At 33.3% G+C, this 72,089-nt stretch overlaps 2 protein-coding genes across 3 annotated transcripts; one reads left to right on the forward strand and one right to left on the reverse strand.

Moving 5' to 3' along the window:
- The first annotated feature begins 12,163 nt into the window (after positions 1-12,163).
- On the forward strand, positions 12,164-12,478 carry LOC129316496 (putative glycine-rich cell wall structural protein 1). Its single transcript, XM_054960920.1, has one exon. The coding sequence runs from the start codon at positions 12,164-12,166 to the stop codon at positions 12,476-12,478; it is 315 nt and encodes a 104-aa protein (XP_054816895.1).
- A 1,870-nt stretch (positions 12,479-14,348) lies between these two features.
- On the reverse strand, positions 14,349-21,115 carry LOC129315448 (uncharacterized). Of its 2 annotated transcripts, XM_054959118.1 has the most exons (3): positions 20,933-21,114; positions 17,524-19,458; positions 14,349-15,472 (listed from the first exon to the last, which is right to left on the reverse strand). In XM_054959118.1, exons 2-3 carry the CDS (start codon positions 19,121-19,123, stop codon positions 15,462-15,464), a joined length of 1,611 nt encoding a protein of 536 aa, XP_054815093.1. In that variant the 5' UTR covers positions 19,124-19,458; positions 20,933-21,114; the 3' UTR covers positions 14,349-15,461. The 2 variants fall into 2 exon arrangements, with proteins under 2 accessions (XP_054815093.1, XP_054815092.1); XM_054959117.1 differs by lacking the exon at positions 14,349-15,472 and having other exon boundaries at positions 15,870-19,458; positions 20,933-21,115.
- Positions 21,116-72,089: the final 50,974 nt, after the last annotated feature.

Below are 72,089 nucleotides of genomic sequence, written 5' to 3' on the forward strand. Positions count from 1 at the left end.
GTTATTTTTAGATGGAAAAATCTAAAAATGCATGAATGGAAAAGAAAAGAAGGACAGCTTTGCTAGGGAAAGCTATTTCAGGGTGGTGAAAGGTGCTTCTGATCGATAACTTAGTGGGTAAGCTATGTATAACTCTTACCTTCCATTCTACCCAAATTTCTCTGAATATGAGTTATAGAGAAATTGAATCCGTGAAATCATAGGGGTTTGATTCTTTCCTTATAATAATAAAAAGGTTCTCAGGAGTTAAATTAGAGCATTGCTATTGGTTTAGAGCTGAACGATAAAGCTTTGAATCTGTTGGCTCAATTTGGCCTTAAAAGAGAGAAATTTTAGGGTTGAAATCATGTTAGGGTAAAATGAGACTGGTTGAGATAATGTAAAGCAGTAATCGACTAGTAATAGGCATAAGATGGATAAATTAAAAAGAAAATATGGCCAAATATAGCCATAAGTAGTAAATATGTGTTTTTGGTCAAATGAAACTAAATGACTAAATTGTGCCAATTGTGTTTAGATTGGCATATCGAGCATATGAGTTAAGAAAGGAAGCTCATGATTAGATGTTGTGGTGGTTAAAATTCATGGGTAACCTTTTTAGTAATAAAAAGGTTAAAGTAATCGAATAAGTTTTTTTGTTTGACTATTTGTTATAACTATATGAGTATGCTATATAGTTCATTAAATTTATTTTGACTAATGCATAAAAATGGTTTTTGAGCAAAGAAATGAGTAAGAACATGTGATTTCATACCTTACATAAATATATGCTATGTAATGAGGATATATGTATGAATGAGAAACCTTTGAATCGTTCAAAAAGTATGATCATAGGGGTGAGAGTTCACTTGAGTGAAGAGGTAGTGATAAGATCATATGACATATTCTCCTTAATGCCCAACAGGGTTCAGTGTTGGAGAATTATACCTCCTTAGTTCTTTTTAAGGTGCGGTATTAGAGATGATCTCTTTAGTTCCTATTAAGGTGAGGTGTTGGAGATTTGGACTCTTTAGTTTCTATGTGATATGGTGTTAGAATTAATGACACCTTATTGTGTGTATTGGAAAAAACTATAGTCTGGAATTAAGATAGAACATCTTTGGCTAGGTGATTCTACTACTAAAGGTGAGCTTAGGGTTTATGAGAGTGTACATTGGTCTAAGGTGAGCCTATGGTTTTGTGTCCAAGTGATTTAAAGGTTTAGTCAATAGTGATCATGCTATATGTTGATATATGTTGTATTAGTAGAAAAGTAAAGGTAAGTCGTGAAAACAAGCGTGAAAGTGATGAAATAATTGATATAAATGATACTTGAAATGAAATATTTGATTATGTTATGCTTAATGGTATATATGATTTTCTTTCATATAGTTGTATGTGAGTTATTTTATTACTGAGATTTTTATCTCACCCCCGTGGTTACATTTTTATAGGACAAAGCAGTGATTAGGGTAAGGAAAAGAGACAAGATCGGCATAGTGGTGCCATTATCGTGAAAGTCTCTAAGATTGTGTAATGAACTAAAAACCCATGTATTTATATATAAATAAGTTGCCATAGGATTTTGCATGCATGATTTAAAGGGTTAAGTTGTATTTTTTTGGAAATGTGTAATGATAATGGTGAATCTTAGTCCATATATGGAGATTATAATGAAATGAGTAATTTAGGGCTAAGATTGAATTGTGAATATATTATAGATGTGGTTATATATGAATACATGTTGAGAAAAGGCCATGTTGTGCCAAGTGATGTGGTTATTAGCCGTTGAAGGGTCAAATTTGAGTATACGTGTATGTTTGTGACATAATATGGTTAATTAGGTATATTAGGTCTTTTTGGACTTAATTTAAGGCCTTGTATGGTCTAATGAGAGAAAGGGATCAATTTGAGCACTAAGGTGCAAAATATTTTTTTTTAGAAAAAGTGACTTTTTGCACCTGAGTGTCTAAAATTTGATTGGACCGTTAGAATAAGTTAGAATAATTATAATTTAGTATAACAAACAATTTTGTTTTACTATCATATAGAGCAATTGTATGGCAAAAAGATTTGGTTTTTAATAAAATTGTTAGTTTAGTATAATTTCTTTTAGTTTAGTATAATTTTGGATTGTATTGAACTAGATTGGTTATTGTATCTGTATTATAGTTTTGCAGTAGGCTCCCTATTATAAAAAAAGTTCAAGCATGTTGGATGGTTATTGACCAAAACTGTCTAATATATTTTTTCCTACCATGACTCCTATGATAGACAACAGATTGGACGCATCTTTAACCCATTCAATAATATAGTATTGGATAGTTGGAATAATCATCCAATATTTTTTTCCAATATATGGCGGGAGCATATAATCATCTAATATAAGCAAAAAAAAAAAAACTGTCTAATATGACCCTTTTTTGTAGTAGTGTATCAAACCTAAACCATTAAATACCTACCATGGTAGAAAAGTGTTTACTATGGTAATAAAGAGTAAAACTTATCTTTTCCAAACTCTACCATGGTAAATAAACACTTATCATGGTAGAAAGAATTTCAAAACTGTACAAATGGAAGAAAAGAGACTACAATGATAATTAAGAGTCAAAATCATTTTACAAAATCTTACCAGGGTAGAAAAATCTTTTTCTTACAATTAAAACATTTCTCAAGTTGGACTACTATGGTAAAATGTAATATCCTCAATTTTAAATCCAGACTAATTAAGCTTAAATAGACTAATAAAGTATATCTATAAGGTGTGTGGCTAAGAGGCCTAACAGGCATATTTGGTCTCGATTTCAGTTATAAATGCGGGTCTGAAGGAGAATCAGGTCACCTGGGAATAGAAGAGGAAGAATTTTTGAAGGAAGTAATTTTGTGCCACGCACCACGGCTTGTGGTTGGTCCACCGCGACGCATACATGACGACATGCCTAGAAGAGGCTCTATGTGCCATGCGCCGCGGTGCGTTGTGCGTTCATCATGGTGCATGGTTAGATTTTTACAGTATTAAGTTGTAAATCTGAAGTGAAAAAGAGGAGGAAACAAAAGAAAAGAAGAGAGTAGTGAAAAGTGTCATGTCCCAAAAATAGAGAGTGAACGGCACAGGTGTGAACCACTCACACATCCCTGTAACCTCGGAATGAAAATTTATTCCATTTTTACAAAAGAAAAGAAAGAAAATTAATCAAATTACATGAGAATCAAAAAGAATATTACAATCATAATCCTTAAGTAACTCCATCCATCTCCTTTGTCTAAGATTAAAATCCTTCTGTTCGAAAATGTACTTAAAACTCTTATGATTTGTGTAAATTTCACAGGTCTCCCCATGGAGATAGTGATGCTAAATTTTTAATGCAAAAACAACTACTACCATCTCTAGGTCATGGGTTGGGTAGTTCTGCTCATGTTTCTTAAGTTTCCTTGAAGCATAAGTAATAACTCATCCATGCTGTATTAGAACACAGCCTATACCCAAGCGAGAAGCATCATAATAAACTACATACCCTTCGTTGCCTAATGGTAAACTCAAAATTGGTGCCAATGTCAAACACTCCTTTAACTTTTGAAAACTATCTTTATACTTGTCATCCCATTCAAACGTTACATTCTTCTGAGTCAACCTTGTCAATGGAGCAACTATTTTAGAGAAATCCTTGACAAAACGATGATAATATCCTGCAAGACCCAAGAAACTGTGAATTTCTATGACTGTCGTGGGTCTTGGCCAATTTTGCACCACTTCTACTTTGCTTGGGTCCACTTGAATACCATCTTTAGAAACATGTCCTAAAAAGGTAACTTTATCGGGCTAAAATTCACATTTAGAGAACTTGGCATAAAGTTATTGCTCCTTCAATATCTGTAAAATAATCCATAAATGATGTTCACGCTCCTCTGGGCTCTTTGAGTATATCAAAATATCATCAATAAAAACAATCACAAACTTATTAAGGAATAGTCTAAACACCAGATTCATTAGATCCATAAAAGCTATTGGTACATTAGTTAACCCAAATGATGTTACCATGAATTCGTAGTGACCATATTGGGTTCTAAATGCAGTCTTATGTATGTCCTCCTTCTTGATCTTTAACTAATGATAACTTGGACGCAAGTCTATTTTAGAAAAACACTGAGCTCCTTGCAACTAATCAAACAAATCATCTATTCGAGGCAATGGGTACTTATTTTTCACTATCACCTTATTAAGCTACCGATAATCGATGCAAAGTCTTAATGTCCCATCCTTTTTCTTCACGAAAAGTACTAGTGCTCCCTAAGGAGATGTGCTAGGTTGGATGAATCCCTTATCTAACAGTTCTTGCAATTAAGTCTTCAATTCTCTCAGCTCAGAAGGTGCCATTCTATAAGATGGAATAGAAATTGGTTGAGTGTCCGAAACTAAATCAATGGCAAAATCAATCTCTCAGTCAGGTGGCAATCCAGGTGACTCTTCTAGAAAAAACATTAGAAAATTCTCGAACAACAGGAATTTGATCCAAACTAACGGCGGATTTATCAATGTCCCTTACCACCATTAAAAACCCTTGACAACCCTTCTGTAGTAATTCACTACTACAAAAATAACTTTTTACAATGGTTAAAAATAACTTTTTATAGCGGTTAAATAGGCGATGTTGTTATAGGGGATGTAGAAAGTCTAACTTTCTACATCGGTTATAAGACCGCTGTAAAAAATACATATTCTACATTGGCTAACTATAACTGATGTAGAAAATGGATCAATAATTAAAAAATTAAAAACTAGAGTACTTTCTACATTGGTTGGACTGTCAACCGGTGTAGAAAGTCAACTTTTTACACCGGTTGGAAACCAACCCATGTAGAAAGTTTTCTATTTTACACCAGTTTTTATATTAACTAATGTAGAATAGTAATTTCTACATCGGTTATGGTAATAACTATTGTAAAAAGTGTATTTTGTTTTTAAAATAAATGTTCATATTTTTAAATTTACCCTACTCTGTACAAAAAAATTACCACAGTCAATTCAGACAGCACAATGTATTTGCAATTTTCAACATAAAATTAAATTAACAACTATTCAAAACTCAAAGTTATCTAAAAACTATATATTAAGCTATCCAAAACATTGTGTCAATAAATGTTTTCAAAAGTTATCTACAACTAACAAACTTCTTAAATTGTATAAAACTTTTTACAAAACTCACAAATTCTCTCCAAAATAAGTTGCCCAAAGTATGCGAATGTCTTCAATTTTAGCTTTGGAGAATGGATCAGAATTGTCAAATATCTAAAATATAATTTGTAAAGGAGACTTATTATGTACTCTCAAATAACATAATAAAATAAAACTCTTAAAAATATATATACCTCTTTTGTAAATTCAGTCATGCCCAATGTGATAATGTTGAGCATATGTCTCATCATGTATAGGCTGCACAAATTTGTCTTTACTGGTTATCCACGGCTCTGTATAAGAATATATCATAAGAAATCAATAAAAAATATTAGTAATTGAACATATTCATAAAGTATAGCATTACCTTTGGCTCGATCCCTATAGGATCCTTAAGCTCATGTCTGTGCTTTTTCAAGACCATATTTTGATATGTTTTCATTGCTCTATGTTCAAGATTACCAAGTTAGTAACTAAAATATTTTGTGTAAATTATATTAAATATTTTTGCACAAATACACTTACGAGTCTATTATCTTCTTCATTTCCTTCCCAAGTTTGTAATGAAGGGAACATAAGAAGACAATAGTATTGCTCTTCATTGAAAGAACAAACAACTGCTAATAGTCCCTGCAAAATATGACAAGTTAAAGTAAATCTACATTGAAAAAACTATTAATTACAAATTGATTCTTATGAGTGCACGTATGGAGCCATAAAAACATGTTTCTTGACTTCACATATTCTTTGCTGGAGATATTGGGCCCTTAACTCCGGAGTATTTCCTTTCTCTGTCATGTGATGAGGGTAAAGGAATCCAGACTTATCACCTTTGCCTGATGTGATGCACAAATGATGAAGTCACCTACAGCAATGCAATTGTGTTAGATCACTAGACTTGATAATTAAGTTAATTTCATTAAAGAAATACAAACTTACATCATAAATAATTCAATGTGTGGTGTAGTAAGTTGACTATTTAATAAAAGTCCAAGCAAATCTTCCCGTTCAACTGTCACTATCATGTTTTTCTTACCCACAACCTTTGAATCCATTTTTAAATCTTTGAATTTGAATAATGGATCACATGCCATTAAGATCATTCGTTGGTGTGGAGTTAATGAGGGTTCTGGAAGTTTTAGGAGATTCGGTGGAAAAGCTATTATACATAATGAGAAAGAAAGAAATAGTTAGTTAGAAAAAATTTTAGGAAAGCTACAATATAATAAAATTGCATACCACAGGTTGAACCATATTCACAAGTCTCTTAGGTCACAGGATAAAATTGCCAACAGCTTCTGCTACAATCTTCACCTCATCAATAGGGAATGGAACCAATGTGTTTGGCTCTTTTAGATCTTCAACCACCACTCTTACTTGATAATCTTGAATTTGCTTATGATGGATGGTTGATCCTAAGTTGTAAACGCTACTAAGAGTAACCAAGCATCTATCAGGATCTTCTAGAAACATCTCGTATGGTTCACTAATATTGTCACCAGAAGGACCCTCTGACACACGCTCAAAAACATTACTCCCTTTTGTGCTATGAAAACCAAGAGACATATGAATTGGTTTAGTAGGCGTCTCTTGTCGTGAGCTTATCATGCTCATCATCTCCTCCTTCATTTGTAAAAGCTGGGCCTCGAATAAAGCTTCAAACTCTTCTTTAGTTTGCTGTCTCACAGTGAATATCACTGTTTCCAGTTCTTCTCTAGTCACTACACCTCTTGATTTGGGGCATAAAGGTGCCCCAAAGTAAAGGTTCTTCTCTAGTCTCTTATGCCCATACCATGTCCAACGCCCCTCACACGATTCAGATGCTCTGGTTTTCCTATTACAACCATCAAGATATCATTTTTTCCCTTTAGAATGAAACTTCCTTGGGCTTGTTGCTCCTTAAGAGCATCCCGTAACATAAAAATAACAATGTTAATTAATATTATATATAATTGTATAGAAATTTAAAGGGACAAGAAATAATAATATTACTTACAATCCTCTCAGTAATCTTGCGTGCCATCTCGCTTGTATATCCTTTTTTTGCCTCCTTTTTTGTATTATTGTCTATATCTCCATTTCTCCTCTAGGGAGACGAGGGATGGTGGAGAAAGGAGTATGGAAGGATCGAACTTAGCTTTTGCTTCTCTCTTCTTCTGTTTCTCTACCATCAATATATTATTAGCCCTAACATAACCCCCACGAGACAGCGTGTGGGGGCATTAATTCTGTCAAACAATTTCCTACCCTTTAACTCATTTTTCCTATTAAAAAAAATGAATTTTAAATTTTATAGTTGAAATAAAACTAAACAAAACTTAAATCAATTAGAAATCAACAGATTAAAGCTTTTTCAAAAGTTTGAATCCTGATAAATTCTTGCCAAGTATCTTCATCAAGGAATTGGTATGTGTCGAGAGGATTAGGACGAGCTTGACCCTTTGGCACCTCAATATGGATATATCTCCTAGCAAGATCAGTCTTGAAATTTCTCCAGCACATTCCACAGTAGGAAATCAACCTGTGTCAACAATCTTGATTAGAAGAAACATCGTACATGAGTTGCAATTAAAACACAAGTTGACAATCAACAATTTAACAATGATATATAACTACATGCATAAATTAATTATGTACCTGAATACTTTCCCATATCTGGTCCTTCACACGTTTTGGCACATCAGACTAGTCCTCAAATACAATATGGGGTTTAGTACGAGATAGGAGGCTAAGAAAACTAACAAACTTGACCTTGTGTTCCCCTATCGTATTGCATCTCCGATCAAATTGGATTGGTAACCTATGCCCAGCACTCCTACTTAATGTCAAATCTCTCAATCGTGTGCCACATCTACCTCTCCTCACAAACTAGCTCTCACTAGGGGTGGCCTGACTTGAGTCATCACCAAGTGGCTGGCCAATAGTAGGCTGGCTTTGAGTGTTATCACCATGTTCACTTTGATACTCCATATTCCTATTAATTCATATAAATTAAATTAATTAGAAAAATAAAAAAATATAAGATAGTTAGAAAAACATAATATAAATTTAATTGAACTTAGAAAACATACTTTAATTTAAAAACTAAGTTCATATAGGGATATTCTCCCATATCCCTTCATAGTGATCACTTCTTGTGGCATGTTCATCATATATTTCATCTACTACATTCAAAATTGGTAGCCCTAATGAGAAAGTAGGAGTTTTAGAAATATCAAAGCTTGATTCTTTATTATTATCACTATCAATCACCATTTTTCCTTTCAGTGCAATTGACCAATTTTTATTTTTTGAATCTGTCACATAGAAAACTTGTTTAGCTTGGTCTGCCATGATAAATGGCTCATCCCCATAAGTTAGTTTTTTAAGATCAACCATTATAAATCCTAACTTATCATCATGAACACTGTTGATGTCAACCCATTTGCATTTGAAAACAGAAACTCTAAATTTTGTATAATCAACCTCCTAAATCTCTTCAATAACCCTAAAATAAGTCCTTGCTGCTAGTTTAGGTTTCTTATCTTTTGAGTTAGAGAAGTGAACAGCTTTAGCCACTATCATAACCCTACTATTTTGCACTATACTCTTTTCATCCAAGGACTTTGTGTAGAAAGAATACCCATTAACATTGTACACACTCCAACATATAACATCAAACTTAAAACCTCCTGCCAACCATTTAACTGTATCAGAAATGCTACTTTCATTCAAAACTTTCTGTTTGAATCAATCTACAAAAGTCTTATTATGCTCTTTCAACAACCTTTGTTCAGTCATTCTCATTCAATAATTTTCTGCCTTTAGAAGTTCTTTATGAGAAGAAATGTAATCTTTAACTTCATTAATATTATTCAAAATATATAAATGTACTTCTTGTAATTCATCATGACTCATGCTCTTTACTGATACTTTATGTGTGCCTTGACCTAATTACCTCTTCTCATGATGAGATGTAGGAAGTCCAATTGATTCTGTACTTGACAAGTAATTCTAACAAAATTCCATGGCTTCTTTGGCAACATATTTTTCAACTATCGATGCTTCAGGTCAATATGGATTCTTGACATACCCTTTTAGTATTTTTATGTATCTCTCAACTAGGAACATCCATCATAAATAAACAGGGCTACACAATTTTACCTCCCTCACTAGATGCACTATTAGGTGAAACATAATGTCAAAAAATGTAGGAAGAAATTGCATCTCAAGTTGGCACAAAATCATACAAGCTTCTTGCTCTAACTCTCCTAGTTTACAGGGATCAATAACTTTACTACATAAAGCATTGAAAAAGAAACAGAGTCTAGTTATTGTAAGTCTTAAATCTTCTTTCAATATACCTCGAATAGCCAAAGGTAATAGTTGTTGCATCAAGACATGGCAATCATGAGACTTTAAGCTTACCAGTTTCAACTCTTTCACAGACACAAGCTTCCTAATATTTGAAGAATACCTTGAAGGAACTTTAATTCTATGTAAACACTTAGAAAAAAAATTTTTCTCGGACTTGCACAATGTATAAGAGGCTGGGGGACAATAAGTTCACTTACCTTCTAGTCTCAGGTGTAAATCCTCTTGTATTCTCATTTCTTTCAAATCCAATCTTACGTTCACACCGTTCTTAGTCTTACCTGGTATGTTCAAAAGCATTCCAATTATACTATCATACATGTTTTTCTCCACATGTATAACATCAATATAGCGCCTCACTTTAAGATTGTGCCAATATGGAAGGTAAAAAAAAATAGACCTTTTTTTCCATATGTTTTTTGCACCAATGTTCTTTTTAGTCTTACCAAAGACAATATTAATGTCTTTCACTCATTCAAACACTTGATCCCCAGTCAAAGCATCCAGAGCATGATTGTGCTCTTAGTGACCATGAAAAGCTTTCTTCAATTTACGATAAAGGTGATCTCATCTAAGAAACCTTCAATGGCCAAGGTAGACTGTCTTCCTTCCATGTTGAAGTTGGTGATAGTTTGTGCTTTCTTCACAAATTGGACAAGCTTTATGACCTTTCACACTATAGCCAAATAAATTCCCATATGCAGGAATATCATTTATAGAACAAAAGATCATAAAATGTAACTTAAAATTTTCCTTCTGATTCACATCAAACACTTCTACACCTACCTCCCACAACATTTTCAAATCTTTAATTAGAGGTCTTAGGTAAATATCAATATCATTTTTAGGTTGTTTTGGTCTTGAAATCAACATAGATAGCATCATATACTTCTATTTTATGCACAGCCAAGGTGATAGGTTGTAAATCACCAAAAGAATAGGCCATGAACTATGAATACTATTGAGACTACCATAAGGATTCATTCCATCAGTAGAAAGTCTGAGCCTCAGGTTTTTTGGCTCATTGCCAAATTCAAGAAACAATTGATCAATTCTCTTCCATTGAGGAAAATCAGCTGGATGTCGAAGTTTTCCATCAGATATCCTTTCATTTGCATGCCATATCAAGTTCTTCGCATCATTAGTATTTGCAAACAAGCGTTTGAACCTTAGTATAATTGGAAGATACCAAAAGACCTTTACAGGACACTTATCCTCCCCTTCAAGCTCTTTTCTGTACAACACACAATCATTAGGGCATGCATGTATTTTTTTATACTTCATACCTATTGGGCATAAGATCTTCTTGGCATCATAATAACGATTTGGTAGTACATTGCCTTTTGGCAACATTATTTGAAGTAACTCTAGCAACTAAGTAAAACTTTGGTCACTTTACCCAGCTCTTGCTTTTAAGGCAACCAGTTTTGACACCCTAGATAACAAACTAAAATCAGTACACCCCGGGTATAGAGGCTTCTTCGCGTTAGTACACAAGTTATCATACATATGTGCTCATTTAAAAGCTTCTTCCCCAACATTACGGATCATGTCCTCTAACTAATCTTCATTTATATCTATTTCATCATCCAGATTATCAATTTCCATATATTGAGATGTGTTACTATAATTTTTCAATCATTCACCACACCAAATCCATACCGTATAATTCTTGCAAATCCCATCACAAATCAAGTGCTCTCTTATTTTGGTAACACCTAATCTCCTCTTATTCAAGCAATGAACACAAGGACAATAGAACCTTGCACTATTGTCAACAGTATTTTTCTTAGCAAATTCTAAAAATTCCTTTACCTCATTATCATACTCATTACTTGTTCGTCTAGCATTTATCTAACTATGATCTATATGTCAACTCTTAAAGAATATAACTAATGTTATTACCTTGAAACTATTTCAAAAATCTAAATTTCTAAATAGATTACCACATGTAAACAACCTAATGAGGGCTTCTTGAAAACTAAATTTAAGGGGAAAGAATGAATTTTAAAAAATTTTGGTAGTGTCTCCCCTAAAAATTGGATCCCAAAGACTTTTAGAAGATTTTAATAGAGAAAATTGATAATTTTAAACCAAATTAATGATCACATGCAACAACCTAAGGGTTTATGAAGCCACTAACAGCACTTCCAACAACAATCAACATCAATAACAATTAAATTTAAACAATTTAGGGGAAAAAATAAATTTTAAAAAATTTCAGCAGAATTTCCCCTAAAAATTAGACCACCCAAGACTTTTAAAAAAATTTAATAGAAAAAATTGATAATTTTAAACCAAATTAATGATCACATGCAACAACTTAAAGCTTTATGAAACCACTAACAGCACTCCCAACAATAATCAATATCATTATCATCATATATATAAACACATATCAGCCTAATAAGTTAAAAAAATTGATAAAAAAAATACAATCAAATAAAAAAGTATCTTTACAAAAATTAAGAGCCATAACTAATCAATCAAGAGTGGCGGCAGCAACAAGAGGAGGAGCAAGCCGCAGGAGGAGGAGGAAGAGGTAGTAGAGGCAAGGGAAGGGGAATACGAAGGAAATGATGGCAAAGGGGGGAGGGGTAGAGCCGCAGGGAGTGGTGAAGGGGATAGGGGAGGGGGCGCAGGGAAAGGGAAGGGGAGATGGAGGGAATGGGGGAAGGGGAAGGGGAAGGGGAAGGGGGCGAGATAGGGAGAGGTGGGTGGGGGATGGGGGAGGTGGCCGAGGGGACGGGGGATGGGGAAGGGGATGAGGGCAGGGGGCAAGGGGGAGGAGGGTGGGGACAGGGGTGGGGGGCGAGGGGGATGAGGATGGGGCAGGGGCAGGGTAAAGGGGGTGGGGGCTCGGAAGGGGAAGAGGAGGGACGGGGGCGGTTTCATAGGAGGCAAGGGGAGGTAGCGAGATCGGGAGGAGAAAATGAAGGAGGAGGTGTGGAGTGGGGGGTGTCGGTCAAGTGAGATTGAGGAAGAAGGAGAGTTCTGAAGGCACAAAGAAGAGAAAATGAAGGAGGAGGCACGGAGTGGGGAAAAAAATTTAAATTACTTTCTACAGCGGGTGTCTATACACCTGTTGTAGAAAGTGTTTTTCTACAGCAGGTGACTAAGCACCCACTGTAGAAAATAATCTTTCTACAGTGGGTGTACATCACCCACTATAGAAAGTTGAGTTTCTACAGCGAGTAAGACCCGTTGTAGAAATATTATTTTCTATAGCGGTTACTTAGTCACCGGCTGTAGAGAGCCTTTTTTACAATGGTTTCCTTTTCACCTGGTGTAAAAACTATAATACGCGTTGTCATTATTATAAAAATGCTACCACCTTAACTTTCTACATCATTTGTCTTCCAACCGATGTAGAAAGTACCCTTTAAATTTCATATTTTATAATAGTAATTGTTGGGCTTTTAAAGTCAAAATAAGATTAGTAGGTCTTTTTACAAAATTCCCTTGCAACACAAAAGGAGTTTCACCTAGAATATCAAATTTCACTACTTTTAAGTGGTAGTCAACGGTAACATAGTAGGAAGCTAACCAATCTATGCCTAAAATGACATCAAAATCAATCATATCAAGCATTATCAAATCAATAAGGGTTTCTCTACTCTTAAGAGACACTTCACAAAACTTGTACACATAAGAAAAAATTAGAGATTCCCCTACTGGGGTACCAACTATAAATGAATTATCAAATTCGATAGGTTCTTTGCCCAACCTCTTAGCAAAATAAGCAGACACATATGAATGAGTTGATTTAGGATCAAATAATGCATAAGCTTGATTAGAACGCACTATTATAATACCTGTAACAATAGCATTTAAAGCTTTAGCATCCTGTCTTATCATAGCATAAACTCTTACATGTTTGTACCCTGAAGAAGACTATCCCCGCTGATCGTTTCCCCTTCTAAACTTACCCCTGCTAGCTAAAGTAGAAGCAGCTCTAGCAAGTGGGATTGACAAGGAAGTAGGGTAAGAAAAAGGTGGAATTGATCCTTGACTCAACATAGATTGTAGATATAGACAATTTCTTCTCAAATGGCCTATTTGCCCATACTCAAAACATGCACCAGATACTCTATTGCACGGTCTCGAATGGTATTTCCCATAACTAGTATAAGGGACTCTAACGTAACTCGATTGATTCGGAACTGACTGGGCTCGAGGTTTAACATTACTAGAATTTGGTCTCATAATAGGAGCGCTTATTGATGATGAACCAAATGATCTAGGCCTAGACTGTAAGGCACGAAAGTGAGATTGACTTGAAAATTGATGACTCTTGGAAGAAGAACTGAGAAATTTCTCATCATGCTCCCTCTTGAGTTTCTTAGAAATTGCTTCTTCTGCCCTATGTTGATTCTTCATTCTCAATATACTATCAACAATTTCAACATAGGTGATATCATGACCCACATAGGTGCTATGTTGTCATGTATATCTATTGGCAATCCATGCACAAACTTGCTAATTCGTTCCCTTTTAGTCGAGATGATATGTAAGGCAAAAGAAGATAATTCAGTAAACTTCTGATCATACTGATAGGAAATTAGTCGCTTATCCTCAAAATTACACTAAAGCTAACCCTAATGCAATATAGGGCCAACCCTAGGTCATCTCCCAAGGAATGGTTTTAAGTCTAATTGAAAGTTATCTAGTGAAATAAATCAACCAAAGTTTGTAGGAATTTAGTTATCTAGCTAATTATCTAAACTAATTACCTAATATGCAAGTAATTAAAATGCTAGTGAAAGTGAGTGAAATGAACTTCCCTTTTTACAATAATGGAACCCTAGAGATTAGTTGATTTTGGACTCATTATCTTCTCATGATTAGGCTAAGTTTAGCTTCCCTTTCCTCTTGACTAAAGCTGTCATGACTTAAGAAAATTATCCTAAGCCAATTAACCTAATTAGCTAACCTCCCTAGGTCTTAGATTAAAGTCCCTAGTTCAATTAACCAATTGGTGAAGACATTAGCCAAGTGATTCACTCAAAATCTTCTCTCAACAGCCATGGTCAAACACATAAATTGAGCAACCACAAGATTATGTCAAGCTACTCAACAACACAAGCATTAACACCACAAGATTATGCAATATTAACACAAGAAATTCACTAATTGAAAAACACAAGATTATGTGCCAAACAAAGAGTGGCAAAATTCAGTCATGGCTGTCCAAGGAAGAAATTAAATGAAACAATCCTCTCTCTTTACATCAACATCAAATTCAAATTAGAATTTATAAGCTAAGATGATTAAACCCTAGATTAAGGAATCTAACCATCTAGTAAAAAGAGAAGAGGATAGGAAACAAAAGAACTTAGCCAATTTGAAGCTCAAGACTCATCCTCCATCTTCATCTCTCTAGGATTCCACAAAGAAACTTAGCCAATCTTCATCTTCAAGAACCCTAGTGATTGCTTGTGAAGGCCAAACTCCATAGCACTTGAATGATGAAAATGAGCTTCAATCCTTGTGAAAATGGAAGGGATGGAACGAAAATGAAGAGAGGAGAAGAATGGTATGAGTTTTGTGGAGGTTTGGTGGCTGAAAATGGAGGTTAGGGTGCTGGAAAATGAAGAACAAAAGAGAGAAAATGAAGAACACTATGAACAAGAGAGAGAGAATGTGGAAGATGAATGAGATATGTGTTGGATCCCATTTGGGACTTAAAATGGCGTGCTCCTTGGTGTCTCCCATCAGCTGAAGCTTAATTAAAATAAGGAAAAAGAAATTAAAATGTAAATGGGAGCCTTGTCACACTTGCAAGGTGGCAACTTCTTATTGGTTTGTAGATGATTCCAATGTGTGCCTAATTTCCCATGTGTCATCCACATCATTTTAGCTGATTTAACCCCTCAAAATAATCATAATTCACGTGCAAACCATCAGCCATTGACCTCAAGGAGTGTTGACCTCAATTGCCCAATTGATGCACAAGTCACATGCCACCTATGTCACATAAATCACATGATTCAATTAAATAGCATATGATATAATAAAATCTAATTCATGTCCAGAATTAAATTCATAATTAGAAGGGAGAATTTATTAAATTAACCAAGTTTCAGGCTGCACAAAATTATATAAAAATTTCCACACAAAGGCAAACCAAAAACTAGGACAAACTAAGATACTTAAGAAAGTGTTGACTTTTTTATTTAATTACTCCCAAACTAAAGTGAATTTTAAAAATATAATTTCACCATTCATCAACTGGACATAAAATGCACTTTGTCAATTTTTCTTGTACATTTTCTCAAAAGTTCATTTTTTTGGACCAAAATGCCCCTAATGCACTGATCTTAGAAACTTAGGCAAAGTTCCAAATCTAATGCAATGTGTGCACTTGAAGGTGATAAATCATTAATAAAATGGTCCTAATTGACAAATAAAAGTGGGTAACAAATGTGTTCTATCAATTCCCCCACACTTTGCTTTTGCACTCCGGGCAAAATCAAGTGAAAAAGGTCCCAAAAGAAACTATAAGACAAAGAAATAAGAGAAAAACATTGTTTCAAGTCACTAAAATACTAGCTCATGAACTTCTACAAATTATCAATCAATGTGGCAATAATTACGAAAGAATTATGCACATCACAAACAAACTCTTACCAAGAATCAATGTCAAAGAGTAAGCCTCTCTAGGTTAAGTATTTACTCTCATCACTCAAAGTCTATAAGGTATTAAATTTCACTCAAAATTTCTTAGGATAAACCCTACTATGAATTTGTAACCCTTCTACATCTCCATCACTAAATAGCACTTGCAATCAAGAATCAAATGGACTTTATTAGGTTGTGATATAGGTAATAAAAGGATGTCTAAGAAATGCATGTATATAAAAAAAAATAGGGTTAGCATCAAAATAATGCTAAATCAAGATATATCCCCTTAATATGCAAAGCATAACCTAACTCAATTGAGTTAACACCTTAACACAATGATGATGGAAAGAAATGATAAGAAATAATAAAACAAATGGAATGGATGAGCTAGGCAACTTTTTACTTTTATTTTTATTTTTTTTTTCTTTCTTTTCTTTTTTTTCTTCTTTTTTTTTTATTTTTCTAGCAACTTTATTTCTTTTCTTTTTGACTATATTTTTTTTTTCAAATCTATCTTTGTTGTTTTTTTTTTGGTTGCCCCTAACTCTTTGAAAATAATGGAAGTAATGGATAGAGAAATGATAATAGGCATCCACTCATTTGATCTAGGACATGCAATGAATATTAAAAAGACATATAAAAGTGTAACATGCATTCCTTGGGGAAAAATAGGGTGAATATTTTTTTTTTTTAAGAATCAAACCAAAGGCTCAAAGTGGCTAACAAAGGATAATAAATAATAATAGGTTGGCTATTTGGCTCTTGGCTATTTTTTATGAATGCCATCTCTCATCTCCTATCAAACAAATGCAAGATATATGGTCTTAATTAAGAAGTGAAACAAATTCTAGAGGGTAATATCACTAAGGAATTAATCACACATGAGTGTTTAGCCTCTTCCATGAATGGGTAATATGCCACTCTAATCCATTAATTCAAGGTAAAAGAATGTTCACTTCACACCTATTCAATCCTAAAAATTACCACATCTCAAGAATCAAAATATCCATTCAAGAGCTAGGTAATTAAGTAACCTCAAACAAAACAAAATAAAGAAATTTTTTTTTGAATTTTTTTATTTGCAAAACCAAACAAAACCAAACAAACAAAACAAAATGTTTATTTCTCTCCCCCACACTTAAATCATGCATTGTCCTCAATGTATGTATAGACTAGTGATAAAATAAGGTGAGATCAATAATAAATGCATAACAAAAGTGTGGTGCAGATATTTTTTTTTTTCAAACTAAAACACAAAACAAAGAAGTCAAATAAAGCAAATAAACTCTAATTTTCCTACTAGGTTCATCTCCCCCACACTTGCAATTTACTCAATCAACAAATCAAAGCATAAAGCAAAGTAAAGTAAAAAGAAAGGGTGAAGAAGATACAACCTAGTTTAAATCTCCACAAGCTCTTGAAGTTGAAATTTTCATCTTTGAGGAGTAACATGAAGCTACTCATTATCATCTTCATTCCAAGCATCTTAGGTGGAGGCTCAAGATCAATTTGTAATGGCTCCAAGATGTATGGTGTAGAATCTTTCATAACTTTATGTGGTTGATCATCTTCATGGTTAGCCAAGGTCTCTTCCATTGCAATGATAAATCCTCTAAGTACATGGGGGTTCTTGGCCATATCATCATTTAGACCTATAAAATCAACAAAGAACCCTTCCTCAAGCATATTGGGTTCTAAAGAAGTGCACTCATGATTAATTTCACTCAAACATACATCATCAATTATTTTATCAAGTAAATGATTGCTACTATTTTCAAGCACAAATGAATTAATTTCTAAACAAATAGGGCATGGAGAATCATGTGAACAATCACAAGTGAATAGGAAATTAGAACAAGTACTATGAAACAAAGCCAACTCATCATCAAAATCATCAAGCATTAAATCAATATTATTCTCATTACTATTTGGCTTTGTAAAATCAATTCCTTGATTTTCAACCTCCTTGTCATCTTGAGTTATTTTCAATTCCTTGTTCAAATCCTTAGTAGGAGCTACAGCCTTTTCAAGTTGAGCAAGTTCCTCTTTGAAATCAAGAGATGGTTTGGCTACATTGCCTTGTTCACCTACAAAAGAAGGTAAACAACCTTTCTCAAGCACATCATGGTTAGAAGAAACAAGTGCATGTGCACTATTAACAATATCACAAGAAGGAATTGGAATTTCAAGCATACAAGATACATCATCGCCACCATCAACATCCATTTCATTTTCTTTATTCAAGCTAAGTGAAGAGTCAACACTTTCAATGATATTTGAATTTAAATCAAGAGAATTATCATGTGAACTCAAAGTGTTTTTCTCCCAAGGGTATACTTTTTCACAATATGATTCATGCTCAAACATCCAAGGTGATTCAACTATAATTTCTTCATCTACGTCATCATCATTTAAATCATTATGCTCATCATTAGATAAAGTCAAATGTGAAGAAGAATCAACCTCAATAGGAATAGGAGAAATTACCTCTTGAAGTAAGGGTTGGATTGACTCCTTCTCTTTTGGAGATTGAGTGGCTTGAGGTGTATTTATATTCTCAATAGCTTCATGAGCAACTTTTTGTGTGTCTTCAACTTGAAACATGTAATTTCTCTCTTGTGAGGCTTGGGCTACTCCATGTGGTTCACAATATCCTTTTAGAATAGGACAATCATAATAGAAGTGGGAGATAGCCTCACAATGCACACAATAAAATTTACCCCTTTGTGCATATAATTTTTCTAGATGCTCAATGTCAATGGATGGTGTACGCTCAACATGAGTGCTTAGATTGGATTCAAAACTCATGGGATTGAAAAATTCATAATTGTGACTTGGATGGAAATGATCATGATATGGGGGTGGATAATCAAAGTTATATTGTTGAAATTGATTATGGAAATGGGATGTATGGTCAATGTTAAGCGCTGGAAATGGATGGGAATGGATGTCAAATGAATGATGGAATGAATCATGATCATGAAACCAAGCCATAAAATGCAATGAAATTTATATCCACAAGCAATGATTCAAATTCAAGCTCAAAATGATGGAAAGACCAAGGAAGCTCAAATGATATGCCCTTTGCAAGTGTATGAGTGGAAATGCAAGCAAACAAAAATCAAGAGAAATTTTTTTTTTCTTTTTTTTTTCTATTAGAATTAAAAACAATAAAAATAAAAAAAATCAAAAACAACACCAAACAAGTAGAAAGAGAGTTAGAAATGCTCAATCAAGAAGCTTTGACAATTCTGGAATTTGCACAGTAGGCTTTCTGGAGATAGTGAACTTGTGGATTTTTTAGCAGCCAATCCATATGAGAAATTCACCTGAAACTTTTATAAGATACACAAGAGATATTCAGAAAAATTATATAAAACGTTCAGATTACAAATCCCTCCCAATCGTTCCCAGAATTTTTCACAAGTTGGTCCACAGGTCTGGAGAAACAGGATTTCGTCCAGAAGACCTTCAGAGCTTCTAACAAACTTTCAAATAGGAAAATGGAAAAATTGAAGAAAATCCTAAACACAAGAAACAAATATAGGACAGTGATAAGAAAAATGAAACTCAAATCAATCAATTTGAACGCACAAAGAGGAAGATATGCTAACTCAAAGTTGAAACAGGGTTTTGGGAATCCTCTGTAATGGCTCCCTGGACCTTGTTAGATTGTAAAATTTCCACAGGACACTTCCCACGTCCAAAATTGACCAAACCAATTTTAAAGTGAAGTAAGATATAGAGCTTTCAATGAAATAAATTTCAAATTCAAATTCCCTCAGACTCATTCCCAGTTAATTTTTCAATTTCAGACAGAGACACTAGAAACAAAGTATTTTCAGCTCTACACCAAACCAACGAAAATTGCACTAATTTTTTTTTTTCAAAACAGAATAAAAACACTCAAAACACACAAAAAACACTAAACAAAACACAAAACACAAATTTTTATAATTTTTCAAAAAATTTTCCAGGAACACTAAAAATGTAAATTAAGTACTAAACAACCTTAGAATTAAACTTAAACCATTCCCCGGCAAGCGGCGCCAAAATTTTGATAGGAAATTAGTCGCTTATCCTCAAAATTACACTAAAGCTAACCCTAATGCAATATAGGGCCAACCCTAGGTCATCTCCCAAGGAATGGTTTTAAGTCTAATTGAAAGTTATCTAGTGAAATAAATCAACCAAAGTTTGTAGGAATTTAGTTATCTAGCTAATTATCTAAACTAATTACCTAATATGCAAGTAATTAAAATGCTAGTGAAAGTGAGTGAAATGAACTTCCCTTTTTACAATAATGGAACCCTAGAGATTAGTTGATTTTGGACTCATTATCTTCTCATGATTAGGCTAAGTTTAGCTTCCCTTTCCTCTTGACTAAAGCTGTCATGACTTAAGAAAATTATCCTAAGCCAATTAACCTAATTAGCTAACCTCCCTAGGTCTTAGATTAAAGTCCCTAGTTCAATTAACCAATTGGTGAAGACATTAGCCAAGTGATTCACTCAAAATCTTCTCTCAACAGCCATGGTCAAACACATAAATTGAGCAACCACAAGATTATGTCAAGCTACTCAACAACACAAGCATTAACACCACAAGATTATGCAATATTAACACAAGAAATTCACTAATTGAAAAACACAAGATTATGTGCCAAACAAAGAGTGGCAAAATTCAGTCATGGCTGTCCAAGGAAGAAATTAAATGAAACAATCCTCTCTCTTTACATCAACATCAAATTCAAATTAGAATTTATAAGCTAAGATGATTAAACCCTAGATTAAGGAATCTAACCATCTAGTAAAAAGAGAAGAGGATAGGAAACAAAAGAACTTAGCCAATTTGAAGCTCAAGACTCATCCTCCATCTTCATCTCTCTAGGATTCCACAAAGAAACTTAGCCAATCTTCATCTTCAAGAACCCTAGTGATTGCTTGTGAAGGCCAAACTCCATAGCTCTTGAATGATGAAAATGAGCTTCAATCCTTGTGAAAATGGAAGGGATGGAACGAAAATGAAGAGAGGAGAAGAATGGTATGAGTTTTGTGGAGGTTTGGTGGCTGAAAATGGAGGTTAGGGTGCTGGAAAATGAAGAACAAAAGAGAGAAAATGAAGAACACTATGAACAAGAGAGAGAGAATGTGGAAGATGAATGAGATATGTGTTGGATCCCATTTGGGACTTAAAATGGCGTGCTCCTTGGTGTCTCCCATCAGCTGAAGCTTAATTAAAATAAGGAAAAAGAAATTAAAATGTAAATGGGAGCCTTGTCACACTTGCAAGGTGGCAACTTCTTATTGGTTTGTAGATGATTCCAATGTGTGCCTAATTTCCCATGTGTCATCCACATCATTTTAGCTGATTTAACCCCTCAAAATAATCATAATTCACGTGCAAACCATCAGCCATTGACCTCAAGGAGTGTTGACCTCAATTGCCCAATTGATGCACAAGTCACATGCCACCTATGTCACATAAATCACATGATTCAATTAAATAGCATATGATATAATAAAATCTAATTCATGTCCAGAATTAAATTCATAATTAGAAGGGAGAATTTATTAAATTAACCAAGTTTCAGGCTGCACAAAATTATATAAAAATTTCCACACAAAGGCAAACCAAAAACTAGGACAAACTAAGATACTTAAGAAAGTGTTAACTTTTTTATTTAATTACTCCCAAACTAAAATGAATTTTAAAAATATAATTTCACCATCCATCAACTGGACATAAAATGCACTTTGTCAATTTTTCTTGTACATTTTCTCAAAAGTTCATTTTTTTGGACCAAAATGCCCCTATGCACTGATCTTAGAAACTTAGGCAAAGTTCCAAATCTAATGCAATGTGTGCACTTGAAGGTGATAAATCATTAATAAAATGGTCCTAATTGACAAATAAAAGTGGGTAACAAATGTGTTCTATCACATACTCTCTTATTGACATTCCTTTACTGCACTTTAAAATCAGAAACTCTTCAACTTTTACGTCTCTAGTACTTTGAGGTCAATATTGATTCAAAAATGTAGTCTTGAATTCTTCTCAAGTCAAAGAAGGTATTCTAGTTGCATGCAAACTTGGGACTATTTTTGCCTAAGTACTTGCTACTCCTTGAAGCTGGAACACTGCAAATTTGACATATTGAACATCAGGGCATTTCAAGGCCCTACATCTCTTCTCTATTCCTTTGAGAAACTCAATTGGGTCCTCCTGTGCATTGGTTCCCAAAAAAGATGGTGGATTTAACTTCATAAACTCCAATAACTTAACTACAAGATTCTCCTCTCGTATATCATGTGTTGAACGGACTGTCTGCTCCTCAGATTGAGGACTTACTTGTTCACTTCTAGAAGGAATATCTTGAAGGGGCCTAAGGGTTTGGCCACCCCTAGCCCCAATCCTACTCTAACGCCGTCCTCTACCTCTTAAGGTCATATCATTTGTCGGATAAATTTTGGCAGAGGCTATACTGCTAGTGGAGCTCCTGGTAAATACTCGACGTCTGGGTGGCATATTTCACTATATAAAGAAACAAAAGAAATACTTAACTCAAAATACAAATTTATATAACAAAAAGTCAATAATTAAAAAAACAAATAATGTTCAAAAACTTCCTAAAGAACTCTTAATGATGCCTTAATTATAATTATGCCTGAGTTCATAATGATAATTGAGACCTCACTGAAAAGTTCTTGCTCTACATAGTTATATATATAAAAACCTTGGCTCTGATATCAAACTGTCATGCCCCAAAAATAAAGAGTGACCGACATAGGTGTAAACCACTCACACATCCCCGTAAGCCTTGAAATGAAAATTTATTCCATTTTTACAAAAGAAAAGAAAGAAAATTAATCAAATTACATGAGAATTAAAATTTTATATATATATATATATATATTTAAGCTAATTGTCATAAGAAAGTGTCAATATTTTTGTAGAAATTTCAGCAGAACCTCCACTGTAATTAGGATCTCCTAAAAATTCTACAACAAAAATTTCTACAGATAACGGTATAAATCAAAAGCATAGCTCCTTCCAGCCAGCCACCAATGTACAAACCAAAATAAAGTCTATCAACAATCTGTGTGGAGCATCTACTCTTTCTTTTAAATCAAAAAGACATATAAATTATATGTTTACATTAAAACCAACAATACTAATAAAAAATTTCCACCCACTATAGCTAGTTTGCCCTTCAGAGGTCAAGGGGGATCAACATCAACTAATAAATTTGAGACTAAAATAAGTTTTCCAGTGAATAGCATTCCCATGGTAAAATTCTTAAAATTTAAAATCAACAAACCCTAATAATGGTGAAAACTAATTAAAATAATTCCTCAAAATTTTATAAACCTGTAAATCATAACCATAATTGAAAAATACAAGTAAGTTGAAAACAATTTATGCTATAATGCTTAAAGAAAATAATTTACTCATGTATAATTCAAAGTGGTAAAATTGTTAGCCAAAATCATGTAAATTTTGAAAACACTTTGATTAAAATTTAAAATTTTAAGAACTCAACAGAACAGGTTACAAATGTGAGCACACAGTCTATGAGGGTAAATAACCAAATGCGGCTTATGCCACGAAATCAAACATGGACACATCAGTCCACGAGGATAAATAACCAAACGCAACCAAAGCTACAAAACAAACGTGGATACACAGTCCATGAGGGTAAATAACCAAATGCGGCATATGCCATGAAAACAAAATTGGACACATTAGTTCACGAGAGTAAATAACCAAACACAGCCAAAGCTACGAAATAAACGTGGATACATAGTCCATGAGGGTAAATAACCAAACATGGCTCAGGCCACAGAATCAAACGCAGGTACAAAGCCCACGAATATCAAACGTGAGAGGAAAGATCACGGAACAAACTAGCTAGTGTTTAACCATAGCGCGTTACGGGCTAACGGAACTGCCATTAGCAACAATGTTCTATTTAGAGTCCTCTTAAAACCATGTTTCAAACATGTGAGAAAAATAATTATTGCTATAATAAAATTTTCATTCTCAATTCCAAACTCGCATGAGTTGTTTCAAATCTCAAATTTTGTGAAAACTATACTTTATAGCTATTACACTAAACTTACAGTACTTGAGTAGTCAATACATTTCAAAACTTAACAACCATATAAGAGTGCTTTTATCAACCTTGGGAATACAGTTTTTGATAATAAATAAATTCACATATCATAATTCACTTGTCCTTTACCAATATTCCATAATTTTCAAAATTAATATAATTCATAAAGATAAAATGGTTCAATAAAAGTCTATGACAATAAAATAAATTAAAGGGAATATTATTCACTTACCTGTTGCACTTTCAAATCTCCAAAATATATATATTTTTTCTTTTCTTTAATTTCTATCAGAATCCTCTTCTTGTACATGTCCTATAAAGACACAAAATTTCATGATTACATTTCTTTGAAGTGTATAAATTCATTCATAATTCCATAACTTTCATATTCATATTTCTTATACTAGATACTCTTTTGAACACTTATAGTTATATTTTCCCAAGCTAAGACTACTCTTTCCTTTCAAACTTCAGCTTCCATACATCTTATAATACCAATATCCATTCTAAACCTAAAAACCAACAAAATTTCATATACTAAAAATTAAATTTAATTCCTCTTATAACCATTGTAACAACCATCTCATAGGCACAAATTTCAAGTTTCACACTTGAGCTCTTTCTCTTTTAAATCTATTATAACAATTATTCTAGACCAACTAACTCAATAATTCAACTTAGCTTGGATATTTTGAACCATATATAGATTATTGTTAGGCCTCAGGATATATATATTTTTTCAAGCTCCATTGAATTTCTTTCTTCTTCCATTTTTAGCACAGTAGGAAGACCACAAAAATTTATAATCTCCTTAATACCATCCCAGCCACTCACACGCACAGATTTAAGAGGAGAAGGAAGAGATTAAAGCTTCTAACCTTAAATGAATCAACACGCACAGACAGAGGAAGGAGAACAATTCTAAATAGTGAAGAAGAAGGGATGTCATTATGAATGAAGGAGAAGAGTAAGCTTACCAGTAATCGAAAATGAACCAAAAGGAATTAGCTCACCCAGACCATTTGTACACACATGAATAACAAGATAAGAGAAAGAGAGATTTTTCATACTTGAATCAGTGATAGAGGAAGACGAACGGTAGCAACTCATGAAAGAAATCATAGCTGAGGCAAACGGACGAGCATAGCGTCAACAGCAACCCATGTGAATGACGATGCTAGCTTCGGTTAAGGAAGAAGAAGATAGTGATGGGTGAGAGGCAAAGCAAAATGTTGATCCTTCCCAAATCTCTCTCTGCTCCAGAATAGTTGAGAAAGAAGGAAGAAAGAGTTTAAAAAAAATCTGATGGAACTAAGGGCAATTTGGTAATTTTGCATAGCAAAAAAAAAGTTAACTCTTGTTCTGGCCTCTTTCAGATTCAAACTTAGTACCTAATACATGAAGGCTTGCTCAATTGCCACTATACCAAGTCTCTAACTTGTTATATTTATCCCAAGAACTAATATAAACAAACTTTAAGCAAGTTAACCTATTTATTTATTTATTTATTTTAAATTATGTCAGGGTTATTACAAAAAAGTTGAGCTAGGGCTTGAAGAAGCAGATTATTAGAAGTAAATTGGAGCTCATAAACACCAAAAGTAAGCTTTCTTGCTTAAATCTTCCTCTCTTCTTCTATTTTCTTGACGATAGAGGTTAGGGTTTGATTATTAACGGTGATTTTTAGTCCATAAAAGTTATGGGCCCTAACCCATTGACTTAAATAGAGTTAATAGGAGTTAATTGAACTAGGTAAACTTGATATTTATGATTTTATGATGATTGATGGTTGGAGGACATTAAATATCCAAAATTCCTATAAATTTAGTGTTTGAGAATAATGTGGCTTCATTAATGTCCATCTAAGAGCTCAATGTTATTAATGAAGTTAAAGGAAGCTAAGAAGCTTTATGGCTACTTCTACATGAGTCTAGAATAAATCTTAAGTATTAAGAAATGATGAAATGTTAGTAGAAAATAGCTCAAAAATAGATATTGATGTTTTACGTGGTAAATGCTTGTAGTGTAACTACCATTGACATCATTCAAGCTTCTTGAAAGCTTTAGGAGTGAATAGTTGAGGGGTGAAACTTTTAACCTCTCAAAGGTTTGAGTTAACTGGGGGAATTATATCTTATGTTTGTGTGTGTCTATTAATTTATTGATTTATGATTTACCATTGAAATGTATAAACTAAAAAGAAATGCAAGTGTGGCTTAATTATGAAGAAATCTACTAGATCAATTTGTGAGTTTATGCCTTGTGATGCAAAATTTTTCTTGAGAACAATAGTGATGGATTTTCATATTAATGTTTATTGGGAGTTCAATGATTTTACAAATTGAGAAGTAAAATGAATCTTTGTTTAAGAGAAGTTCAATGATGTTTGAAAATAAGGAAGTTCAATGATTTTAAAAGCGTGAGGTACAATGATTGTTTATTGGGGGTTCAATGATTTTGCAAATTAAGAAGTAAAATAAATCTTTGTTTAAGAGAAGTCTAATGATGTTTGAAAATAGGGAACTTTAATGATTTTAAAAGTGTGAGGTACAATGATTGTGAATTGGGAGTTCAATGACTTATTTGGGTTTAAAGTTCCATGAAATGTGTTTAAGAATTCCAATGATTATGTAATGAATTGATAACGTGAAGTTTTATAAATTGTATACATAGAAATTATGGCATGAATGTGAATTGTATGATCTTGATAGGTGATAGTTTGCCTAGAAAGTAGAGTAAATAATAAAATCCACGTGGTAAGGTCCTATTTATATGATGGTTTTCCTAGATTGATTCTATCCATATCATCCCACTTGTTTAATGAGGGACTATCCTGCTGGTTTAACGAAGGACTCAAACTTAGCTAGCTATCCACTGGTTCAATAAGGAAGCTAGTCTAGGGTGTATGACACCTCATGGTGTGAGAAATAGGGGAGACTGTGATTCATAAGTAAGTCAGGTATGCCTTAGTTGAGTAATCCCCTCATAAGTGTTTAGGCTAGGGAAGTTAAGGAATATGGACTATCCCATTAAGTTATAGCCCACGATTTTGTGTCAGAGGAATAAAGAGGATACAAGGGAGGTATGATCATGCATATAGTAAGTAAAGGCACTTGTTATCTATTTTGAGTCTATAATGATGACATTTTGAGTTGAGAATTAACTTCTACCACTATGCTTGTCAATGATGTGCGTGATTAACTCTCTTTATATGAAAAGTGCTAAAAGCATTGTTTCTTAAGTAGATGCTATTATATGAGCTGAATTGTGAATTTTTAATTTCAGTTGCCTCACATGGGTTAAAGTATTAATATTAACTGCCACTTGCATTTAAACTAATTGATATGAATTAGTATGGGCTAGTCAAACCTTAGTTACTAAGTAGTTGTACTCACCCCATTATCTCCTATATTACAAGGAATAGTTCAAGAAGTGTGAACAAAGAAAAATACCCCGAGCCTTAAGATCGTGATCCATTGTAATAAGCCTCCTTATTTTGGGTAACTTATATGTATGACAATTTTGATTGCCAACTAGGAATTTCCTTTTTTTTTACTTACTTGCATTAAGTGAAATATAAATTGTAATGGTATTTTGGGCCCCAGAGAGAAAGTTGATTATTATGTGTTAAAATGATAGGGCCAAAATACTAATGCAAGTGAGGGTAGAGGATATTATGTGATGATTTAGGAAATCTTGATGGAAATTATGGCAAACTCCCTTTTTTTATGTTTTTGAGTTTAAGGGGTTAAATAGTGGAAATTTGATCTAGATTTATTTCTTATGTTTTGGTGCACTGCACGAGTTAATCTTGATGATTTGTACGTGGTGATTTGGTGTGGGTGGCCATTGGTCCTTGGTTTTAGTTAGAAATTCACTATCAAAATTCATGCAATTGCACTGCAGCACATGGTGTCACGAGTTGCAGTGCACGTCATAGAAGCGAACACGCTGCGGTGCATGTTCAACGAGCTGCGGCGCACACCTTAAAATTTTTCAAATTTTTTCTTGTTTCAAATTCTTACACCAATGCACTCAATTATACAATGATCCTTTGCTTCCGTGTACTTGTGAACTTTGATTTGTGTCATTTCAAAGCTAAAAATGATTTTAGTTTTATAAATTTGGGGTCCCCATTTTATTAACCAATAAGAATTCTATATTTGATGATTATTATTGTCTCATTTTTCTAATTACTTGAGATTTAGGTTTAATTATGGGATTAGAAGGAGGAGGATATTACATAAAAAGAATATACCACGGTAGATAAGAGTTGAACATAAACCTGTTATGGTAATATAAGAATAAACCAAGTCAAAAAAATATTACCAAATGGAAAACTAAATAAATTAATTGTACCTAATGGGATACCCAATGAAAACAAGTATTTGAGATCCAATCAAATGTTTAAATGGGATGGTTATATGTGAAGCATGGTTCCTATGGGTTAAATTGTCCAAAAATAAGTTAAAAAAGGGTAAAAGTTCCAAAAGGACTAGTTTAGAAAAATATATAATTAATAGGAACATTTTTGTCCAAGGTGCAGCATGCGCCTCTGTGCTATAGTATATGATATAGAGAGAATATTTCCCCCTTTATTTCATGAACTACAATACACAATGCCTAACTGTAATGCCTTTTAGACATTACTAATTTAACACTTAAGCACTCAAAATTTAATTAAAAACTCTAAAATATTTTGGAATCCTAACTTAAAACATTTAAAAACCCTTTATGTAACATCTTAAATTTTAATCCTAGAAAACTAGTTGCTAATTAGAGGTAAATTAATAATTAGTGGATTGATTATGGTTTGAATGTTGACATGGTATTTTGTGTTGTTTGGATGTTGTAATGGTAGGATTGAAGAATAGAACGAAAATTCGATGCATAACATGCAAGCACGAGTGAGATTGATCTCATTGTGCCACATATCATGACACAATGTGCAAGAATCACTTAAGGCTGACATGAATAGCTGATGAAATTAGAAGGGGAAAGTGTGAAAAATGCATCTGAGTGGGTGGAGAAGCTTAGCTCTAATAGGGCATTGATTTTCAGGAGATCTAGAATTTACTTCGGTTAGTGACTTGTTGGGTAAGTATTATGCAATCTTAAGCTTCATTTCTACCCCATTTTCATTTAAATTGATCGATTGAGAAATTGAATCATGAAGTTTTAAAGTATTGGAATCTAAAAGAAAGGTCTAAAAAGGGCTATCAAATACAAAACTAAGGTTTTATGATTATAATGGAGTTGAATAGTTGAGCTTTGAGAGTTTAACCTCAAAATGGCCTAAAAAATTAGGTTAAAAGGATGAAATTGTGTAAATAAATGAGTTAGAAAGTTGTTATAGTCATTTGAATGGCCTACAGGGCCAATGACTATAGATAGTAGATAGTATTGGACTTAATGTATTATAACATTATGTTTAGCTTAAGTTTTGATGATGACAAATATAAATTAATTAAATATATGCATGCATGAAATAATAACATTTATATTTATTTCCTTGCATATTAATACTTGGACTAACCATTTTGTTTGTGATATATTATTAAAGGTTATTCAATGTGAGTGAGCATGAAGAGGAAGCCATTGTTATCATTACCATTCTTCACTCAAGAATGAAGAACATAAAGATGAAGAAAAAGGTGATCCAAGAAAAGCTTAAGTAAATATATTTAGGCTTTTAATCTTTATGTTAAACTCATTGTTTTTATATGCATTTATTTTAAATCTTAATAGGCATTTTTGTTTTAAAATAATGGTGAGATATAACCTTGATAGGCACAAGATTTGAAAAAATTTTCTCTTAAATGTTATTTGAAAACTAACTCTATAAAGTTTCTTAAAAGTTATGTTTACTAAAAGGGTGGAGTTTTGTGTTTAGCACTTAAAGTTTATGATTTGAGTTAAGAGTTTTAGATATATACAGTTTTGACCTTTATTCAGTATTTTATATATATCTCTTAATATACAAATTCATTTAATATGAAATTTCTCTCATTTAAAAATAGACTTGTAACTCTTCCCAAATACATCTATTTCATTTAGAATGAATTTTATATGAAATTGTTATGATTTTTCAAAATTTGCTGTTGAAGCTTCCAGTATATCTGAAAAACGCTGCTGACCTTAGCTCACAATTTTGATCATATCTCTTTATATACTTTAAATTTTCAAGTGGGTCTCATTTTGTTGGAAACTAGACATCCAAAGCTTTCTAAAAATAGGTCATTTTCCTTAATTGGAGTTAAAATGAAGGAGTTATAACCATTAGAAGCTGACCCATATTCTATTCTGAATATGTGTCCATTATTCCGAAATAGAAAGCCTTATTTGGGAATAGTCAAACTTATTTGGAAATAAGCAATGCTCTGTTTTGCACGTGAATAACAGGGGATCTTCGAAACTCCTTCCAATCCTTATCCTTTCACCTTTTGAGTATTGTGTTTACTCTATAACCTTTCTAAAATCCTTTTAAACACAACTTTGGTTAGGATTAAACTCTTAAAGTTTTTTTTTTTTATCATCCCTTATTCCCAACTAGCCAAGAAACACGTAAGCTTTTCATGTATCTATTCATGTTGTGTTTCTCTCTAAAGATTAAGTATTTGACTTGATCTTAACTCCTTTAGGACCTCTTGTATTGCTTGAAAGGTGTCTCAACTGAACTTGGAATCAAAATCATGTATCTGAGAGCCTTTGTCATTCTTTTTGTATAATGGTCCTTATTTTGAAATAGCTCCTTTATTTCGAAATAGCTTATTCCTGAGTAAAATTCCTTATTCCAGAATAGTAGCTATCTTCTTCCAAAGCTATTCTCGTTATGTCATTCCAAAGTTTCCTATTTAGGAATAGCTTATTCAAGAATAGCCTATTTAAGAATAGCTTATTTAGGAATAGCTTCTTTTATTCCCAAATAAAGATTTTTAGATCATTGCATGCATAAGTTTCTTCCGATATAAGAGTTATATTACAAAAGAACCAATCTTGTGCTTCTCATTGTTCTGTTCTTCACCATTTTGGAATAAGCTTGTTTATTTAGGAATAAGCATGAAAAAACTTGCTCTGTTTATCACATCTATAACAAGGAAATTTTGATTCTTTCTCTAATTTCTTTCTTCTCACTTTTTGAGAGTCGTGTTAGTTATTTAATCTTCCTAGAATTATTTTAAACACAACTTTGGGTTGGATCAAATACATCTTGATTATTCCAAATATCCTTACTCCTAAATAGCTTTCATTTTTCTTGTATAATTCTCAACAATAATATTGTCAAACCATTAAATGCGTGAATGTCATTATGTATGCTTTTTGCTCTAACATGCAAACCCATCTGAAAAGCTACCATTTGAAAAGAAACAAATCTATACTTATATGTACAATGCCAAGGATCAAAGAGCAATAGAAATTTGATTGTGTCTAACGAATACATTAGAAGACACAAGAGAAACTTTGTCGAAAGCAATAAACAGACTTATACTTTCTGAAGAAGATTAGAAGAGAGAAGGAGACTACTCCAATGGTTATATTAATGAGTCTAACAGATTACTTATCAACTCCAACTATAAAAGGACTCATTTATGAACATCAAAGTAGAGAAGTAATTGTGCGCAAGCTGTGATATTCAATACTCTCAACTACCTCTGTTTTTATCTTCAATATTATTGTACTTCAATATATTTATCTATTCAATGAGTGAGTTTGTATTAGGATCACTTTACGATCAAATTCTCTCTATTATTTATCTAAGCAAACTTAAGATTAGGGGATCTTAAGTGGGTGCTAAGATTACCTCTAGAAGGGAGAGAAAAACAAACTTGTGAGTTTGAGAGATTGTAAATGGCATCACAAGTTCCCGGATCGAACTTCTAACATTTTTGTAAAGGAGAATGATACAGACGTTAAGTTTAAGATTGTACTGTGGCTTCACAAGTGCCCAGATAAAACTTATGGTTATAGTAGAAATCTCAAGAGGTTCCTAGGGACTAGATTTAGGCTAAGTGGATTGGGCTGAATCAGGATAAATTTCCTGTGTATTACTCTTTATCTCTCTTATCTTCATTAGCTCTATTTATCCTAGCAACATTCATATTCTAAGTTTCTATGATCATGAGCTTTTGGTGAAAACTTGGAGGACACCCAATTCACCTCCCCTCTTGGGTGACGAGCATATCTTATGGGTAGATGAATTCAAAGGGGTCCAGTTAAATCATTTTGGGTATTAAGGGATTCAGTTTAGTCGCATCAATGCCTATGTTAACTATTGAGAACTGACTGTGGGACACTGTATTGTGTACATTCACTACTACAAAATTTTAGATATAAGATGCCTAAAAATATGAGGGTTATAAAAAAATCCATCATATAATAATGAGGTAGGTGATGGTTAATAAATATATGACGGGTGTTTTAAACACCCGTCATATATAATAATAAATATATATGATGGGTGTTTAAAAACCTATCATATCAAGCTTCAAATTATAATTTTTTAAAAAAATAAAAATAATAGTACTATATATAATGGGTATTTTAAAATCCATCATATAAGGCTTTAAATTTTGATTTTTTTAAATAAATAATAATAAGATATAAAATTGCACTAACCCTTATTCAATTTAAAACTTGCCTCTTTAGTTCTCCAAACTCTTGAGCTTTTAGATCTAGGGAAATCTGCAAACTTCAGCCTCTACCTCCTCATTGTTGCCGTTTTAGTCATCATCGGTAAAGCTATTGCAAGCTTGAGTAGGTCGATGCTTGGCATAAACAAGTTGAGATGTGAGAAAGATGCACTAAGAGCAGCTCGAGTTAAGAGCCATGATGAAGGCAAGCATGATGAATGGCAAATCACGGCTGGGTGGATAACCGGCGAACTGATCTGGTTCAGAACAGTGGCTAGGCAACATTGGACAAACGGTGGAGTTGTGTAGTCAAGTTTGATCCTGGTTGGAGGAGCAAGTTTCAGAAGTAAGTTTGATTTTATTCTTATTTTCCCAAAAGTTTCATTCTCATTGTCTATATATTTCTTTCATGAGGTTTTGAGTTAAATTTGTTACACAGGGAAATTTATTGGTTTTGGATGTGATCCTCTAGAGACTTTGTAAATCTGAGCAATACTCTTTTGCCTTTTGATGTTAAGCTTACTTTGGTTTTTCCTTTGATGCTCTTAGAGCATTAGTTGTTGTTGAAGGCAAATGCAAGCTTCTTGATTGTAACAGTGCGAATTACTTTTATATTATATTTTTTTTATTGACCGAAAAATTATTATTTAATCATTCAGCAATATATTTTCAAGTAAAAAGGAAACCAATTTAGCGTTGCAAACATATCTCTGTATCCGTATCGCCGCCTATATGTGTGTGTGTGTGACTGTGCATCTATATTTGGATTCTATTTTGTTGGGACTGTATGTGATATAAATGTACAAATTTTAGATTATGTAACAAAAGAATGAAAATGCAAATCGAAAGTGTTCTAGTGATTATACCTCTGTGCAAGTGAACCTATTTTGTCACTGTACACACTCGCACTTATGCAACAACAATAAAATTATAATTAATAAGTTAATCCACAAGTCCTGAGTTCCAATTTATATCATTTTAGCATCATTTTGTTTGTATTATATCATTTATTTTGGCAATTTTTTATTGCATAGCATTACGTTATTTTAGAATTCTAGTCTTTTCTTTTTGTTTAATGTGCAATACCATGTACTAAAAGTAATGTACAAATCTTTTGTTTATTTGGGCATTGTTTCCTTGTTTTCTTAATGGACTTCCTTTTATTTTATAGGTGCTGGGACTGACGTGAGGAGTGTAGGATTCATTCATATTTAGTTTACAACCCAAAGTTATTTACAGAGCCGATGTTTTGTATGACTCAAATGGTGAAAAAAATCTTCATTCTTATGTATATTAACTTCCCTATATAAAATTTGATATGGATCATTGCTTATTATCATATTGTTTAGCCTCTGAGGAGTGTTACTAATTTGTTATAATGATTCCTAAACTGTGATCATGCCTAAAATTGTTGTCCTTCTAATGCAGATATGAGATTCACTGTTTGAGGGAGATAATAAATTTGAGGGCAAGTGAGCTTCCTAATGTTGTATTTGGAGAGGAAAATGCTAGCCTAATTGTTAGAAATGACTCCAAGCATATCACATGAACAAAGACGTGAAGACTTTACTGGAGCATTATAGGGAAGCTCAACACCTCTTGATCAATCAAAGGTGGGTATTGCAACTTTTCCACACTCTTCTATTGTATCTCATAATTAAACGATTTATTATTCTATTATGAAGTTTTACTAGAGAGAGAAAATTTGTGGATATATAAGTTTAATACTACTGCAAATCTCTATTATTTTTATTATGACTCATTGAATTCTAGTACAAATGGCACTATAATAATTGAGTTTACATTATGATTATGTAAACAACTTTCAAGTCCAAGATGATATCGTGCCTCATCAGTTGAGATTGCAAAGGCTTATATAGGTGCTCATGCAAAAGCAATGCATTTATACTTTGCTTTGCTTATTTGGATTCTTCACCTATAATATTTCTTCATATTATGATTAAAATAAATTGTATTGTGCTAGTTACTCTTTGGATTCATGTATTACTTTTTTGAAATCTTAAATTTAGATGAGTTATATTTGTGAAATTTTACTATTGATTTCCTTTCCTATTTCAATTAGTATTGTTGTTTAGAAATACTAATATTGTTATATGGATAGCCATTGCAGGGGGATACTTTAGAACAACCCCTTTATTACCAAAAAAAAAAACAATGTAAAAAATGGTGGTTATTATAAATAACTATCATTTTTTCTATAAGATATGATAGTTATTTATTTAACTGTCATTTTTTAGAATAAATGAAGGTTATTTGAAATACCCGTCATTTATTCCTTCCTTCCTCACATAAGGGATCAAAAAGTATACTTTTAAATGACGGGTCATTTAACCATCATTTTTAGTTAGGAATAAATGATTGGGAAATAACCGTCATTTAATGGGGAGACTTTAAATGACAGCATAATAAATGACACTTTTTAACCATCATTTATAGGAAAAAATAACCGTCATTTATATCTTTATTTGTAGTAGTGATTAAGCACCTATGACATTGCTCATGGGAATCTACATACTTGGAAATCTATAGTGATTAGTAACCCTTAGTAGCAAAGGTTAAAGGTAATTAAAGTAATCCTTTTACTTATTTGTTTATGAATTGTTTACAAGTATTTTGATATAACTATATGCATTGTGTTCTAAACTAGTAGAGTAGCAGTATTGTGAAAGAATATGCATGCGAATGTGTGAGTATTGATTGAAATGAATTTGAAGTGATATATACATTGGCATGCATCACATCCGCGAGTATACCCTAGATTATGGTAGGGGGACGTGACCCTACCCTGAGGAGGTCCAGGAAGTCTTGATGATCTAGAGCGTAAAGCTTTACTCCTCCATGATGAACCTAGGATAATCCTATGATCTAGAATGTAGAGCTTGACTCCACTATGATGGACCTAGGATATGGAATGATCCACAAGGTTACTCTAGACTAGTGTAAGGGGTCATGCTCTTACTTTGTATAAGGTTAAGAAGTCCTGATGATTCAAAGCATAGAGTTTAGCTTTACTATGACAAACCTAGAAGACCAACCATATGCAAAAAAGATTACCTGATTTGAACAGTGGTGTGATGGGCCTTGTTCTATGTGACTAGAAGTTCTGGTCTAAGCATAGAGATTACTCTGCTAGGTAGAACCAAGAATGCATTAGCATGAGCATAATGAGATTGATAAGAATGAATTCTTATATATGTATATGATATTACCTTTGCTGAAACACATGCTACTTTATCTCTTATTTATGATTTTGCTTACTAACCGACAATTGGGGTTACCTTCAAGTTACTGGGACATATGTCTCACTCTATTACTTTCGTGCAATGCACCAAAACACAAAAAATAATTTTAAATCAAATTTTCACTACTCAACCCCTTGAACTCAAAAACATAGGAAGGGGGAGTTTACCATTACCTTTATCAAGATTTCTCAAAACATTACATAATATTCACTACCCTCACTTGCATTAATATTTTGGCCCTATCATTATATCACATAATGATCAACTCTCTCTCAAGGGTTCAAAATACCATTACAATTTACATTTCACTTTATGTAAGTAAGTAACAGAAAGGGAAATCCTAGTTGGCAATTGAAATTGTCATACACATAAGTTAACCAAAATAAGGAGACTTGTTACAAAAGAAACGCGATCCTAAGCCTTGGGTTGTTTTCCTCTATCTCTACTTCTTGAGCTATTCCTTGTAATATTGAAGATAACGGGGTGAGTAAAACTACTCAATAACCAAGGTCCGACTAGGTCATACTAATGTATAACAATTAGTTTAAATGCAAATGGCAATTGATATTAATACTTTAACCCATGAGGAATATTTGAAATTAGGAATTCACAATTTAGCTCACATAATGGTATTCGCATGAAAAAATAATGCTTTTAGCACCTTTCATATAAATAGAGTTGTCACATAAATCATTGATAGCCTAATGGAAAAAATTATTACTTAACTCAATATATCCGGCTTATGGGCTCAATATCACTAGTGCAAAATATAAATTTAACGACACTATTTTCTCCACAGTTATAAATGTAACTGTGGTTATAACATCAAAAGTAAATATTATGATATTATCATGACAGGTCCCTAATTCAACTATCGTTGTTATCTATGTTTTCACAAATAATTAGTTCTGTTATTATTAGTATTATTAATATAAATAATATTATTAATAGAAATAATATTATGAATTTAAATTTACATATCTAACGACAGGTTAAGGATGACCTGTCATTAGATATAATTATTAACGACAAGTCTAAAGAGACCTGTCGTTAATATTTTGAAACCCCAACATTTTTAGACATGTAAAATATTATATATATAATATAAATTAATATTATAATTTTAATTATTTTATATATTTATTCATTACTATATATTTATTGAAAACCCTCAACTTTTCATCCAAAGGGACCTGTCGTTGGAAACCCTTAGATTTATTGTATTAATATATTTATTTATTAATATATTTAAAAAGTAATATTAATAGGGTGATAAATTTAATATCATATATTAAATAATATGAATATATTACATATACTATTTTTATTTATAGTAATATTAATAGTAATATATTGTTAGTATAAAAAATATTAACAATAAATATATATTATAATAATTAATTATAATTATATTAATATATATACACACACATGATTTTACAACATAAAGAAAAAAAGGCATATATCACAACAGGTTTTATCTCACCTATCGTGATATATGATGACTAATTAAAAAATAAATTAATAGTAATAAAAAAATAACTAATATTAATATAAATAATAATTTTATTACTTTTAAAATTAATAATATTAAAAAATATTAATATTTATTATAATAATTAATTATAATTATATTAATACACACACAATTTTATAACATAAAGAAAAATAAAACAATGGAATATCACGACAGGTGTTATCTCACCTGTCGTGATATATATCTATGAAAAAAAAAATAGTAATAAATAATAACTAATATTAATATAAATAATAATTTTATTAATTGTAAAATAAATAATATTAATAATATTAACTATAGATAAATATAATATTTAATGACATATATTATTATAAATTTGTATTTAATAACATAATAGTATTTAAATAATAAATAAAACATGCATGGGAACCTGTGTTTGTCAGCTAAGTTATGGCAAGTAATAAATATGTAGCTATGCGTGAAAGGCACGAAAGGAAAGTGTAATGATAATGAATTAATGATTGTCGTTAATTAAGGTTGCCATAACGACAGTTTTACCTATTAACTGTCGTTATAATTATGCTACTTTTTACCCGCCCATACTTGACAGCCTGCTTTCAATTTTCATAGTAAAGATCAGTCTCGCGCCTTCCCTTAGCTTTAGCTTCACCCATAGCTCCCTTCCTTCAGCTGCTTCCTCTCCCTCCACCTTCAGTTGCTCCCACCGTCCTGTTTTAGCTGTTTTCTCCCCACCCTCAGCTCTTGCTCTCTGCCTTTCAGCTTCTCCTCTCAATCGTTAGCTCACCCAGCTGTCATTTCTCTTTCTTAGGCCTCCAGCTTTGCTCATCAGTCCAAGTAAGTTCGTTCAGCTCCTTAGTGTTTTGATTTTTTTTTTTAAGTTTTTCTCCATGTGCATGTTGAGCTAACTCTATTTTCTTATTTTTTGTATGAGATAAATTATTTATTTTTAATATAATGAAATTTTTAGAAATAATTTTTAACACACATTATGCATGTTTAGCTCTCTTTTGTATTAAATTAATTATTTATTTTTAATATAAATTTGATATAAAATTTTTGTGTATAATTTTTAACACCAATTATGAACATTTTCAATTATTATACACCCTTAGATGAAGATGTGCATCCATTTTAATTAAACATTAATAGTAAGGATTTTTTTTTTGTACAAACAATAGGGATATTTAAAATAAAATATGGATTTAGGTTCCCGTTTCTCCCATGGAGTATAATAATAGGAGATGCATTTGAAAATGTTGGGCAGCTGCTATTAGCAAATTTATCTATTTCTTAATTGATATAATAATAATAATAATTATTAATAATTTGGCTTTAGATTCTACCAAATCTAGGACACCCTTTTTCCAGCGTCGCCACTTGCCATCTCCTATTCTTGCTTTCATCACTTCTTCCATACTCTCTGCATTTTTTTTATTAATTAAACCTGTGCTATTATTTGACTTTTTTTCAATCTTTTTTTGTCTACCCTAACTATACACGGAAATAGCCATGTTAGGCAGCTCTATTTATTAGTATATTAATATTAATTGTTAGTTCTTTTGGTGGGGGCTGGAACTTGGAAGCTAGACCTAAATCATATTCTCTCTTATCATAGAAGTTACACCTAATTTAAGAGTTTGTTTTATTTTTATCATATAAGTGTTTATTTTTATTTCTAATTTAATATTTAATATTTTTATTTATTGTTAATATTTTTGTTATTATCAAAGGTTCCTTCACAAATTGTGCATCCAACTTGATGTCAATCGTTATTAAGAATTTTTATCCCCACTTTTAACATCAGTTGGGAAATCGAATCAAAAAGCATCTTATATTGAAAGTGTGATGAATAATCTAAAGAAGAGGTGTTTTTTTTACACCAATTGTTGGAAGGTATCAAACATCATATTCATCTCTCTATTTATAAAATATTTGAATAATTATGTGATATTAATACAAATTAATGTTTTGTAGCAATCATTGGATGCTTCCTATCATTTGTTCCCATGAAAATACTATATATTGATTATGTTCATTACAATGGGAAGTAAGCGATGAAATGAAATCATTGTTTGAATCGTAAGTTTTTTGAATAATTATTTTGTGATATTATAGCATTTTTTAATATATTCTAAGTTTGTATATTTGAAAAATAGATCTTTACATCGCTATTGGAGAATGGGGGATATAGTTGACAAAAAAAAATGAAATCAAGTGGGTACATATACAAGTAAGTATTTTAACTTCTTTCCCAAATTAGAATAAAATTGTAATATTGATTTGATAAATTAAATTGGTTTTAATTTTTTTTAACAGTGTGCTCGACAACTAAGAAGTGTAGAGTGTGGTTATTACGTGATGATTTTTATGTATTAAATCATCACTCAAGGCATTACCCACTCATTTGAAAAGGTAATAATTTGTTAAAAACAATTTATATTTTACATTTTTACCCTACACTTGAATTAATATGCATGCACATATTTTTATTGATATGCAGCATTTTAACAATTTAGAGCTATTTTCCAAACAAGAAGTGAGATATATACAAAATATGTGATCTACTTACTTTCTAGAATTAATAAGTTAGAGTAAATAGTTAGATAGATATTTGTATTGGATATATAGAAATTTTAATGAATATGTTTGTAATTGTCTCTGGACCTATTGTTTATGTATATATGCAGGCTTTTGTGATTAAGGGATTGAAAGAATACGGAATATGCATTCTTTTTAAAAAAAAGACACATACGGCGACAGTTGTATATTGAACTGTAGTAAAATGTATTTTTTTGCGATAGTTGTGGTGATAACTGTCATTAAAAGTGTATTTTTCACAACAGTTCTAATTATAACTGTCACGAAAAGTAGCCATAAATGATTGATTTGTTGGCTATTTTTCACGACAAATGTTATTATAACTGTCGTGGAAAGTTGTAGTTACAACGATAGTTATTAATATAACTATCGTGATAAGTTTAATACTTTTCTCCATAGTCCTCCTAAGACTGTCGCGAAAGGTGTCAACTTATAACTACACCCGTTTTCACTACATCGCTTCTTATGTCGTGAAAGGGGGTTTTCAACTATCGCGAAATATGCTTTTTGCACTAGTGTATAGACAACAAGTGCCTTTTCTCATTTTATGCATGATCACACCTCCTTTATATCCTCCTTATTCCTCTGACACAAAACCATGGGCTATAACTCAATAGGATAGTCTATATTATTTGACTTCCCTAGCCTAAACACTTATGAGGAGATTACTTGGCCAAGGTGTATCCAACTCACTTATGGATCATGATTTCCCCCATTTCTCACACTATGAGGTGTCATACACCCTAGACTAGCTTCCTCATTTAACCGGTGGATAGCTTGCTAGGTTCGAGTCCTTCGTTGAACTAGTGGGACAATCCCTTATTGAACTAATGGGATAATATGGATAAAATTAATCTAGGTAATTCATCACGGATGGGGCCTTATCATATGGATTTATCATTTACTTCGCTTCCTAGGCGAACTCCTTCCTCTCAAGATCATGCAATGGACATTCATACCATAATTCACATATATACAATTCATAGAACTTTCTACTATCATTTTTCATTGAACTTCATCATTACACAATCATTGAACTTCTCAAAACACATTTCATAGAACTTTAAAACTAAACAAGTCATTGAACTCCTAATTCACAATCATTATACCTCACACTTTTAAAATCATTGAACTTCTCTATTTTCAAACATCATTGAACTCCTCCTAAAAAAAGATTCATTTTACTCCTCTATTTACAAAATCTTTGAACTCCCAATTCAAAATCATTATATCTCACACTTTTAAAATCATTGAGCTTCCTTATTTTCAAATATCATTGAACTCCCAGTAAACATTAATACAAAAATCCACCACTATTGTTCTCAAGGAAAATTTTGCATCACAATGCATAAAACTCACAAATTTGATCTAGTGGATTTCTTCACAAATTAAGCTACAATTGCATTTTTCTCTAGTTTATACATTTCAATAATAATTCATAAATCAACAAGCTAATAGACACGCATAAGTATAAGATAAAATTCTCCCAGTTATCTCAAACCTTTGAGAGGTCAAAAGTTTCACCCCTCAACTACTCACTCCTGAAGCTTCCAAGAAGCTTGAATAGTGCCAAAGATAGTTACACTACAAGCATTTATCTTGCAAAATATCAATATCCATTTTGAACTATTTTCCACTAGCATTTTCATCATTTCTTAATACTCAAGATTTATTTTAGACCATGAAGAAATACCCATAAGGCTTCTTAGCTTCCTTTAACTCTCTTTATAATATTGAGCTCTTAAATAGGCATTAATGAAGCTACTTTATTCCCAACCACCAAATTTATGAGAATTTCGGACATTTAATGTCTTCCAATTACCAATCATCATAAAACCATAAATATCAAGTTTACTTAGCTCAATCTATCCCCATTAACTCTATTTAAGTTAGTGGGTTCAGGCCTATAACTTTTATGGATCGAAAATCACCATTAGCAGTCAAATCCTAACTTTTACTATCAAGAAAATGGAAAAAGAAAGGAAGATTTAAGCAAGAAAACTTACCTTTGTTGTTTATGAGCTCCAAATTACTCTCAACAGTCAATTTCTTCAAGCTTTAACTCATCTTTTTTGCCACTCCCTCGTTCTCTTCTATTTTCTTCTTTTTTTCACTTCAGATTCATAACTTAATACTGTAAAATTCTGACCGTGCACCGTGGTGGACACACAATGCGCCATAGTGCATGGCACATAGGGCCTCTTCCAGGTGCGTTGTCACGCATGTGCCATGGCAGACCAATCCCACACCACAACACGTGGCACAGAATTACTCCCTTCAGAAATTCCTCTTCTATTCCCAAGTAACCCAATTCTCCTTTGGACCTGCATTTAGAACTGAAATTAAGACCAAACACGCTTGTTAGGCCTCTTTGGCCACACACCTCATAGAGACACTTTATTAGTCTATTTAAGCTTAAATAATTTGGATTTAAAATTAAGGATGTTATAAATGGCGCGCGAGGGAAGTTAGTCTCCTAAGCTATCATATAACAGCAAAAATTACTGTCATATGTACCGTAGCATGTTGTGTGCCACCGTAGTGCATGGCACAAACAAAAACAGGGTATAATGCTCTATACCACATGCCGCAGAGAATGGTGGTATAAGTCACAGTGCATGGCCCTTTTTAAGGGGAATAATGTTGTGCCTATTTTAGTCATATGATTGTATTTGTACTTCGACTAGCCCTTTTATTTAAATATATGTTTTAAGAAGTTGGGATCCTATGATTTGAAAACAAATAAAGGGCTATTACTCTGATATTTTTGTTCTTGTGTTTGTTGATTATGTGATTGGGAATGGTAAAGTTCAGAATGATTAGGGACTTTATACTTTCTAAAAGCTTAAATTTTATATTAATACATAGCAAAAGCAGTAAAATTAGGCATGTAAAGCATTAGACGAAAATAGAAGCAAAATAATATTTTTAGGTAAAACAAGCTCATGTGCTATGGCATGACATGTGGCACATGGGTATAGGTTCTGCATCTAAGTCATGCTCTTGGGCGCATATGTCAAATACTACTGTCAATACAACATTTCTAATATGAACTTTAGGTGTGCATCATTTTTATGTTTGATATCCAATTGGGGTGATTCAAGCGCTCACACAAAGCTTATTTCAAAATCTAACCAATGACACTAGTTTTGTTCAAATCTCATATCTCGTTTGAAAACTAGATACTTGAGTGACCATTTTAAGTCAATTTCTTTCACTCAAGCATCACAAACTCCAAACCATATGTCATTAGTCTTTTCTAGGGCCTTGACCACATTCAATGGGACCATTAACACCTGATTGACCATTAACATACACAATATCATGCATACACACAACTTTGGCTGATAAATTGCCCACCATGCACATACTTGGGCAAAATTACATATTTCCCTAAAAATTTACATCTTTGGCCAAACTTATTCATCACAAGTCAATTCTATCCATATGCACTTGTAATCAATCCCTAGCTCAAATTATCAATATTTACTTCAAACACATGCATATAGACACAATGAGGCTAGGATACAAAATCACACACATAATTGCACTCACAAGCTTATGCACATTTATATATTCTTATGGCAACTTATATACAAATTCTTAATCTATAACATATATATTCATTGCATAACCCTTTTTAGCTGCTCTGACTAGCTGAACCATAGCTAAAATCACCTTCTAGTTAGATGTGTAGGTAACTACCTCTAATATGATCTCAAGGCATTCATTCCATTACTCGACTTCTCCCTCTTTCATACTGCCATTGGATGTCAGTGGACTGAGCCTTACAAAAGTCTTCTAAGCTCAGTCTATAGATAGATTAGTAGTAACTCCTACAGCTTGCCTACTTCTCAAAGCTTGAGATAGCTTAAGTCTTCCATGAGCTTCTTCACGTATCGATCTCTCTTGACCTTCTCTTTCCTCTGCCTAATCTCTACCCCTTAATAACATGTCATGATCTCTCACTGTTTATCGAATATCAATCATCATGTCTCTTAGTTCCCCTGAAAGAACATCCTTTCTCTCAACTTGCGGCTCATCCGGCTGAACCTCTAGTATAGGTTCATCCTCTACCGGATGCTGTGATATTCAAGTACTCCTTAAAGCCCAAGTACCTCTTCTTATTTTTCTCCTCTCCTAAAGATGAAAGTAAAAGAAAGATAAGAAAAATTGAAATAATGGTGTAATGAACAATACATAAATTGCCAAACTCTAAGATGAATGCAACAAACAAGTAAAGTGACCAGATCTCAAAACTTGAGAAATTGATACCAACTATTTGTAATGCCCTTACTCACATTCCATACAATCCTCCACTCACTCTACTAATTCATATGAAAATCAATTATTTAAAAAGTTTGGAGTCCTAGATAAAACATTTCCAAAATCATTTCATAAATTACTCAAACTATAAAACCTTACACATCAGAAGTAGTATGTAAAAGTACATCAAAGACTAAGAAAACATGTGCATTTTAATCAAATTAAGTTAAAATAAGGGTTGTGCACCATGGCTCGGGCCACATGCGTTGCGGCATATGGCACAGAGACCACAGTTGCTCACTCTGTGCCATTTACTATGGCATATGGATACATGCACCATGGCACACACACTTGATTCTACTATCACACAACAGTTCTGGTGTGAACTTTAGATGTGAGTCATTTTTATATCTGATGTCTGATTAGGGTGGTTTAAGCCCCACACGAAGTTTGTTTCATAATCTAACTAATGACACTTGTTTCATTTCAATCTAATATCCCATTTAAAAGTTGGACACCTGAGTACATTTCGACTATTTTTAGTCAAAATTTGCCACTTGAGCATCACAATTTGAAACCATATGTCATTAGCCACTTTTTACACTTTGACTATGTCCAAATGGACAATATATACCTGATTGACTAATTATATATATAATGTAACACATATACTCATAAATGGCCTATAAATTGCCCATAACACACTTTTTAGGCAAAAATCACTTTTCTTTACATTCATTTCCATATAAGGCCAAACTTCTCATACACATCAAGTATACCTCATATTCACATATACCCACATTTATCCACTAGCCCACAAAACCATCTTCCTCACATACACACATATACACAAGTTTAGTGGGTTAGAACTCAAAGTCATACACATACACCTAAGTCATGTGTTTATGCACCAGATAACCATTCCTATGGTAACTTATGTACAAAATCACTACTATACTTGTGATATTACACCAATTCTTACAAAAAGGCATTAGTGAGAAATATGAACTCAGTGTATGTCTTTTCCCTTTGCACCACCACTACTAGAACCTAAAAAATATAGATAATCATGGGTGAGATAAAAATCTCAATAACCAATATAGTTCATTCAATGTCTATTAGTGTAGTAAAAATCAAAGTATAACGTATGTATTTACCATAACATAACTTAACTCATCACCTTTTCTTATATAAATCATTTTCACACATATTCACACATTAGCATAATCATCTATCCACTGATCCTCCAAAGTTTCCGAACATGAAACTATAGGCTTTGTTGGATCTATCATTTATTGACCCGAGCACACTTTCGGTGGTAGGAACACCTAACCAAAGGTATTTTATCCCACTTATAGACTATGATTTCCCTTATGTCACATACTTGTGATAGAGGTGTCATTGGCTCTTACCTGTACCTTAACGGGGACTAAGGAGTTGCCAGACTGCCTGTATGTCCTATGATAAAGTCCCATCATATACTATACTGATTACCTATGATACCAACCCATAATATGTTGCACCAGATGTCCCATAGTGCCAGCTTGACCATATAAATTTTTCACTCACATCTCCACACACACACATCTCCATATATCCTAGGTGAACTTTCACCCCCTATGATCACTCTTTTTATACATTTTTTAATGATTTCTTTCCATAATTTCCACTACACATATATATAAATATATCAGACAAAGATTAGAAATCATCAACTTTTATTTCACAAATTTGATTTCATACTAAAACCATTTACAACGATCAATTATGCATAAAACTCATAAAACAACAATTTCATATTTACTCTTACACAGTTATAATAATTAATAAACATAATAAACTATATAGTTGCCTCAACCCTTTTATCCAATAGAAAGGGTTACCCATTTTACATTCCCTTTCTCAAATCTCTTTTCACTATTTATGTGTCCCATGCCAGAATCTACACAAAATTGGCAACCAAAGTCAATAGTTTTATCAAACTAAAAGTGCCAATTATAGCAATTTAACACCTAATTTCTACCACTTCCTCTATTCACACTCACTCACTCGTATTAAGGCCAATTTTTGCTCATCTCAAGCATTATCATGTTTACTCACAGATTTCTCTCATTACTCTCACTCTAAACTAGGGCAAATTGTGCCTATAACTTTAAAGATTTATCGTTCTGACTCAAACCATTCATAAAGTATTAGTTTAGTTCTGGAGAACTTTTCTATTACTATAGGATAAGAAATTATTCATTAAAACTTTTGAATTCAATTTCTCAATAGTTAAAATGTAATAGCCCACAAAAATAATAATAATAAGTATATATTTATAAGTTGGTGTTTAATAGTAGTTATATTAATTTTGGAAAACATGTTTAGCAAGGAGAAGTGTTGGTTTAGTAGAGTTAATATCAGTCCTGTAGCTATCAAGTCCCAAGTTTAAACTAATTCTGGAGCATAAAGGAGAAGTTTTATTTCCTTTGCTTGTATGAAATTACCATTTTGGCCTTTTAACAGTAGTAAAAAAAATTGCTTGAGACAGAAACACATATATTCTACAGCAAGCTAAGTCGATTTATAAAGAACAGAGAGAGAAATAAAAATCTATGTGGCTCAGTGTTTTATTCTAGCGTCAACTTCTCTAGAAACCTTAGAGAGAGAGAGTGTGTGTGTGTTTTGATCTCCAGTCTCTTCTATCTGTACTGTCGTCTACCACTGTTCTCCATCATCATATCGTCGCTAGCATAGGTCTCAAGCTACCACAACTTTATTGCCATTTCTCTTTCTTTATCTCTTGGTATAGATTTACTCAAGCCTTCTACCGTTGTCTTCTTTGGCACCTTGCTTCATTGGTATGTGAGCAGTTGAGTCACTGAAGAAGGAAGATTCAACTCGTGAGTCCTTCCCTCCCTAGTTCATTCATGAGCCTTGTCACCTTCTTCACTACTTCGTGCCCCTATTTCTATTGCTCCCTATTTCTGCATCTTCTCTGCGTGCTATTTTGTCCATGTTGTTCTGGGCTAAGAAATCACAAAGCATCAAAACTAGGGTGGAGCTATTGCTGTAAGCCTATATTGGTGCCGTGGAGTCAGGCTTTTTCCATTGCTTGTGCATGGTGACAACATTTAGCTTATATCTCCCCTATTCAGCTATTTGTTTCAATTTCTTTATCTTTGTTTTCTATTATGGTGAGTTAAGGTGAGAAGTATAATGCCCTCACTGATATTACCATACGCTCTACTTCAAAATCACTAATTAATTCGAATATTTGAGTTGAAATTGTTGAAAACATTGGGATCCCAATAAAAGATTTCTAAAAAGTATTTTATAATCATTTGGGTTATTTAACCCCATACACAATTACATACACAGTGGAAGCATACAAATTTGGTGCATCAAAGGTCAAGAAAACAATTGCATCACTTAAAAATAAAGTGAAGATTTGCATCGTGTACCGTGGCTTGTGCCACATGTGCCATGACATGTGGCACAGAGGCTACAGTCTCATGCTCTGTGCCATGAGCCGCAGTATGTGAGTACATGTGTCGTGGCACACACACCTGAATTTGCTATCAAATGACAGTTTCTGATACGAAATTCAAATGCACACCATTTCCACATACAAAGTTCGATTGGGATGGTTCAAGCACTCACACAAAGCTTGTTTTGGAATGTAACTAATGATATTGGTTTCATCCCAATATGATATTTCTATTAAAAATTGGATACTAAAGTGCACTTTTCTATCAAATTCTTGTCACTTAAGTGTCTAAATTTAAAACCAATTATCATTAGCCACTTTTTAGAACTTGACCAAGTCTAAATGGACAAAACACACCTAATTGACCATACACATGCATAATATGACACACATACACAAATTTGGCTTGTAAATCGCCCATTTCTACCTTTAGGCTAAATTTATCTTTTATCTCCTTAATCTCTTTATGGCCAAAGCACTACAAATGATCTCTATCCATCTCAAATACACACATAATTACATCCATCCATTAGCCCCTTCAGTCATTTCACCTTTTACACATATACAAGGGCTAGGGAGTTCAAAATCACAAAAGAACATACCACAATCAAATATTATGCACATGTGCAAATCCTATGGCAACTTGTACATATACAAGATTAATATTAACCAAATTCATTACACTATATCTTACAAAGGTTTAGGCAAGAGATATCAACTCAGCCTATATCCTTTCCCTTTAACCCACTAACACCAGAACCTAAAAAATGTAAATAACCACAGGTGAGATAAAAATCTCAATAACCAAATATAGCTCATTAAATGTCTATTACCACAAATAACCATGCCAAAGTAGCTGAAAACATTATATAGCGCATATGTATATAACCTATCAATACTAAATTGTCATTTTCGCATATAAATCACATTTCAAACACTTGTACACCACAGTATGATTAACTATCCACCAATCCTCTAAAGCTTCTTGACATGAAACCATAGACTCTTCTAGATCAACCACTTGTTGACCCGAGCTCACTTTTAATAGTAGAAACACCCGGCTAAAGGTAATCTAACCCACCTATAGACTATAGTTTTTCTCTTTACACATTTGTGATAAAGGTGTTGTTAACTCCTAACTACATCCTAACGATCATTAGGGAGTCGCCAGACTGCCTAGAGGTCCTATGATAATAGTTCCATAACATGCTGTACTAGATTACCCATAGTAACAGCCCATAAAATGCTACACCAGATGTCCCACGTTGCTAGCCCGACCATATAAATTTTTCACTCATAAATCTCCACACACACACCACTCCACATATCCTAGGTGAACTCCCACCCTCTATGATCATGCTTTTTCACAACTTTTACTATTTATACACCTTTCCACAACATATATATATATATATATATACTTTCACATTATACATATATCCATTAAAATCAAAAACTTATCAAATTCATTTCACAATGCAAAATTCACGCTAAAACTCATACATTCACCATTTAACATTTGACATTTACTTCTGCATAGTTATAATAGTTAATAAACATAATAAACTATATGGGTACCTCAACCCTTCTATTTGTTAGAAAGGGTTACCTGTGTAATTTCAACCCTATTCAAGCTCCTCTCTCATAATTCATACGTCACACACTAGAATCTACACAGAATTGGCATTCAGAGTCAATTCCTCTATTGACCAAAAGTGCCAATTATCATAATTAAACACTTAATTGCTATCAAATCCACATTTCATACTCAATTATGCACATTACCACTGATCACCCTTCATTTCAAGCTTTAACATTTTCTAGCAATTTTTCTCTCACTACTCTCTCCCTAGATTGGGGCAATTCTTGCCTAAAGCTTTAAAACTTTATCATTTTGACTTAAACTAGTTACAAAGCACTAGTTTAACTCTAAAGAACCTTTTTATTACTATTGGGTAAGAAATCAACTCCTTAAAACTCCTAAATTCACTTTCTCATTGATTAAAACTAAGAGAAAATATGGTAGATTTAGAGGTTAAGGTAGTACGTGACTTACTTGATAAGTAACGAGTCAGAAACACCATTCTTGCTCCTAATTTAACTTGCCCTAGCATAGCCTTGGCTTTTCTCCTCACCAAACCTCTCCTTCCCATATTTCTCCCTTTTATTTTTCGAGTTGGTCACCTCCTTATTAATTTGATTTCTGCTCCATGCATCGCGGCGCATCTAGCACCTGCCGCGGTGCGTGGCACAATAAGAAAAATCCTCACTATGCTCACACGCTCTGCTTTAGGACCTCGCTCTTCTACTTATATCTATTCATATAACATTACAATGAGTCAATATATTACTTCACTACTTAGAACTCTAATCCCTATATTAAATCACTAATTCATCCCAAATCAGTCATTAATGCAGGATTAGAAATTCAAGATGTTACAAGAAAACTTCACGTTTAGGCTTCTCTTACTCTGTGTACATGTGAACTAGTGATTAAAGTGGCAAAAATTGGCTTCCCTATGACTGTACATGGCTAATTAAAAAAATTATTATGCATGCCTTCTATTACTGTTATGCTATGCTATTATAGGAGGGAGAAGATCTAAATTTAAGTTGGAAGTTTATTCTAAAATTTGATAAAAATGTGTGTGTGTGTGTGTGTGTGTGGGGGGGTTCATAATCCTTGGAGCTAAATAAATCTAATTTTGATTGAATATGGTTAAAGAAACTATTAAGGAAAGATGGGAAGAGAGTAGTTTGGATATATACTTTAAATAATTAGCATTTATGCACCTAAAGTAATTGGTGCAAAACCTATGAAATTTTTTTTTACCTCAACAATAGGGAAGGTTGTAAGTATGAAGGATAATGTTTGGTGGGAGAAGTATGTTAATATGGAAGCTATAGAATTATGAATGGATGGTTTTGATTAAAATAAATTGGTGGGGATTAGTGATATTAATGATAACACTTGGATCAACTCTAAATAAAATAGTGGTTTTGGAATTTTAGATGATAGTGGTTGATTTGGAATTATGTTAAAAATTTTATTTATTTATATCCTGATAGGGTGCGAGGAAGAATGGGACCTTGAGCAGAATTAAAGGAAAGGATATTTTTTAGAACTTGAAGCTCTAGCGAGTAAGTGAATCGCATTTCATTTAATTTATTTTTAATAATCTTTTACTGAAATATTTTACTCTTATGAATTATATTAATTTTGAAAATTATGAAATATCAATGAAGGATAAATGAGTTATGATACGTGCATTTATTTATTTTCAAAAGTGTATTTCCAAGATTGATGAAAGCATTTTTGTATGATTGTTAAGCTATGAAATGTACTAGCTATTCAATTATTGTAAGTTTAGTATATTAGCTATAAAGTATGATTTTTGAAAATTTTGAGAATTGAAACAATTCATGCGAGTTTGGCATTGAGAATGGTAATTTTAGTACACTAGTAATTATTCTTCTTACATGTTAGAAACGTGATTTTTAAGAGGACTCAAAATAAAACACTACTGCTAATGGCAATTTCGTTAGCCCATAGAGTACTGTGGTTAAACACTAGCTAGTTTGTCTCGTGAGCTTTGTTCTCATGTTTGGTAGTCATGGGCTTTATACCCATATTTGATTATGTGGCCTGAGCTGTGTTTGGTTAGTATAACCTAGACTGTGTGTTCACGTTTGTTTTCATAGCTTCGGTTGCATTTGGTTACTTACCCTCATAGACTGTATGTCCACATTTGTATTTGTGGCATAAGCTGTATTTGGTTATTTATCCTCGTGGACTGTGTGTCCATGTTTGTTACCTGTTCTGTTAAGTTCTCAAAAATTCTAAATGTGGATAAATATCTGTTTTAAAAATTTACATGATTTTGGCTAGCAAATACATCACTTGGACTTATGTGTGAATAAATAGTTTTCTTTAAGCATGATAAAAATATATTTCTTCCAACTTACTTTCATTTTACGATTATGATTACGACTTACATACTTACAAATTTATTTTGTTGAATTAATTTTATTTAGTTTACGCTATCATTAGAGTTTTTTAATTTAGATTTTAAAATTTTACTTTGGAAATGTTATTAACTAAAAAACTTATTTTGGCCTTAGATTTGTTAGCTGACACTGATCCCACCATCGACTTCTAAAAGGAAAAATAGCTACAATGGGTGGAAATTTTTGATTGGTACTGTTACTTTTAATGTAAATATATAATTCCTATGTCTTTTTTATTTAAAAGAAAGATTAGATGCTCCACATAGATTGTTGATAAACTTTATTTTAGTTTGTATATTAGTTGCTGGCTGGAAGGAGCTATACTCCTTGATTTATACTATTATCTGTAAAAAAATTTGTTGTAGAATTTGTAGGAGATCCTAGTTATATGGAAGTTTTACTGAAATTTCTACAAAAACGTTAAAACTTTTTTATGACAATTGGCATGAAAAAAAAAATTATTTTAACTTTCATGTAATTTGATTAAATTTTTTTCTTTTGTAAAATGGAATAAATTTTTATTTTAAGGCTTACGGGGATGTGTGAGTAGTTCACATCCGTGCCGATCACCCTTTATTTTCAGGGCGTGACATAAAACTAAGAGAAAACAAGGTAGAATCAGAGATTAAGGCAATATGAGACTTACCCAATAAGTAATAGGTTGGAAATGTCATCCTTTTCTCCAAAATCACTTGCCCTAATAGAGGTCCCTTCTTTTCTCCATGCCTAACTCTTCTTTTCCTCTTTTTCCTTCTTTTTCACAAGCTGCTCCATATTCTAATTAATTAAAATTCTACACCATCTGCTGTGGCGCACCCGTCCTCCACCACAATGTGTGGTACAATAAGGGTAATCCTCACTATGCTTACATGCTCTATTGCGAGACTTCACTCTTTTGCTTATATCTATTTATATAACATCCTAAGGAGTTAATATAACATTTCACTACCTAGAATACTAATCTCACGTTAAACTACTAATTCATTTTATAATCAATCATTAATGCAGGATTAATTCAAAATGTTATAGGTATTCTATCTTTTAAATTATGATTTCGCTCTTCACACATATATATGATAGGGGTGTTGTTGACTCTAACTGTACCCTCATGGATACTAAGGAGTTGCTAGACTGCCTGAATGTCCTATAGTAATAGTCCCAATAAAATACTGCACCAAATGTGTCATAGTACCTACCTGACCATATGGATTTGTTTACACACATTTCCACACCCACACCCATACCTATAGATATATAGGTAGAATTCCCACCTACTATGATCATGCTTCTATAACATACATCACCACTTTCACTCATATTACATTATATATATATATATATATCAATTTTATTTAAAAGCCATTGATAATCTAACAAGCATTTCAAAACACCTTTAGTACCAAAAATCATGCACATTATAAAACATTTAACTCAAAAACCTAGCAAGTATCAAAATTATAACTTACACATTTACTTTTATGCAGTTATATTAGTTAATAAGTATGACAAACAAATTGTTACCTTAACCCTTCTATTCTCAAGAAAGGTTACTAGTGTACAACTTGCTCACTGAAATTCCTTTTACTTATTCAACATGTTACACATAATAATCTTTACAATATTAGCACCTAAAATCAATTATCACATTGACTAAAAGTACAAATTATAACAATTAAACACCTAACACTCCCAACTATCCATCCTAAGTCCATTTTATCCTTTATAATCAGCATGTCAGCTATTGTAACCTTATTGTACTTCTTTCTAAATTTAACTAAGTTAAGCTTACAGCTTCAAAGCTTTATCACAAACTTCCAAACCAGTTGTAAAGTCTTAATTTAACTCCAAAGAGTCTTTCTATTACTATGGCGTAAGAAAATAACCCCTTAAAACTTTTGGATTCAATTTCCCAAAAGCTTAAACTAAGAGACATTAGTGTAGAATTGAAGGTTAAGGTGGTACGAGACTTACCCAATAAGAAACAAGTCAAAAATATCGCTTTAGCTTCCACAGATCCTTGCCTTAACAAAGGTATACTATCTTCTCTCCTCTTTCTTGTGTTTCCTCCCTTTTTCCTCTGCCTTCCATGAGCTAATCACACACTTATCAACCAACTTTCTGTGTTATGCGCTGTAATGCATGCAACTTATGCTGCAACGTGTGGCACAGTGAGGGAAATTCTCACCATGCACATACACTTCACTTCGAAATGCAATCCTTCAACTTGAATCTGGTCATTATCCTAATGGGTCAAAATAACATTTCATCATCTAAAACCCTGATCACACACTAAATTACTAATTTACCCTTATTAGTAATTAATTCTAGAATTAGGAATTTATGATGTTACACTAATAGCACTAATGATAGCATGTATAGCATTTTCAAACTTTAAATGGGCATAACTTTTTACACATACATCCAATTCAAGTGATTCAAATGTTCACATGTAGCTAATTAAATAATCTAGGTCATGGCTTTAGTTTGGTGCACTCCACTATATAAGGATTTAATCCAAAAAAATCCCATTTAGGGATGAAACACAATCTCCCAAACACTTTATTTTACATTCAAGTGTCAAACTTTTAAGATTTATAATGAAACCAATGCCATTAACTAAAAACTGAATAAGCTTTTTGTGGGAACTTTTAAAGATTAATTGTGAAATGACGCACACTGAAAGTTAGTTCGGTATGCTATCATGACAGCATGTTGCAACACGTGCATGCTCTCTATGCCGCAACGCATGGCATACTGAGGGAAGTGTCCTTTTGTACCATTCACCATGGTTGATGATATATTGACTATGGCTTTGGGCAAAATTGTATTTTTGCTCCTTTCTCATTTGTTTCTTTCTAAGTTAATCCTTATGTTTCCCAAGTACTTTAACTCTAATTTGTAATTATGTGTTGAGCTCAACTAATGTTTTAAAAAGTGTTTTAATGAGATCCTAACTTTCAATGATTTTAAATTATTTTATTTATCCCTTTTCCCTAATGTGATGAGTCAGTTGAGATTAATGAAATCCTTAATGCTTTGATGATATGATATGTATGGTCTATTCTAGTATGTCAAGGCATATATTGCAATGTGCTATAATTTAGACTAGAATGGGTGATTTATGATCCAATAATTGTATGAGACTAAAATACTAGTACAGGTATATGTTTAATTTCAAATGACTTATTTTAATGTCATATGGCCAAGTGAGGCTTATGTAAAAAATAGATTTTTGAAATTGTGCCCCTATGCTTGAATGGGTATTTGAATGGTCAAATTATGTCTAGTACGTATAATTGATTGTATGAATATCTAATTAGGTGTATGTCAATCCTGAGGATGTAGTTCAAGCCTTGGTTCAGGCTAAAGGAGCTTGGGTTGTGATTAGGACACATTAGGGTTGGTTATATTTGGAAAAGAAGGTTACCTCCACCCCCAGGTGTGGAGCTCTTCTCTAGAGAGCCCTAACGAGGGGTCTTTATATGGATCACTTTATGGATCACAAACTAATTGGCTAGAGATTTCATAGTTTGGCTATCACCTAGCATAGTTTAGAGTGCCTTTTTTGTTCTCACTATTCCTATTGCTAATGGAAGTACTCTCAGTCTTGTGCTTTAGCAATGTAGATTTTATCCTTCTCTTCTTTCTCTTGCATTATTGGGAATGGAATACTACTTCTTCATCAACTCCTTTCCTATTATCTTATTCATAGTACCTTGCAAAGTCCTTAAATATCTTCTTGATTTCCTCAAATTATTGCCACTTTAAGTTTTTTTGAAGGCTCTTGAGGCCTTGATTAGAAATCTGCCTTACGATTGATGGCTCAGTACATAAGTTAGACAAAGGCTTGTCTAGATTTAAGAGATTGGAAATGTTTGGTTCTAAGAATCTTACCTCCCTTATATTCCTGGCACATGAAGTAGGAGCTTCATGTGCTGGGCATACAATACCACTTTCTAAACCCTAAGGTCAAGCATGGTCATTATTGTCAAAATCTCTAAAGCAGGTATTTCTTGGCATTGTTTTGTCAAGCGAGTCTCACTGGGCATGCCAAAAACTTTGTTGGTATGGTTTTGGGTTTTAGTTATGGAGCATTGTGTCCCTTTGAGATTGTGAACAATGCCAAAGGGGTAAAGTCTCAAAAGAGTTTGTGATCAAATGATTGTGAGTTCCTAAGGTCCTTTACCACAATTGTTTTGGAGTACTAAAGCAGATTTAGAGATTAATGTGCACAAGTGTGTGTCATACTCGGAAAAAATGCGACTTGAACGGCACGAGAGTGGGGGTCCCGGCCTTCGCGGTGGGAACCGATCGAACAACGAGTCACCACCAAGATTTTTAAGGAAATCTCAGGAAACCATTTAAAAGGAGGACAAGGATGATCTGCAAAATTAAAGAATAGGTTTGAGAGTTGGTTGAGTGTGGGAAATGTGTTAGGTACCCCACAACACCTGTTCATCAGAACAGTTATCTGAAGTTTGTTGTGCTTTATTAATATGGTTTTATAATTATTTTATTATCCCTTTTATATTCATGTGTTTTAAAAAATGATAAGAATTAAGTGAGAAATATTTATTTATTTACAAGGGAGGACTTGACTCAGAATTTAACTCTGAGGCCTACGTACCCTATGACAGGGATCAAAGTCCATGTAGTTCAGGCTTGAAAATTGTTGGTGAAAATATTTTTGAAGAGAAATTAATTAAAAATAATTCACCATTTTGCAAATAAAACAATTTCTAAAATTTTGATATGTGTGTTTTAAATTGCAAAAGGTAATTTAATTTTAATTATTTTCTAAATTTTTGAATTTTTGGAATAAAGAAAGAAAAGGTTTTAAAATTATTTTTATTTATGTTTTATGATTTAGAATTTTAATCGCAGTACCTGCAAAACCTTATTAGTTCATACGGTAATGCAATTGCTCTAAATATTTGCGGAGATTCTGAAATTTCACACGATAAAAGAGTTTGGCAATTTAATTTATTTATTTATATTCTTATGTACATTTTTAAGTGTTAATAATAATAATTTTTAGCATGTAGATACATGTTTTGAAGAATTTTAATCAATATACCTGCAAAGCCTTATTGACTTATATGGTAATATGATTATTCTAAATATCTGCGGAGATTCTAAAATCTCACATGATAAAGGAATTAAATTTAAATACATCTTTAATTTAATTAATTTAATATATAATTCATATATATATATATATATATATTAAAAACTTAATCGTTATATCTGTAGAGTCTTATTGACTCATACGATAATATGATTATTTTAGAAGTCTATAGAGATTCAAAAATCTCACATGACTAAGAGATATAATTAGTGAATATGGTTACAATTTAAATGCATTAGTTTGGTTAATTAATTTTTTTAAATTGTGTATTATGTGATTGTTTAAAAAAATCATTTATTTATTATAAAGATTAAAAATCACTATATCTGTGAGGACTTATTGTCCCACATGATAATGTGATTAATTTAAGTCCTTATGAAAATTCTTGAAATCTCACATGGAACTTAAATAAATTACTTAGATTAAACAAGATAGTTAATTTTAACGGTGGGTCATTAAAACTATTATTTACTTTATGTAAATTAGATTTCTATACCTGCGAAATCTTATTGATTTACACGGTACAAGATCATTTTAAATGCCTGCGAAAATTCTTAAAATCTCATACAGCAAGTTATTAAAATAAAAGAAATCTTCTCTTATTCATTTGTTTTTTTCAGATGAGAATCGAATTCTCTCCTCTCAATCTTTTATAAAATAGGCTCGTCATAATTATTGAAATTGTACATGTTGATAGAAAGTGCCATATGGTATGAATGTAATAATATTATTGACAAGCAAAGGACCTTAGGATTAATGGAGATAAAAAATCATGCCTATACATATTAATATGTCCTTTCATGTTAGAAACATATTTAAAACCCAATTCCAAAATTTGGCCTAATGACCACACAGTTTTTTTTTTTTTTTGAGAAAAAGCTATAATGAGAATATGCCCATAATTATGCCAGGCTAGCAAGCAAAATTTTATTCATAATCTCTTTATCCTTCTTCTTCACTTTTCTTTTCAAACAACAATTACTTATTTATTTATTTATTTATTATTATTATTATTATTATTATTATTTTTGTCAAAAACACTACAAGTCCATACCAAAATTTGTTCATGGCAGCAAGTCGAACTTCCATATGAAGTCTCTCCTTCTTACTTAAAAGAAATGTTATAAATATGAAAAATCTAAATAAATGATTAATTTCAATAAAACTAAACTAGATTTGTAAATAATCAAGTTCAAACAAGCATAGTTCTATCATCAAAATCAAGATAACTTTCATACTCATAACACAAGAAAATGGGCAGACGGACAGGAAAGCATGGGAAAAGGATTTTCATCTCTACAACAGTGTAGATAATCAATCAACAAAGCATTTACCATTTTTGAATCAGAAGAACTTCGTCTCCATCTCTTCCTGGTTTACTCTTTCTCTCCGTTTCTCTTTTTGTGTCTTGGATCAGTACCCTCTTCTCTTTGTTCTGCATCTCTGACTAGGTGGGAATAGTAGCTCGGTGTTCTCCTTCTCCTCTCTTCTCGGACGTCTCTATTTCTTCTTTTTCACCCTTTGTTTTCCAGAAAAAACTCGTCTCCTTCACCTCCTCTCTTGCCTCCATTTTTATCTTTCTCAAACTCTCTTTTCTCTATCACTGTTTTTTCTTTCTTCGCCTCTACTTTCTTGTTCAGTTTTGAGTTCTCTCCTTCTTGCCTCAGTTTCAGTCTTTTCGTCACCTCCTTTCAACCTCTGCTTTTTTTTTGCTTCTGTTTGTTTCTTCGCTGTCCCCCTCTCCCTTTTTTTTCTATTTTTCCAGTCAGCCTTATATAGAGGGTGGAAGGGTTGAATGATTACTCACCTGCTCTGCTCCTTCCTTTTCCCTTCTCTTCTGCTGCATCTTCTTTGTGCGTCGAAAGCTCTCTACTCTGTTTCTCTTTCTTTTGTGTGTGAGTGTTGCATTTCTGCTTCTTCTTCATCTTTGTGCTGCTAATCCTCGTGTGCTCCTTCTGCTTTCTTTCTCTACTGCGTCTAACTTTCTTCTCTGGTGCTTGATCGTATGTGCTCATTCTACTTTCTTTCTCTGCTTATGTCATGTCTGCCTTTGTTTCCGGCTAATCTTGCATGTTTTTGTTTCTGCTTGTTCTGTTTCTGCTGTATGGCCGAAAGTATACGTGCGTGTGTGTTCTCCTTTCTATGTCGCGTGTGTGAGCTTCTGTAGGTTTCTTGTTTCTCTCGTGTGCATACATGACTGCCCATTTAAGCTGTGATGAAACATTGATTCTATCAGTGTTTTGTAACATTCTGATTTTTTATATAATAAAGAAATTGTGGAATTTAGGTTTTGAGGAAAAAAATGATAATAATAGGAATTTATATTATTTGAGGTTATTTAGAAATAATATTATGGTTAGGTATTTAATTATGAATTTAAAAATTTAAATTTAAAATCACATAAGCAATATTTAGTTAAGATATAATACATAAATAATTTTTTTTTTATGTATGTATTGAAAAAAAAAAGAGAAGGTAGAAGGAACAAAAAAAAAGGGGGGTGGAAGGTTGTTGTTTCTAAGTCCCACATTGGTTAGATGAGGGAAGAGAAGAGATGCCTTCATGTATAAAAAGGAGGGGGTGTGTGCATTAGGAAGCATGAGAGGCTAAGATGCAATTTAGAAAAAATTGCAACTTTTGGCCCAAAGGTTTGAATAATTAAATTCAAACCTATAGTTTTTTTTATATAATTTTGGGACTCACAATCCCATTTTTATATTATTTTTCTCTCTTCCTCTCACGTTGCTCAGCGTTTTCTTACAAGGGGGGATTATTTTCTTTTTCTTCAAGTATGTTCTAACTTTCCTGTTTAGATTAGCATTTAAAAATTTATTTAATTACAAAATTAATTTTATAGTTATTTTCTAAATAATATTAGCTTTCTAGTGATATGATTATTTTGTAGGATAGAGTAAATATTTTGATTAGGATTTTTCTATAGGATAGTTAATCTGATGATATGATGGATTAAAAATATAGGTTAAAATTCTTAGGGATATAAAAAATATTATAAAAAATATTATAGAATATTTTTTTTAAGGTTGAAACTCATGTTTAAGAATTTTTGAGTTAAAATCTAGATCTATATGGTTAAATTTATGTGGAATCTGAGACGTAGGGATAAACCTATGATTATTAAATATTTATTTAAGTATGAATAGGTATTTTTGAGGTTATAGAAAGGTGATTTGAGGCTTCAGGATAATTCTAAAATTTTTTATTTATTTTTGGATGAATTTTTAGAATATAGAAGGATGAAATTGTGATACTAGAAGTGAGTTGAGGATAAAAAAAATAGTTCATTAGGGTACGAGAATTTTAGAAAAGAATTTGGGAAGTTAAATGAGGCATAAATCTTAAATTAGTGTTAATATGGACTATAGATCTAAGACTTTCTAACTCTTTAAATTAGAGTTATTTATTTTAATGTAAAATTAATATATAGTATTGTGAAATAATTATGTAGATTATATTGACAAAGATAGTGGTGAAAAAGGAGTTGTGAAGGGGAACTTGTTATTCAAGACACAAGGTAACCATTATTAATGTGTTGTGATGAGTGTGTTTGTGAATGGTTATGTGTTGTTTTGTTGTTTGGAAAAATTATGAATTATTGAAAATAAATACTGTATATACTTGTTTGAAATTATTGCCATGTGGGTTAAAAATTTATTTTTGTTTATCATGATGAGATATTATTGTTCGGATATATTCCTGTTTAGATATTTGAATGATGCATGACTTGTCAGGGTATTTTAATGTATGGTGTTAATGAGAATTTCTGTTCGGTTAATTATTACCACGTGGTAAGCCCTCATTGGACCCAATGAGTGGCGTGTCGCTTGGTCCAACTCACCTTTGGCCGGGTGATTTGGCATCCGAGCATGGCGAAAGGAGGATATAAGGTGCAGTCATGCAAATTAAATACTTGTTCGGTTTGTTTGAAAGTATTGTTCGGTTAAATGTTTTGTGTGCCCACTTAGCAATGGCATGATTAGTTACATCCGCATGCATCATTACATATATAATTTTTGGTTACTGGGACTTTTAAGTCTCATTCCCCGTGGTTAATATTTTTACAGGAGCGAGTCCGGCCGAGAAAGCACCAGAGGTGTAACTGTGGTGTATGAGACACCATCTTTTACGTTGCCTCTTATTTTAGATTATACAATGTATCTTGTGCCAACTTAGGACATATCTTCTTTGTGAAGCATGTAAACTCTAATCCTTTTTATTAAAAGTATTTATATGACCAAGAAGATTATGTCTGTCGCTCTTGATTTATGATCTGATTTGAATAACATGCTATGAGGATCATGTCTGTCCCTCATGGTTCTAATTGTTTTTTTTGAGATATTTTAAGACCTGTGGTATATTGTCTTGGATGTATCGTGGTAGAAATTTTTCTACCATGATAAGGGTTCAATGAAAAAAAAAATATAAAAAAAGGATTTGTTGAATTAATAACTTGTGAAAAATCGGTCTGTAAATTTGAAGGTGTTACATATTGGTATCAGAGCATCATGTTTCGAGCCTATATTTTAGTAACACTTATTTAAACTTTTGTTTGAAACTATTACTTGTGTGAATTTAATATGTATTTATTATGTGTGGTGCATTGCATATAGTCGGTTGGCAATATACATTGTTATGGTGCTTCTCATTGTATGGCCATTATATAGCTAGGCTAATTTTATTATTTATATCTTGTATCCTTTAGGAGGGGAGAGAAAATGCCTGTTACTCGCAGTAACTTAGGATCCCAACATGAGCACCTACCACCTCTATCGCCAAATGAGGAGCCTGATTTGGCGGAATTGAAAGTGCTTGTAAAGACGTTAACAGACAAGGTTCAAAAATATGAACGAGAGTTGACGGAGCTAAAAAGATAAAGTTCGCTGAGAATGGAGATAGGGCTCATGTTGAGAGTCATGTAGGGAAAGGCAGTTCCTCACATCTTACCATTCCGAGGGATTATGAGCTTAGAAGGGAGGAGACTAGGTAAGAGGAACAGAGAGCCCCACCGACCATTATTGATGTGTGGGAAACTGTTAGGAAGTTTAACCCTCCCACGTTTGATAGTAACCTTAAACCATCTGTGGTAAAGGAATAGGTGAAAAGACTCGAGTCTATCTTTCGAGTAGTCACATGCACCAGTAATTAGAAGGTGCAAGTAGCATTAGTGCTCTTAATGAAGGGAGCAAGAGATTGGTGGGAGACAGTGGGACCCAAGGATGATTAGACACTCACATGAGAGGAGTTTAAGAAAAAAATAATTGTTCAGGCATTACTTTTCATCAAAGTTAAGGTCTGAGAAGGAAGCTGAGTTCCATGTTTAAGTAAGGAAACCTATATGAGGACACATTCATTACTAAGTTTTAGGAGTTATCTAGATACTCCACATACTTGTAGTATAGGGATGATTCTGAATGGAAGGCCAAGCACTTATTGGAGAAGGCTAGACCAGAATTGAAGGAGCAATTGATCCGAGACTATGACAAAATGTGCATAAAATTGTAAGTAGTAGCTCACAGTAAAAGGGAGGTTGAGAGAGAGAAGAGGGGGTATTCATATAATAGACCCCCAACCTATCCCCAACCCATAGGAGGCATTATGAAGAAGAATCATCAAGGTTCGAGTAGCTCATGGAACTAGGGAAGGCAGAAGGGTCCATTTCAAAAGGGCCAAGGATAGAGGAACTATCATAGTGGTTATCATGAATCATAGAAGGGCCTAACAGTATCTACCCCTGCCCCGAGTACAGTGAGCTCTCAGCGGTGCACTAAATGCGGGCACCGTCATTTCAAACAGTGCTGGGTTTGTTATATTTGTAGGAAACCCGATCACATTGTAAAGTTTTGTGGGGACAATTAGGACTCAAATATGAAGAACCCTTCCCAACATCCTACTGTCTCTGGCCGTGTGTTTGCTCTTACTCAGGACACCATGAACTCCCCAGATGCCATTAGAGGTAACATCAAAATCCTTCATCATGATATTGTTGCACTATTTGATTCGGGTGCTACACACTCTTTTATTTCTGAAACTTGTGTAAAGAACCTTGATTTGCCTGTGTGTATTTTACCTTTTGATATGAATGTGTCTACTCCTGCGGGAGAATCTGTAAGGACTGCTAAGGCATGCCTTAACCTAGTAGTCGAGTTTAAAAATAGGAAAACAACTATGGACTTAATTATCCTACCACTGAGAGGTATGGATGTAATTGTGGGAATGAATTGGATGGCTGCAAATGGTGCTATCCTAGATTGTAGAGAGAGGAGTGTGTCTTTATCTTCTTTGTCGGTGACCCCAATCGAGACTCAAGATCATGTTTTCTTGTCGGCGGCGCAAGTTGATAGATGTATGAAGAAGAGTTGCCAGGCCTACATGGTTTTCTTCTCTATCCAAGCTGAGATTGATGAAGGCGTGAAGAATATCCCAATTGTCAAAGAATTTGCGGATGTATTTCCAGACGAAGTCTCCGGTTTACCCCCAAAGCGTGAGGTAGAGTTCTCAATTGAATTGGTACCCGGTACAGGGCCAATTTCTAAGGCTCCTTATCGGATGTCCCCTTCAGAGTTAGCGGAACTAAAAAAGCAAATTGAAGAGCTACTTGAGAAGGGTTTCATCAGACCGAGTGTTTCACCTTGGGGATCTCCAGTCCTTTTTGTAAAGAAGAAGGACGGAAGCCTCTGATTGTGCATTGATTATAGACAATTGAACAAAGTAACCATCAAGAACAAATATCCACTTCCGAGAATCGATGATTTGCTGGATCAGCTTGTGGGATCCGCAGTTTTCTCAAAGATTGACTTAAGGTCAGGGTACCACCAATTGAGAGTGAGAGCAGAGGATATACCCAAGACAGCATTTTGGACGAGATATGGGCATTATGAATTCATGGTGATGCCGTTTGGACTTACGAATGCTCCTGCGGTATTCATGGATTACATGAATAGGATCTTTCGACCCTATTTAGATAAGTTTGTAGTAGTGTTTATTGATGACATTCTTATTTATTCAAAGGATGAGGAGGCTCATGGTGAACATTTAAGAATTGTCTTGCAAGTTTTGAGGGAAAATAAGCTTTATGCCAAATTAAGCAAGTATGAATTTTGGCTCCAAGAAGTAAAGTTTTTGGGCCATGTTGTGTCCAGAGCTGGAGTTGCGGTGGATCCTAGCAAGATTGATGCAGTAATGAAGTGGGAACAGCCAAAATCTGTTACAGAGATACGAAGCTTTTTAGGTTTAGCAGGTTATTATCGTCGCTTTATTAAGGGATTTTCGCAAATTGCGATGCCCTTAACTAAGCTGACTAAGAAGGATGCCCTATTTATTTGGACTGACAAATGTGAAGCTGCTTTCCAAGAATTGAAAAAGAGGTTAACCACTACTCCAGTATTGACTATTCCTGACCCTGTGGTGCCGTATACTCTGTACACTGATGCTTCTTTAAAGGGTTTAGGATGTGTTTTGATGTAAGATGACCGAGTAGTTGCCTATTCCTCTAGACAGTTGAGGCCACACGAGGAAAATTACCCTACACATGACTTGGAGTTGGCTGCAGTTGTGTTTGCTCTGAAGATATGGAGACACTACTTGTATGGATCTAAGTTTCAAATCTTCAGTGACCATAAGAGCCTGAAGTATTTATTTGATCAGAAAGAGCTTAATATGAGGCAGCGGCGATGGATGGAATTTCTGAAGGATTATGACTTTGAATTACATTACCATCCGGGTAAGGCTAATGTGGTAGCTGACGCCTTAAGTAGGAAGACTATTCATGCTGCACATTTGAGGGTTCATGAATATCATTTGTGGAACAGTTTTCATGATGTTCCAGTGGATGTGATTGAACATCAAATGGCCGCACTCCAGGTAGCAGACTTTGAGAGCAAATTTTGGGAAGATCTCAGAGTCTCACAGCAGAGTGATGACTACTTAAGGAATATAAGGAAGGAGATAGTGGTAGGTAAGGCCCCAAATTTTGCCATCTCTGAGGACACAGTGATGAAGTATAAAGGTAGAGTTTGTGTACCTAATGATCCAAGATTGAGGAATATCCTTTTAGAAGAAGCTCATAGGAGCAAATATACAATTCATCCCGGTGTAACTAAAATGTACCATGATTTGAAGCGAGGTTGGTGGTGGCCAGGAATGAAGAAAGATGTAACTGAATTTGTTTCTAGATGTTTAACGTGTCAGAAGATAAAGATAGAACATAAGAAGCCAGCTGGAACACTGCAACCGTTAGATATTCCAAAGTGGAAATGGGATGATATTTCCATGGATTTCATCACTGGACTGCCAAGAACACCCTCGAGTAAGGATGCTATTTGGGTGATAGTAGACCGACTCACCAAATCGGCTCACTTTTTGGCGATCAAGTTTACCTCTACATTAGAGAAATTTGCTGAGATATACATTAAGGAGATAGTTAGACTTCATAGTATACCCTCTAGAATTGTGTCAGATCATGACCCAAGGTTCACTTCAAACTTTTGGGGTGCACTACAGAAGGTTATGGGTACCAGACTGAGTTTTAGCACCGCATACCACCCCCAAACAGATGGACAAATAGAGAGGACGATCCAGACTTTAGAGGACATGTTGAGAGCTTGTGCCATTGAACTACCAGGTAGTTGGGATAATCATTTGCCATTAGCTGAATTTGCCTATAATAACAGCTATCATTCTAGTATTGGGATGGCGCCTTATGAGGCCTTGTATGGCAGGAAGTGTAGATCGCCTTTATGTTGGATAGAATTAAGTGAGAGGAGTATCATTGGTCCAGAAATTGTAGAGCAGACCACCCAGAAGATTGCAATGATTAAGCAAAAATTGCTAACAGCTCAGAGTCGACAGAAGAGCTATGCTGATAAGAGAAGACGACCGTTAGAGTTTGAAGTAGGAGATTATGTATTTTTGAAGGTTTCTCCAGTGACAGGCATTGGTAGATCCATTAAGGCAAAGAAGTTGACACCTAGATTTATGGGCTCGTATGAGATCTTGGAGCGAATTGGACCTGCTGCATATAGAGTTGCATTGCCTCCACAGATTGCAGGTATCCATAATGTATTTCACGTATCACAGTTGAAGAAGTACAACCCGGATCCCTCCCATGTTATTGAACCTGAAGAAGTAGAATTGAGGGAGAATTTGACCTTTAGATCCGAACCGGAGCGAATTGAGGACTTTAAGGACAAACAACTGCGCAATAAGACCATCCGACTTGTGAAGGTGATTTGGAAGGGTGGAGCCCTGGGTGATGCTACTTGGGAAACCGAGGAGAGTATGAGGCAAGATTATCCACATTTATTTGCTTAGGTACATAGTTTCTATGCTTATCTATTAAATTTTGAGGACAAAATTTCTAAAAGGAGGGGAGAATTGTAACATTCTGATTTTTTATATAATAAAGAAATTGTGGAATTTAGGTTTTGAGGAAAAAAATGATAATAATAGGAATTTATATTATTTGAGGTTATTTAGAAATAATATTATGGTTAGGTATTTAATTATGAATTTAAAAATTTAAATTTAAAATCACATAAGCAATATTTAGTTAAGATATAATACATAAATAATTTGTTTTTATGTATGTATTGAAAAAAAAAAGAGAAGGTAGAAGGAAAAAAAAAAGGGGGGGTGGAAGGTTGTTGTTTCTAAGTCCCACATTGGTTAGATGAGGGAAGAGAAGAGGTGCCTTCATGTATAAAAAGGAGGGGGTGTGTGCATTAGGAAGCATGAGAGGCTAAGATGCAATTTAGAGAAAATTGCAACTTTTGGCCCAAAGGTTTGAATAATTAAATTCAAACCTATAGTTTTTTTTAATATAATTTTGGGACTCACAATCCCATTTTTATATTATTTTTCTCTCTTCCTCTCACGTTGCTCGGCGTTTTCTTACAAGGGGGGATTATTTTCTTTTTCTTCAGGTATGTTCTAACTTTCCTGTTTAGATTAGCATTTAAAAATTTATTTAATTACAAAATTAATTTTATAGTTATTTTCTAAATAATATTAGCTTTCTAGTGATATGATTATTTTGTAGGATAGAGTAAATATTTTGATTAGGATTTTTCTATAGGATAGTTAATCTGATGATATGATGGATTAAAAATATAGGTTAAAATTCTTAGGGATATAAAAAATATTATAGAATATTTTTTTTAAGGTTGAAACTCATGTTTAAAATTTTTGAGTTAAAATCTAGATCTATATGGTTGAATTTATGTGGAATCTGAGACGTAGGGATAAACCTATGTTTATTAAATATTTATTTAAGTATGAATAGGTATTTTTGAGGTTATAGAAAGGTGATTTGAGGCTTCAGGATAATTCTAAAATTTTTTATTTATTTTTGGATGAATTTTTAGAATATAGAAGGATGAAATTGTGATACTAGAAGTGAGTTGAGGATAAAAAAAATAGTTCATTAGGGTACGAGAATTTTAGAAAAGAATTTGGGAAGTTAAATGAGGCATAAATCTTAAATTAGTGTTAATATGGACTATAGATCTAAGACTTTCTAACTCTTTAAATTAGAGTTATTTATTTTAATGTAAAATTAATATATAGTATTGTGAAATAATTATGTAGATTATATTGACAAAGATAGTGGTGAAAAAGGAGTTGTGAAGGGGAACTTGTTATTCAAGACACAAGGTAACCATTATTAATGTGTTGTGATGAGTGTGTTTGTGAATGGTTATGTGTTGTTTTGTTGTTTGGAAAAATTATGAATTATTGAAAATAAATACTGTATATACTTGTTTGAAATTATTGCCAAGTGGGTTAAAAATTTATTTTTGTTTATCATGATGAGATATTATTGTTCGGATATATTCCTGTTTGGATATTTGAATGATGCATGACTTGTCAGGGTATTTTAATGTATGGTGTTAATGAGAATTTCTGTTCGGTTAATTATTACCACGTGGTAAGCCCTCATTGGACCCAATGAGTGGCGTGTCGCTTGGTCCAACTCACCTTTGGCCGGGTGATTTGGCGTCCGAGCATGGCGAAAGGAGGATATAAGGTGCAGTCATGCAAATTAAATACTTGTTCGGTTTGTTTGAAAGTATTGTTCGGTTAAATGTTTTGTGTGCCCACTTAGCAATGGCATGATTAGTTACATCCGCATGCATCATTACATATATAATTTTTGGTTACTGGGACTTTTAAGTCTCATTCCCCGTGGTTAATATTTTTACAGGAGCGAGTCCGGCCGAGAAAGCACCAGAGGTGTAACTGTGGTGTATGAGACACCATCTTTTATGTTGCCTCTTATTTTAGATTATACAATGTATCTTGTGCCAACTTAGGACATATCTTCTTTGTGAAGCATGTAAACTCTAATCCTTTTTATTAAAAGTATTTATATGACCAAGAAGATTATGTCTGTCGCTCTTGATTTATGATCTGATTTGAATAACATGCTATGAGGATCATGTCTGTCCCTCATGGTTCTAATTGTTTTTTTTGAGATATTTTAAGACCTGTGGTATATTGTCTTGGATGTATCGTGGTAGAAATTTTTCTACCATGATAAGGGTTCAATGAAAAAAAAAATATAAAAAAAGGATTTGTTGAATTAATAACTTGTGAAAAATCGGTCTGTAAATTTGAAGGTGTTACATATTGGTATCAGAGCATCATGTTTCGAGCCTATATTTTAGTAACACTTATTTAAACTTTTGTTTGAAACTATTACTTGTGTGAATTTAATATGTATTTATTATGTGTGGTGCATTGCATATAGTCGGTTGGCAATATACATTGTTATGGTGCTTCTCATTGTATGGCCATTATATAGCTAGGCTAATTTTATTATTTATATCTTGTATCCTTTAGGAGGGGAGAGAAAATGCCTGTTACTCGCAGTAACTTAGGATCCCAACATGAGCACCTACCACCTCTATCGCCAAATGAGGAGCCTGATTTGGCGGAATTGAAAGTGCTTGTAAAGACGTTAACAGACAAGGTTCAAAAATATGAACGAGAGTTGACGGAGCTAAAAAGATAAAGTTCGCTGAGAATGGAGATAGGGCTCATGTTGAGAGTCATGTAGGGAAAGGCAGTTCCTCACATCTTACCATTCCGAGGGATTATGAGCTTAGAAGGGAGGAGACTAGGTAAGAGGAACAGAGAGCCCCACCGACCATTATTGATGTGTGGGAAACTGTTAGGAAGTTTAACCCTCCCACGTTTGATAGTAACCTTAAACCATCTGTGGTAAAGGAATAGGTGAAAAGACTCGAGTCTATCTTTCGAGTAGTCACATGCACCAGTAATTAGAAGGTGCAAGTAGCATTAGTGCTCTTAATGAAGGGAGCAAGAGATTGGTGGGAGACAGTGGGACCCAAGGATGATTAGACACTCACATGAGAGGAGTTTAAGAAAAAAATAATTGTTCAGGCATTACTTTTCATCAAAGTTAAGGTCTGAGAAGGAAGCTGAGTTCCATGTTTAAGTAAGGAAACCTATATGAGGACACATTCATTACTAAGTTTTAGGAGTTATCTAGATACTCCACATACTTGTAGTATAGGGATGATTCTGAATGGAAGGCCAAGCACTTATTGGAGAAGGCTAGACCAGAATTGAAGGAGCAATTGATCCGAGACTATGACAAAATGTGCATAAAATTGTAAGTAGTAGCTCACAGTAAAAGGGAGGTTGAGAGAGAGAAGAGGGGGTATTCATATAATAGACCCCCAACCTATCCCCAACCCATAGGAGGCATTATGAAGAAGAATCATCAAGGTTCGAGTAGCTCATGGAACTAGGGAAGGCAGAAGGGTCCATTTCAAAAGGGCCAAGGATAGAGGAACTATCATAGTGGTTATCATGAATCATAGAAGGGCCTAACAGTATCTACCCCTGCCCCGAGTACAGTGAGCTCTCAGCGGTGCACTAAATGCGGGCACCGTCATTTCAAACAGTGCTGGGTTTGTTATATTTGTAGGAAACCCGATCACATTGTAAAGTTTTGTGGGGACAATTAGGACTCAAATATGAAGAACCCTTCCCAACATCCTACTGTCTCTGGCCGTGTGTTTGCTCTTACTCAGGACACCATGAACTCCCCAGATGCCATTAGAGGTAACATCAAAATCCTTCATCATGATATTGTTGCACTATTTGATTCGGGTGCTACACACTCTTTTATTTCTGAAACTTGTGTAAAGAACCTTGATTTGCCTGTGTGTATTTTACCTTTTGATATGAATGTGTCTACTCCTGCGGGAGAATCTGTAAGGACTGCTAAGGCATGCCTTAACCTAGTAGTCGAGTTTAAAAATAGGAAAACAACTATGGACTTAATTATCCTACCACTGAGAGGTATGGATGTAATTGTGGGAATGAATTGGATGGCTGCAAATGGTGCTATCCTAGATTGTAGAGAGAGGAGTGTGTCTTTATCTTCTTTGTCGGTGACCCCAATCGAGACTCAAGATCATGTTTTCTTGTCGGCGGCGCAAGTTGATAGATGTATGAAGAAGAGTTGCCAGGCCTACATGGTTTTCTTCTCTATCCAAGCTGAGATTGATGAAGGCGTGAAGAATATCCCAATTGTCAAAGAATTTGCGGATGTATTTCCAGACGAAGTCTCCGGTTTACCCCCAAAGCGTGAGGTAGAGTTCTCAATTGAATTGGTACCCGGTACAGGGCCAATTTCTAAGGCTCCTTATCGGATGTCCCCTTCAGAGTTAGCGGAACTAAAAAAGCAAATTGAAGAGCTACTTGAGAAGGGTTTCATCAGACCGAGTGTTTCACCTTGGGGATCTCCAGTCCTTTTTGTAAAGAAGAAGGACGGAAGCCTCTGATTGTGCATTGATTATAGACAATTGAACAAAGTAACCATCAAGAACAAATATCCACTTCCGAGAATCGATGATTTGCTGGATCAGCTTGTGGGATCCGCAGTTTTCTCAAAGATTGACTTAAGGTCAGGGTACCACCAATTGAGAGTGAGAGCAGAGGATATACCCAAGACAGCATTTTGGACGAGATATGGGCATTATGAATTCATGGTGATGCCGTTTGGACTTACGAATGCTCCTGCGGTATTCATGGATTACATGAATAGGATCTTTCGACCCTATTTAGATAAGTTTGTAGTAGTGTTTATTGATGACATTCTTATTTATTCAAAGGATGAGGAGGCTCATGGTGAACATTTAAGAATTGTCTTGCAAGTTTTGAGGGAAAATAAGCTTTATGCCAAATTAAGCAAGTATGAATTTTGGCTCCAAGAAGTAAAGTTTTTGGGCCATGTTGTGTCCAGAGCTGGAGTTGCGGTGGATCCTAGCAAGATTGATGCAGTAATGAAGTGGGAACAGCCAAAATCTGTTACAGAGATACGAAGCTTTTTAGGTTTAGCAGGTTATTATCGTCGCTTTATTAAGGGATTTTCGCAAATTGCGATGCCCTTAACTAAGCTGACTAAGAAGGATGCCCTATTTATTTTTTATATAATAAAGAAATTGTGGAATTTAGGTTTTGAGGAAAAAAATGATAATAATAGGAATTTATATTATTTGAGGTTATTTAGAAATAATATTATGGTTAGGTATTTAATTATGAATTTAAAAATTTAAATTTAAAATCACATAAGCAATATTTAGTTAAGATATAATACATAAATAATTTGTTTTTATGTATGTATTGAAAAAAAAAAGAGAAGGTAGAAGGAAGAAAAAAAAGGGGGGGTGGAAGGTTGTTGTTTCTAAGTCCCACATTGGTTAGATGAGGGAAGAGAAGAGGTGCCTTCATGTATAAAAAGGAGGGGGTGTGTGCATTAGGAAGCATGAGAGGCTAAGATGCAATTTAGAGAAAATTGCAACTTTTGGCCCAAAGGTTTGAATAATTAAATTCAAACCTATAGTTTTTTTTAATATAATTTTGGGACTCACAATCCCATTTTTATATTATTTTTCTCTCTTCCTCTCACGTTGCTCGGCGTTTTCTTA

The sequence above is a fragment of the Prosopis cineraria genome, unplaced genomic scaffold (genome assembly GCF_029017545.1).
Source record: "Prosopis cineraria cultivar Desert tree isolate PC_DT_omini unplaced genomic scaffold, ASM2901754v1 PC7, whole genome shotgun sequence".
In the NCBI taxonomy this organism is placed as follows: Eukaryota; Viridiplantae; Streptophyta; class Magnoliopsida; order Fabales; family Fabaceae; genus Prosopis; species Prosopis cineraria.

What these genes read in the sequence shown, in the direction of transcription:
- LOC129315448 (XM_054959117.1), bottom strand. Translation starts at nt 19,123, where the DNA reads ATGGCTTGGTTTCATGATCATGATTCATTCCATCATTCATTTGACATC.
- LOC129316496 (XM_054960920.1), top strand. Translation starts at nt 12,164, where the DNA reads ATGGAGGGAATGGGGGAAGGGGAAGGGGAAGGGGAAGGGGGCGAGATA.